This window comes from Rosa rugosa, chromosome 2, assembly GCF_958449725.1.
Source record: "Rosa rugosa chromosome 2, drRosRugo1.1, whole genome shotgun sequence".
NCBI classification, from domain to species: Eukaryota; Viridiplantae; Streptophyta; class Magnoliopsida; order Rosales; family Rosaceae; genus Rosa; species Rosa rugosa.
The window spans coordinates 28,559,609-28,631,329 of record NC_084821.1 but is presented as its reverse complement, the minus strand read 5'-3'; the positions used below and the strand labels follow the sequence as shown (position 1 = coordinate 28,631,329).

General features: G+C 39.2%; 3 protein-coding genes and 2 long non-coding RNA genes across 10 annotated transcripts in view; 4 read left to right on the top strand and 1 right to left on the bottom strand.

Annotated features, from left to right (window-relative positions):
• The window catches only part of LOC133731843 (CRM-domain containing factor CFM3A, chloroplastic/mitochondrial), a 5,208-nt gene extending 4,391 nt beyond the window's left edge, over nt 1–817 (bottom strand). Inside the window, exon 1 of the mRNA XM_062159272.1 lies at nt 1–817. This exon is cut by the window's left edge and continues 218 nt beyond it. Coding sequence (XP_062015256.1) covers nt 1–631 — 631 coding nt within the window. The 5' untranslated portion in view covers nt 632–817.
• A 5,109-nt stretch (nt 818–5,926) lies between these two features.
• Nucleotides 5,927–9,316, top strand: LOC133728064 (uncharacterized). 3 transcript variants are annotated; one of them, XR_009855595.1, is made up of 4 exons: nt 5,927–6,990; nt 7,078–7,212; nt 8,197–8,285; nt 8,438–9,316. It is a non-coding gene; the product is annotated as an uncharacterized LOC133728064 (long non-coding RNA). The 3 variants fall into 3 exon arrangements; XR_009855596.1 differs by having other exon boundaries at nt 7,104–7,212; nt 8,438–9,315; XR_009855597.1 differs by having other exon boundaries at nt 7,133–7,212; nt 8,438–9,159.
• A 4,252-nt stretch (nt 9,317–13,568) lies between these two features.
• LOC133728063 (uncharacterized) lies at nt 13,569–16,404 on the top strand. 3 transcript variants are annotated; one of them, XR_009855593.1, is made up of 4 exons: nt 13,569–14,273; nt 14,387–14,495; nt 15,480–15,568; nt 15,721–16,404. It is a non-coding gene; the product is annotated as an uncharacterized LOC133728063 (long non-coding RNA). The 3 variants fall into 3 exon arrangements; XR_009855594.1 differs by having other exon boundaries at nt 14,416–14,495; nt 15,721–16,403; XR_009855592.1 differs by having other exon boundaries at nt 13,571–14,273; nt 14,361–14,495.
• Nucleotides 16,405–47,378: 30,974 nt separating this feature from the next.
• On the top strand, nt 47,379–64,665 carry LOC133731517 (protein CHROMATIN REMODELING 5). 2 transcript variants are annotated; one of them, XM_062158882.1, is made up of 31 exons: nt 47,379–47,666; nt 48,388–49,178; nt 49,369–49,433; nt 50,021–50,449; nt 50,554–50,778; nt 50,977–51,060; nt 51,805–51,864; nt 51,952–52,055; nt 52,336–52,387; nt 53,337–53,400; nt 54,763–54,856; nt 54,966–55,053; nt 55,159–55,293; nt 56,140–56,331; nt 56,430–56,497; nt 57,311–57,404; nt 57,523–57,647; nt 57,739–57,802; nt 58,879–59,091; nt 59,579–59,821; nt 59,925–60,035; nt 60,161–60,247; nt 60,350–60,529; nt 60,732–60,812; nt 60,947–61,183; nt 61,541–61,696; nt 61,816–61,993; nt 62,085–62,266; nt 62,887–63,237; nt 63,331–63,424; nt 63,742–64,665. In XM_062158882.1, the coding sequence occupies exons 2-31, from the start codon at nt 48,434–48,436 to the stop codon at nt 64,182–64,184; spliced, it is 5,244 nt and encodes a 1,747-aa protein (XP_062014866.1). In that variant the 5' UTR covers nt 47,379–47,666; nt 48,388–48,433; the 3' UTR covers nt 64,185–64,665. The 2 variants fall into 2 exon arrangements, with proteins under 2 accessions (XP_062014866.1, XP_062014865.1); XM_062158881.1 differs by having other exon boundaries at nt 49,366–49,433.
• Nucleotides 64,666–65,720: 1,055 nt separating this feature from the next.
• Nucleotides 65,721–69,573, top strand: LOC133731518 (serine--glyoxylate aminotransferase). The gene is made up of 6 exons (XM_062158883.1): nt 65,721–65,880; nt 67,074–67,310; nt 67,701–67,985; nt 68,233–68,599; nt 68,755–68,965; nt 69,268–69,573. Exons 2-6 carry the CDS (start codon nt 67,106–67,108, stop codon nt 69,403–69,405), a joined length of 1,206 nt encoding a protein of 401 aa, XP_062014867.1. The 5' UTR covers nt 65,721–65,880; nt 67,074–67,105; the 3' UTR covers nt 69,406–69,573.
• Nucleotides 69,574–71,721: the final 2,148 nt, after the last annotated feature.

Here is a 71,721-nt window from a genome sequence, read left to right as displayed (position 1 = left end):
TACTCCTCCTCCTGACCGAACCGTCTTCTTGCTTCTCTTTCTCCCTGGGCTTTTCCCATGGAAACCTCACCTCACCACCATCATCATCTCCAAACACATTCTCCACCCCTAATGGCGATTCCGCCGAGAACCCACCTCTAGAATTCGGCAACATTCCTTCCTCAACATAAAATATATCCTCCACAGAACCTTTTTCGATCACTCTCTCCCTCCCTTGACCTTCACCCTCATTCTTATCCGCCGCAATGTACCCAAATTTCTTTAATTTCTCCACTATTTTGTCCATTGTACTACCCCCATCATTGCCTGAACTACTCAAATTCCCACTTTCATTGCTCTGATAGTCCAACACGGCCCGCGGCGCCCTGGGCCCATTTTGTTTCCGGGATTCATTCCATCTATCAATCCAACTACAACTAGATAAATTCTTGGTGGGTTTGTACTGAGAAATCAACAAACTTGATTTCCTGGGTGGGTTTTGCTCACCAGAGCTGATAAAGTAGTGGGTTGCATGGAATTTCTGCTTCTTGTAAGGAATTGAGGAGCCATACCTGAACAAGTGGATGTGGGTGCCATGGAACTTTGACAAGGAGCTCGTTGGGTAAAGTTGGCGACTGGGCACAAGAGTCATCACAGATTCTCCAGGTACATCAATTCAGTTGAGTTGATGAAACTGAGATTCTCCAGGTTCTGGGTTTTTTTTTCTTGGTTTTTCTAAAACCTCGGAGGCTAAAACCTTGAAGGGACGGAGCCAAGTGACGAGTGGAGACTAGTTACAAGAGCTAGCATAGCAGACTGCGTTATCTACAATTAGCCTCTTCCAAGTTTCATATTGACACAAATTATACAAAATTACAGTTTGGCCTTTCACAACAACCAAACACACATGAGTTGAAGAAATCTTCACCTCATCGAAATTGGCACGGTTAAAACTTTCACTAATTACAATTTTTTTTTTTGTTTTCCTGCACCGACATATTTCGACGTAAAAGATTGGGCCATTTTGGTCCCTTATGTAACCAAAGAAAAAGAAAAAGTCCAAATTGTCCTAATGAGTAAAAACTTTTACCAATAAATTTTCGTAGCATAAACGTACACTTTAAATCACTTGAAAGACTTTGTCTATTGAATTTATATTGGATTCATCTTTATACTTGTTGATGCAAAAGAGAGAAGAAAAAAATGAGCGCTCTCGCTCTCTCTTCCTTACGGCGGCTAACCCTAGGGTTTGGCCGTCCGTTTTCTTTGGCTTGCGTCTATGATGTTCGCGGTCACTGCCCGGCGAGTCCTCTGGATTCGTGTACCTCTCCCTTCCAACCTTCCGGTTGCGGCACCCTCCTCTCGTCGGTTTATCGGTGGGATCCTCCCACTTCGGGTTTCTCTCGTGCCTGTGCTGCCCCATACAGTGATGGTGACGGACGACGGTGTCGAGGTTTGGTGGATCCAAACCAGATGTGGGATCCGGGATCTACCCAGTGGAGGCGCCCGGTAAGAGGTCTGATCGGATTTTCTTCGGCGAAAGCAAATCGGCTCCGGGCTATTGCTGCGATCCGGCGATGGTTGGAAAAGCTGCTTTCGATCTCTCTACATCAATGGCGATCCTGGTTGTCGTGGGCATCGACCAAGACTTCAGGCCTTTTGGGTGAAGGTTGGAGGCGTCGTAGTTGGGCCCTTTGGTTGCAGGGGGATCCCCGGTCCTGTCTTGGCCAGGGGATGGCAGCGGTGGGGCAGTGCGGCTCGGCGTCATGGCGGTGCGGCTCAGGCGGGGTGCCCTGCATTTCGGGTGTCCAGAGCTGGGTTGGAGTGAGGGTGCCCAAGTTGTTGGGTGCCCACATTGCTTCAGGCCGGATTTGGTCAGACCTTATTGCTTCAGGCCGGATTTGGATCCGGATCTGGGATCCAGGAAACTTTCAATTCCGGATCTTGGATCCGAGTCAGCTGCTCTCTTTGCTCTGGTATTGGTTCTGGTTTTTAGGAGTTCGTTTGCTAATTTTCGAGTTTTTGACACCCTCGGTTACTTTCGAACTCCTGGTGAGCACCTCACCTCTCCTAGGTGAGCATATCACCGGTTACGGTTACGGTTACTATCACATTTACACTGCTTTCGTGACATGTGCAGTGCAGCGATGTCGTTCGGCATCAAGTCACATCCTGGTTACCTCCCATTTCAGATACTTCTATGCATCTTGTTATCTTTTATTCTTCTATTGTCATTATAGATGCGTTTGTGCATCTTGTTATGCTTTTTTGTTTTATTTCGATGTTTTTGCATCGCTCCATGTACTCTTTAGTTTCACTTAATATAGTTTGTCGTCTTCCCTTCAAAAAAAAAAATCTTTATACTTGTTGATAACTCTATGTTAGCTGCATCTACATCGGCTTCAACAATCTTCCTTGGATGCTCGGGATGTCTCATATCAAAATTACATGTCCTGGCCAGCTTGTATGAACATATGCCTATGATGAATGTGTATTTTAAGTTAGGGTTTATTTTAATTTTTTTTTTTTAGGTAAATTTCATTTTACCTCCCTGACCTTTACACCTTAAATTATTTTATTATTTGTACCCGTAGACTTTTAGTTTCATCTTGGGTTCCCCTATACTTATCAATTTTAATCAATTTTGTCCAACGTTAGTTTTTTCGCCAACTAATGTGTGATATATTTTGAAATTCTCATCACTTATATTATGATATAACTTTTCATGCCACGTTAGTGAATCATCATTGATGAGGCTAAAATAGCCTCACAATTTAACCCTGCAAAATGTAGTTGTTAGTATAGGATAAGCAGGGATCGTTCAGTCCGGGGATTGTAGGGTACACCTACACAAAAGGTCAATTAACAAATAAAAGAATAAAATGGGGGTTTTGAGATTTGGTTCCTAATCTACGTAAAATAAAAAAACGAAACAAATAAACCTATATACAATGATCGACTTCCCTAACCTAGACCAATACCACTCAGAAATTCATTTCAACATGCTACAAAACTGTGCCCATCTTGAATGCATAGATAAGAGCCCAAATGAAAAGCCTCAGCGGATCAATCCATTTATCTGATTCGTTCTAATGTAGGCTTGGATCGGAAAAGTCCTTACCAAGCCTAATACTACTAATTTTTGAAAACACTCAGCGTAGTTCTCTTAAGTAGTAGTATTATCTAACCCTCGAATCAACTCACACGTGCAAATTAACCATTACACATAGAATTTGACACGTAATTTCCAGAATCGTTTAATCATTAAGACATGATTTTTACCACCCGTTAGAATTAATTACTACTTGTTTAACTCAGCGCCTTAACAAATAATAATTACTCTTGGCAAATTAAGCAAACACACAAGAACTCTCACCATTATTCTAGCATGCAAACTTATGAACCTAACTCTGAAAATTACCTAAACACGTAAAAGGGCACAAGATTGTAACATGCATCATACAAGAATTCTGGAAATTAACTTAATAATAAACTGAAAATCTCAAAAATATTAATAAAAATATTCTGAAAATTTCATGTCTCCAATTACACAACTCGCAAATCCAAACACACAAAACCGAAACAACAATTCTAAGTAGAGTCATAGTTACACTTTGAAGCTTTCCTCAGCGGCTTGGCAACAAGGTGATGAACTCGTCTCTGCTATGGTGGTGGAGCGTCCTTGACTCAGCGCCTAAGAACTTCGTAGATTGATGGATGGATGGTGGTCACGGTCGTGTAAGTGTTGGAGGTTTGAGAAGTGAATTGGGCAAAGTCTTGGAATAGCTTTTGGCCAGGAAGTGATAGGTCGGGAAGTGATACCAATTCTATTCTGGACGTTGCCTATTTATAGGGGAGCATTGGTTGTCTTTTGTCGATCATACCCTTCATCATTGGACGGATGGGATTGCATCATAATTCCTTTAATTTCCCAACTGAAACGTCTCCTTTATGGCCTTAATTCCTCTCATAATGGGGTCTTTTAACAAGCTGAAACGTCTTTCTCATATTTATTTTCCAGTTGAAACATCTTTCTCTTTTATTCCCCAACTGAAAAACGTCTTTCTCCTTTATTTCCCTTCTTCATTGCTTGGTCAAATGTCTTAAATGCTTTATTTTATGACTCCATCGTTGTTGTTTCCAAGAGTTCCACCAGCCAAGGTTTCCTACAACAAGCAGGAGAATATCAGAATTTTCTAGAGAAAATAAAGGGAATTAAAATGTAAAGACCGCAAAAACAGTCGACAGTGCGGAATCCTGATCTAGCTAGGATTTTTCATGAATTTATCTTTTTCCGCTTATTTCACGCCAAACACTCTACAAGACTCTTAAAATGACTCGATGACTCAAAACACGAAACTTAAGGGAGAAACAAGGTTAAAATGGGGCATATACTCAATAATATCGTCGCACTTTATGCTCCTATCAAATACCCCACACTTAGCTTTTGCTAGTCCCTTAGCAAAACAAAAATACAAAACAAAACAAATACTCCACAAAAAGCAAGTACATGACTCTACTGCCCCTAACTGTTGTCTCAGAGACTCCAAACTCATGGCTTTCACGTTAAACACTTAATCAAAATCGCATAGATAATTCCATGGTTAATAAACATGTAACACTCATATGACTAAGTAAGATATGGAGAACTTAAGTTATACAGGGAATGATAGCATGTTTCGAACAAGTCCAATCCAAACTCACAAGGCATACTCTCGATTTTTCTCTCAGAAATGGCTATGCTTAAAAGCTTCACACTCAAGTATATGCAAGAGAACAAATTGTAAGGCAACAAACAGCTCGCATATTTCATCAATAAAAGCATTTTGTGAAGAATTTTTAAAGACCTCAAGAAATGACTAAGTGCACAAATGGACCTAAACCATAAGCTCGACTGCATAACTGACTCCACTAACCAAAGGCTGCCCATCTCAAGGATCAAGTAAGGACTTGAAACTGGTTGTAATGGGGCTAAGCTAGGGTTTTTGAAATGAAGATTAAGGATACAAAAATCCTAAGGACCTAGTAGAGCATATATGGACCACCTTATGTCACCATTTTTGTATGGGCCAATTATCATTATTTTGGACCCAACCTTCACTCTAACCAACATGGAAACGGACAAAGGCCTAATTTTCAACTTTGAGCCTTCTACAAATTTGAAAGTCCAAAACCACACTTAAACAATTTCCCAAGAGTTTTCTTTTCAATTTTTCTTCTCTTTTGCCGTTTTTCTTTCTTTCTTTCTTTTCATTTTTTTACGGCTATTTTTTTTTTTCTTCTTTCTTTCTCTTGGTTTTTCCCCACCCCACACTTGTCTTTCATCGTCACCCCTACACACTATGTCGTGCTCTACTAAGTCCCTAAGACAAGGGTAGAGATATCCTGTACTAAGCTCATGGTAGGGTAGTGAGGGTGATGAAACAAAGGTTTTCAACGTAGGCTCAAAGGGTTCACTCTAAGGAGTCCCACGACGGGAACAATTGGGGACACATGCTTGTTTGGCTATGGTGGTTACCCTAATGCCTTCTATCCTATCCAGGATCAGGGCATATTATGGCATACAAGTTTTGACAGTCACACAAGTCGAGTTCTAGTATTCTCTAGTCCATTAAAATCTATGGCACATGATCATTGGATTTTCAAAGAATGATGACGTTTTGCAAATACAACCATGAAATTCTGAATATATCAATAAGCACTTGAAAAGAAAGTATTTTAGCTCAACAGCTCACTTAGGGTCAAATGAATTAGACTTAATCCTAGCATGCTTAATGAACCAAGTTACAATCCTATCTCAAATCTTCATACAAGTATCACAACGTCGATTAACCACAGAATTCAATTAAGTCCTATTTCGATTGTGAAAACCTTCAGCCATGAATTCAGAGACATGTTCATCCTAGACGTTAGGAGCATCTGTAGACCCCGTGAAATTCCAAACGTCACTTTTTGACGGGAAAATTTTTCGCGACCTTTGTTCGGCTAAATACTTTTGGAAATAGTTTGGGCTTGGGCCTTGGGCCCGAGAATAGCGTAAGGTTAGAGTCCAAAATTTACTCTGGACACCCAACCGACGGGTATGCTAGTGAACCTAGCCCAATAAGTTAGTCAACCTTTGACCCAAACCTCTTCCTTGATCCAATATGGTCCTTGTAGCTCATAATGACATCTTTGCATAATTTTGAAATATACTTGTGCGTGCGTTTACGATTTTCTTATTTTACCTTTCTTAATAATTGGCGAAATTTCTGCTCGCCTTACCCGAAGCTTACTCGTCAAGCATCTCACCGACTTTCAAAAGCACAATTTATTTACTCCTTATGTTTTTCAAACTCGAGCAAAACTCCGACAAAACTTGCCTTGCCATTTTTTCTATCTAAAAATAAGTTTTGTGAGACCCGATCCTTATTTAGCATTGTCAACACTTTAATTTGAGTTTTCTTGTATTTACTTATTTTACTTTTATTTTCCCCATCATTTTGGGTTTTTACCACCTTATTCTTTTACCCCAAATTTATCTGCCCAAAGCTGAGCCTTCTCCTTCACACGCAAAACTCAGCTTTTCCTCTTTCCTTGTTCACGTCAGAGTTGGACAGAGAGAAAGGGAGCCTCGTTCAGCTCTTCCCCTCCACGTTTCCATCATGCAAAGGGCAACTCCTCCAAGAACATCATCTCAGACCTTCAAAAGAGAGAACCCAGGCCATAAATCGTCATTCACCCATCTCTTCTCAACTTTCCTCTCGTCCCTGGACACATCAGTCCGTTTACGAGCCCAAAAACACCTAGTTAGAGACCTCCGATGAAAAAACTTTCTTCATCAAAGTTGTTCGCCTATGTCTTCTCTATCTAGTCTCCAAATATCAGCTCCATCGGAATTGATTTGAGACCTGTACACCCCTCGAAGCGGAAGCTGTTCCGGAGCACGCCTGTTCCGGATTTCTGCTTAAACTTCCTCTCTTGCTCTACCCGAATCCCCAACACCTTGCTTGAGACTGATACCAACAGTTGGTAAGATTCTTAAACCATCAAGTTCCCCTTTGTTTCCTCGATTTTAGACTCAATACGTTCAAAACACCTCATTTACATATTGAGCAGTCTCTGTTTCACTTTGCATGTTCGAGACTGAGCAAACTTCTTGGCCTGTGGCTAGACTCGATCCAATCAGCTCCTTCAGCTCTCTTTCCTGTTGAAATCCTCAAGAGAAGCTCATCTTTTTTTTGTTAGTTTTTGGTGAGTATCATCCTTTCCTTAACACTATGTATTTTTGGTTGTTGTTACAAACTCTTGCAGATTACAACTTGTCACTATTGTGGTGGGAACCTTGTTGTTTTAGCTTAGAACCTTTCATTCTTTCTGATGTGTTGGGGGTATGCTAAACCATGGTTATTTTGAACATTGAAATCATGCTTGATCAAAGAGTTTATTTGTGTTACTGTTGTCCAAACACCATGTCTTCAAAACATCATGTTAGTGAGCTACAAGACCTTCCCCTTATAGTATTGAAGGGTGACTGAGACTTTAAGCCTTTAGAAGCTTTAGATACTTTTTGTAGGTGTCTTAGAGTCTACTTAACCAGCCATTTTGGGTACCAAAAGAGCTTTACACAAAAGAACCAGTTTCTGCAGATTTTCAGTTTTCAGTAAAATCTGACCCAGTTGCATTCATTTCAAAACTGGAGCTAAACCGTTGAGAATTTGGGGTCAGTTTCTTCTAGAGAAATATATTAGACAAATATATGAACGTTCCAGAATTTGAATCACCCCAAAAGCATTTTTCTGGAATTAGTTATGCAATTTTGAAATAGGGGGACAGAAGCTTGTATTTCTGGAAAGAATCTGCACATTGTTTTACTTCAGCCTTTAAAACCTTTACTCTTTGTTTGGTTTCACTTGAAATTCAATAGCCATTTCAATCGTACTGAGTTGGTTGACAAGCCATCCTTCTTTCAAAATTTCTCAAGAATTTATCTCAAGTGCTTTGAACACTTTTCCTTGGCCCTTAACAGTTCTTACTTATACTCTGTTTCCAGCTTTTGACAACTTATCTTTGAAAGGTGTTTCTGCCACTTTTTCCTGAAAAACCAACTCTCCCTTAGTGCCCAAATGGTCTGGTTATTAGCTAGTCAATTAGGTTAAAGGAAAGGTTCTCTTTGGAGAGTATTGCGTGTGAATAGCTAGCCTAGTTTATCGTTATTAATGCCGCTTATTGATCTAGGCTTGACATCGTGGTGGAATCTTGTGAAGTGGTGGTTGCTACAAGGTTGCATTGAGGCCAAGTGCTGCAAGAGAAAGCTCGAGTTCCAGGTAGGGGATGCCTTTAACTCTATCTATGTTTTTCTTGCATATACAATGTTTTATATGAGGCCTCTTGCATGGTTTTTGGAAATTATCTGTTTTACAATTGAAATGGTTTGCGTGGATTGGATTGATGTGTTGGCAATTGATGGGGACGTAAGGAGAGGTCAGTTCCTCCTTGAGCCACCGGTGGTGGGCAGTGTGCACCATGCCCTTGTTATCTCCCCTTTGTCTCTAGCCTTGTGATTAATGAATTCCGGAAAGTGATTGGCTAGATGGACGGTTGTGATGGAAGTGTGAAAGATGATCAATTGCCGTGGGATTGTAGTTACGTGGTGACGATCACGTGGAAGCGCAAACCGGTTTTATCTACTTCTTTTATTCAAAACAATAACTCATGTTTTTAAACTTAGATATGGGGGCGGGCATGGGCAATGACTGGATGTAGGAGCCTAACCCCTACTTTAGTTTGTTTTGCAGGCTGTTGTTGTTGAAGCTTGGGCACGGAGGATAATCCTTGGAGGACACAATTTGTTTTACTCTATTTAAAGTTTATTTCTTTTCGGCTTGCTTGATTTCACTAAAGTTTTGTAACATTATGTATGGTTGATGATGTGTGTGCTTGCTTACCACCAAAGTGGAACCCTAGGGTTAGAACCTCCATTTGAATTTAGGTCCTAGTGGGCTAGACCTAGAAGACTCACATAAATTACCATTTAATGAACTTAATGCAAACTTGGGGCTAAGAACTAAAAATTGACATAGGTTCTAAAACTCAACTCAACACCACCTTCCTTTCCTCTTATTCGCCTAGTTCGTAATCTTGTGATTACGAGCCAAGCCCACTATACAAGCCCAAGAATTTCAGGCTTATAGATTTCTTGCTTTCCAACCTAAAGGCCTTGTCTCTTTGAGGAATTCTAGGCCCAAAACACTTGCTCCAAGTGTCGCGGGAGTAGGGTTCCTTGGGGAGGCGGCGCTGTGGTAATCCGGTCTCCGGGTCGCAACAGAAAAGATGGTATCAGAGCATAACGGTTCTGACAGACCTTGAACTTAAAACCTTTTTGTTGTGTGAAGTTTGTTGGATTGTCTTTAATCCTTATTATTATCATCAACCATACTAAAAATGTTTTGAAAAATGTGTTTTTCAGATTTGAAAAAAAATAAAAATAAATAAATAAATAAATAAATAAATAAATAAATAAATAAATAATGTCCGACTCCTCCATGGACTCCTCCGGCACCGACAACACAGCCGAATCCTGTGTGACCGTAGAATTGGAACCCTCCGCCCGGATTGATGTTCCTCCACCCTTATCTTCTAGTACTCTTCCCTCTTCCTCCACTCCGCGTCCGAACCCGAAGGTGGTTGAGATGAGGAACCTGATTGCCGAAATTGATAGGGATCTTGAAAGTGTAACAAGGGCAATGATCGGACCTGTCTACCCTCGACAAAAGATCAATACCTTACAAGGGTATATTCGGGAATTCTTGGCGGTGAGAGCTAGGCATCCCAACGTATACGAAAGCTTAGAGGACCGTAATTATCGATTCATACACGGTCTGAATTCAAGGATGCGGGAAAGGATGACGATGAACTACTCCCGACCATGGCACGAGGTTGTTGAGGAGGCCGAGAGAGTTGATGCATTCTTGGACGAGATATACACTGTGCTCGATGCAGAAGGTGACGGACGACCACTTCCTCCGGAAATTCAAGCAATTAAAGACCGTATCGATCTTGTAGACTATCATAGGGAGATGAGATTTTATCCCTACGATCCGGAAGATTCGGACTAGAACTTTTGTTAGTAGGACGTTTGTGGTCACTTTGGTAGACCCCCCTCATCTTTTGTTGCTTTTCAAACTCTTTAAGCTTTCCTTTGCTTGTTAAACACCCCTAGTTCTCATCTCTAATTGCTTGGTAATATTCCTATGTTTGAACTTCGATTTTCGTTTTCTAAAGCAAAATTCGACCTTGCTGAAAATTCCTGAGTCAATTACTAGACTGCCCACTTCGAGCCTTGTCTTGCCCAACCTATTGATCTTCAAAATTCGTGAATTTTTGATATGTTTCAGTTTGGTTAGTTAACTATGGATCTGGAAATTTTCACCTCTTTCTATTGTGAAATAAATTCGGGGTGATTTTTCAAAGTTCAGTCTGCAGTTGACAAAAATCTGGCAGCATTAATTCGCGAAACGTTGTTGAGATTTGAATCTTATTTTGAAACAAAGACACCCACTCTCCTATACTTCCCATTCTTTCCTTTCTCGGGCTCAAACAATACCCATCCTCTAACTCTTTTAGTTATATGTTGCCTTATTCAATTTCTTTTAGGGAACACACCATTCGTTCATCGAGACCGACTTCCCTTTTGTTGGACATTCACATAGTTGAGGTTTCCCTCACTCTTTCTTTCTCCAACTCTTGTTCCCGGAACACTTTCTCGTACTTAGTAGGAGTGTCTTCGAGGTAGAAAATGGACTCTATACCCAATGAAGATCTAATGGCGAATAGGATAGTCCTCGATAGTTTAAATGCCTTCTTCCCTTCCAAATTGTTACGCTGCCTATTACCACTTGGTTTCAGCTGGTGGTACTAGACCTGGTATTAGGTAAACTATAGGCTATTTACGGAGGACTCTTGGCAATCAGAAATGAAATTTTAGGATGTCTTGATGTTACCCACTCGAATGGTCAACCTATGACTTCTCGCGGCTCGTGGAGAATTTCGACACTTGGGATCATAAATGAGGTTGGATCTGCGTGGTACTCACAATGCTTCAATTGTTATATGATGGTTAAATTGACCCGAGTTTTTACAAGTAACACATTCTTTTCCTTTTTCACTCCTTGCTGCGATCCCTTTCTCACACTCTATCTTCCACATTAGTCGTCAACGTCGTTAATTGTTCGTCCAATAGCTCTGTTTCTAGGATGAAGACTCCACTTTTAACCACTTCAAGGGAATACACAAGCAACTAATATGAAGCGTCACTGTAGCTGAGGAGTACTTTTGGGAAGTTCAAGAAGAAAATATTGTTAGCGAGACGAAGCGAAGTTAACCGCTTACTACGGAAGACCGTGAAACAATAGCCACTTGAGTAAGGAGCCTACATTTGCCATCGCACATCGCATTTATGTGAGGTATAGACGGATCTCCAAGACTTACGTATTGGGTGCCAAAATTGTGCTTCTAGTTATCGCTTGACTACACGGTGTTACAGCTATACCGCTTACTACGTACTCGATAGTTATGTCTACAACTTTAGTACTTGTTCGTGGCTAATGGCGAAAAATGCGTGTTCTATACTCTAGGATAGTACGTGAGTAGATGATTTCCTCGCCAATGTTATTGGTAACGAAAGGCGCGACGAAAGTGTGCTACTTCGAAGTTAGAATTCTAGTGAGCAAAGTGTAAAGACAAGTGCAGCGATTCAGAAATGCGTTCTCCAACCCGAGTTATTCCAGTTAGGTACTTCAGTTGAGAAGTTTTGGAAACACTTCCATATCTTAGTTTTGTACTTAGTTTGTAGTAGCTTATACTAAAGACCAGTCAGACTAGATTGATCATGTCGATAATAGGTCGTTCACCGACCCACATAGTCCACCGATTTCACCATTCTATATCTATGTCGTTCAAAACCGATCACCTCAAACTTAGTGTTGAGATTTTCGTCCCCGTGATATTACCGCTTATGTGCAATCATTACATTGAGTCTACCAGTTGCTATGGAGAATGGACGCGTACAAATTCAGATTTTTCGGGGAATTCTTACCGACATTTCCTACCAGTTTTTGGGTTGATTGAGGTATCAATCTTCCTCCTTTTCCTCGACATCTACGTTTTCAACAAAAGCGTGCATTATGATTTTAGACTATGGTGCATGAGAATGCTACTATAGTAGTTTTTCAACGCAAGTTCATCTTCGAAAATGGGAATTCTGTTCTCTACTAGAATTGCTTCTGTCAGCAACTTTGATGGCCGATAACTATGAGTTTGAGCCTTCATACCAGTACGACTCCTTCATGAAAGTTTCTCGGAATTGCGTCTACTATGCTGTGTTAGAAATTGACAATAATCAAACGGTTAGATTACTTTCAATCGAGGTAAAATTACGCACTGTCCAAGGAAAATCTGGACTGATATATATATATATAGTTGCAACTCTGATACTAGTTCAAATTCTGCGACCTCTTTCCTTCAAGTTCAGTTTCTCTTTGTTATGGGACATGTTCCACTTTGTCATTGAGTTCTTTTGATGGAGTCTCTACTCTGTCTTTGAGCCTGTGATCACAACATTTATAATTGGTAAGTTAAACCAAACTGATTGGGTTTCTCCTTGTTCAATTTGAGGTGACGGTGACAAGTCACATTGCTATGAAGTCTCGGCAATAAAAGAAGTGCTTGCTTCCTAGAATCTTGGCATGATATGTTTCGTGCATGGGAAGGTATACCCATGTGATGGGCTGAATTCTTCTTTAGCTTGCTTTTTCAAAGCGATTGTTTTTGGAGACAGAAATTTCTTGTGAAAAAAAAATTGCAAACCATTTCATGGGGGCCATTACCCAAATATTGGAATATCTTGATGGATTGAAAGATTAAATGGCAAATTTGTTTTCTCTCATCAGTCATTTGGACGAGTGGTATCATACCCTCTTTCCAGTATCCTCTTCTCTACACGAGTGATGGCCCGACCGGCCGGCGGATCCCCATCGATACTTTTATAGAGAAGGTATGAATCAACGGATATGGATGGCACCCGAATAAATAAACTTGAAGTGATGGACTGATGGAGAGACTTGTAGCACCACCACAAGACCACTTTGGAGTTACGACGATATGACATTTTCTAGCCATGCTAGTTTGAATTTCGAGGGCGAAATTCTTTTAAGGGGGGTAGAATGTAGACCCCGTGAAATTCCAAACGTCACTTTTTGACGGGAAAATTTTTCGCGACCTTTGTTCGGCTAAATACTTTTGGAAATAGTTTGGGCTTGGGCCTTGGGCCCGAGAATAGCGTAAGGTTAGAGTCCAAAATTTACTCTGGACACCCAACCGACGGGTATGCTAGTGAACCTAGCCCAATAAGTTAGTCAACCTTTGACCCAAACCTCTTCCTTGATCCAATATGGTCCTTGTAGCTCATAATGACATCTTTGCATAATTTTGAAATATACTTGTGCGTGCGTTTACGATTTTCTTATTTTACCTTTCTTAATAATTGGCGAAATTTCTGCTCACCTTACCCGAAGCTTACTCGTCAAGCATCTCACCGACTTTCAAAAGCACAATTTATTTACTCCTTATGTTTTTCAAACTCGAGCAAAACTCCGACAAAACTTGCCTTGCCATTTTTTCTATCTAAAAATAAGTTTTGTGAGACCCGATCCTTATTTAGCATTGTCAACACTTTAATTTGAGTTTTCTTGTATTTACTTATTTTACTTTTATTTTCCCCATCATTTTGGGTTTTTACCACCTTATTCTTTTACCCCAAATTTATCTGCCCAAAGCTGAGCCTTCTCCTTCACACGCAAAACTCAGCTTTTCCTCTTTCCTTGTTCACGTCAGAGTTGGACAGAGAGAAAGGGAGCCTCGTTCAGCTCTTCCCCTCCACGTTTCCATCATGCAAAGGGCAACTCCTCCAAGAACATCATCTCAGACCTTCAAAAGAGAGAACCCAGGCCATAAATCGTCATTCACCCATCTCTTCTCAACTTTCCTCTCGTCCCTGGACACATCAGTCCGTTTACGAGCCCAAAAACACCTAGTTAGAGACCTCCGATGAAAAAACTTTCTTCATCAAAGTTGTTCGCCTATGTCTTCTCTATCTAGTCTCCAAATATCAGCTCCATCGGAATTGATTTGAGACCTGTACACCCCTCGAAGCGGAAGCTGTTCCGGAGCACGCCTGTTCCGGATTTCTGCTTAAACTTCCTCTCTTGCTCTACCCGAATCCCCAACACCTTGCTTGAGACTGATACCAACAGTTGGTAAGATTCTTAAACCATCAAGTTCCCCTTTGTTTCCTCGATTTTAGACTCAATACGTTCAAAACACCTCATTTACATATTGAGCAGTCTCTGTTTCACTTTGCATGTTCGAGACTGAGCAAACTTCTTGGCCTGTGGCTAGACTCGATCCAATCAGCTCCTTCAGCTCTCTTTCCTGTTGAAATCCTCAAGAGAAGCTCATCTTTTTTTTGTTAGTTTTTGGTGAGTATCATCCTTTCCTTAACACTATGTATTTTTGGTTGTTGTTACAAACTCTTGCAGATTACAACTTGTCACTATTGTGGTGGGAACCTTGTTGTTTTAGCTTAGAACCTTTCATTCTTTCTGATGTGTTGGGGGTATGCTAAACCATGGTTATTTTGAACATTGAAATCATGCTTGATCAAAGAGTTTATTTGTGTTACTGTTGTCCAAACACCATGTCTTCAAAACATCATGTTAGTGAGCTACAAGACCTTCCCCTTATAGTATTGAAGGGTGACTGAGACTTTAAGCCTTTAGAAGCTTTAGATACTTTTTGTAGGTGTCTTAGAGTCTACTTAACCAGCCATTTTGGGTACCAAAAGAGCTTTACACAAAAGAACCAGTTTCTGCAGATTTTCAGTTTTCAGTAAAATCTGACCCAGTTGCATTCATTTCAAAACTGGAGCTAAACCGTTGAGAATTTGGGGTCAGTTTCTTCTAGAGAAATATATTAGACAAATATATGAACGTTCCAGAATTTGAATCACCCCAAAAGCATTTTTCTGGAATTAGTTATGCAATTTTGAAATAGGGGGACAGAAGCTTGTATTTCTGGAAAGAATCTGCACATTGTTTTACTTCAGCCTTTAAAACCTTTACTCTTTGTTTGGTTTCACTTGAAATTCAATAGCCATTTCAATCGTACTGAGTTGGTTGACAAGCCATCCTTCTTTCAAAATTTCTCAAGAATTTATCTCAAGTGCTTTGAACACTTTTCCTTGGCCCTTAACAGTTCTTACTTATACTCTGTTTCCAGCTTTTGACAACTTATCTTTGAAAGGTGTTTCTGCCACTTTTTCCTGAAAAACCAACTCTCCCTTAGTGCCCAAATGGTCTGGTTATTAGCTAGTCAATTAGGTTAAAGGAAAGGTTCTCTTTGGAGAGTATTGCGTGTGAATAGCTAGCCTAGTTTATCGTTATTAATGCCGCTTATTGATCTAGGCTTGACATCGTGGTGGAATCTTGTGAAGTGGTGGTTGCTACAAGGTTGCATTGAGGCCAAGTGCTGCAAGAGAAAGCTCGAGTTCCAGGTAGGGGATGCCTTTAACTCTATCTATGCTTTTCTTGCATATACAATGTTTTATATGAGGCCTCTTGCATGGTTTTTGGAAATTATCTGTTTTACAATTGAAATGGTTTGCGTGGATTGGATTGATGTGTTGGCAATTGATGGGGACGTAAGGAGAGGTCAGTTCCTCCTTGAGCCACCGGTGGTGGGCAGTGTGCACCATGCCCTTGTTATCTCCCCTTTGTCTCTAGCCTTGTGATTAATGAATTCCGGAAAGTGATTGGCTAGATGGACGGTTGTGATGGAAGTGTGAAAGATGATCAATTGCCGTGGGATTGTAGTTACGTGGTGACGATCACGTGGAAGCGCAAACCGGTTTTATCTACTTCTTTTATTCAAAACAATAACTCATGTTTTTAAACTTAGATATGGGGGCGGGCATGGGCAATGACTGGATGTAGGAGCCTAACCCCTACTTTAGTTTGTTTTGCAGGCTGTTGTTGTTGAAGCTTGGGCACGGAGGATAATCCTTGGAGGACACAATTTGTTTTACTCTATTTAAAGTTTATTTCTTTTCGGCTTGCTTGATTTCACTAAAGTTTTGTAACATTATGTATGGTTGATGATGTGTGTGCTTGCTTACCACCAAAGTGGAACCCTAGGGTTAGAACCTCCATTTGAATTTAGGTCCTAGTGGGCTAGACCTAGAAGACTCACATAAATTACCATTTAATGAACTTAATGCAAACTTGGGGCTAAGAACTAAAAATTGACATAGGTTCTAAAACTCAACTCAACACCACCTTCCTTTCCTCTTATTCGCCTAGTTCGTAATCTTGTGATTACGAGCCAAGCCCACTATACAAGCCCAAGAATTTCAGGCTTATAGATTTCTTGCTTTCCAACCTAAAGGCCTTGTCTCTTTGAGGAATTCTAGGCCCAAAACACTTGCTCCAAGTGTCGCGGGAGTAGGGTTCCTTGGGGAGGCGGCGCTGTGGTAATCCGGTCTCCGGGTCGCAACAGCATCCTAAGACTCAAACAAACAAAAAGACTCTATAAAACCAACATTTTTTTTTTTAAAAACTAAAATAAAGGTGTAAACCCACTCCACACTTAGAATCTACATTGTCCTCAATGTAGGCAAGAAATATGGTATATAGACCCTAAATATGGGGGGCTACGAAAATAAGGGAGAAGGGTAAAATAAACAAACAAACAAAGACACAAGTACAATTCAACCTAAGCTAGTGAAGGGATAGAAATGTCAAACTCTCGTTGATGGCTCCTCCACAGCTTCGGTTGAAATGGGTTGCCTCCCATGCAGCGCTTGATATTTATAGTCCTTCAGCCTGGACTCTTCTCCTTGTTCACACGTGCTCATTCATTGGGTCAAGTGTTAGTAGCATATACAAGATTCGGATACAAACAGTATGCCTTAACTTTCTAAGTTACATTTACATTTACATACTTAGATACTGGAACAGAGGATCCAATATACCTTAAGCATGCCACACAACAATTTTTTTTTTTTTTTTTATTATTATTATTTTTTTTTTTTTTAAGTTTGTTATAAACTTAGTTAATATCTCAATTGATTCCAAGTTGTAAGTCGAGCCCAATAGAAACCACTACTATTGGTGAGATACGATATAGGGATAGTCGCCTAGACATAAGTCTCTTTCCTTTGTTTCAGAAGGCTGGATGGCCAGATTAAGAGGTAAGTGAGAGGGAGGACTCATTTTGGTGATACTACGGAGGCTACTCCCTCATTGAGGTTTACGCCCCTATCGGCTACTCCCACATAGTGGTTTACGCTCATTCTATAGTATCTCTGAGATCCAATTGAACCCATCACCCAGAGTCCCAATCTAAGACACCATCCGCATGCGCCCCTTACTCAGCTGGGAAATTAACTTATGTGTTAGACCGTTCTCCAAGTGCTAATAAAAGCCGCCCTCAACCTCAAGAGACCTTAGGAAGGTACTAATGAAGGGTTAAGGCCAATATTAACAAAAGGGCCCTTGTCTACTCATACGATTGTACACACTTACAACAATTAAGTATTTAACTAAATTCATGACAACATACAATTTACAACAATTAAGTATATTAATCTCAGTGAAACACATACAATTTACAACGTGCTTAAAAAAAAAAAAACTCATTCTACAATTTACAATATACAATTTACAACATGCTTAAAAACTTCTACAAATTGTACAACAATTATAAAAGACATGCTAAATTTTGTAAAACTCATAAAACTTAAACTAAATCACAATTATAGCTTGGCCTAACATAAATCGCAATTTGTCACCATTCCACAAGTATAGTACAAAAATTGAGCATGCATTCTATATAAACAACAAAATCAATGACACTTTAAGTACTAGGGATTTTAACAATCCCCGGCAACGGCGCCAAAAATTGATGCGGCTAAAATAGCCTCACAATTTAACCCTGCAAAATGTAGTTGTCAGTATAGGATAAGCAGGGATCGTTCAGTCCGGGGATTGTAGGGTACACCTACACAAAAGGTCAATTAACAAATAAAAGAATAAAATGGGGGTTTTGAGATTTGGTTCCTAATCTACGTAAAATAAAAAAACGAAACAAATAAACCTATATACAATGATCGACTTCCCTAACCTAGACCAATACCACTCAGAAATTCATTTCAACATGCTACAAAACTGTGCCCATCTTGAATGCATAGATAAGAGCCCAAATGAAAAGCCTCAGCGGATCAATCCATTTATCTGATTCGTTCTAATGTAGGCTTGGATCGGAAAAGTCCTTACCAAGCCTAATACTACTAATTTTTGAAAACACTCAGCGTAGTTCTCTTAAGTAGTAGTATTATCTAACCCTCGAATCAACTCACACGTGCAAATTAACCATTACACATAGAATTTGACACGTAATTTCCAGAATCGTTTAATCATTAAGACATGATTTTTACCACCCGTTAGAATTAATTACTACTTGTTTAACTCAGCGCCTTAACAAATAATAATTACTCTTGGCAAATTAAGCAAACACACAAGAACTCTCACCATTATTCTAGCATGCAAACTTATGAACCTAACTCTGAAAATTACCTAAACACGTAAAAGGGCACAAGATTGTAACATGCATCATACAAGAATTCTGGAAATTAACTTAATAATAAACTGAAAATCTCAAAAATATTAATAAAAATATTCTGAAAATTTCATGTCTCCAATTACACAACTCGCAAATCCAAACACACAAAACCGAAACAACAATTCTAAGTAGAGTCATAGTTACACTTTGAAGCTTTCCTCAGCGGCTTGGCAACAAGGTGATGAACTCGTCTCTGCTATGGTGGTGGAGCGTCCTTGACTCAGCGCCTAAGAACTTCGTAGATTGATGGATGGATGGTGGTCACGGTCGTGTAAGTGTTGGAGGTTTGAGAAGTGAATTGGGCAAAGTCTTGGAATAGCTTTTGGCCAGGAAGTGATAGGCCGGGAAGTGATACCAATTCTATTCTGGACGTTGCCTATTTATAGGGGAGCATTGGTTGTCTTTTGTCGATCATACCCTTCATCATTGGACGGATGGGATTGCATCATAATTCCTTTAATTTCCCAACTGAAACGTCTCCTTTATGGCCTTAATTCCTCTCATAATGGGGTCTTTTAACAAGCTGAAACGTCTTTCTCATATTTATTTTCCAGTTGAAACATCTTTCTCTTTTATTCCCCAACTGAAAAACGTCTTTCTCCTTTATTTCCCTTCTTCATTGCTTGGTCAAATGTCTTAAATGCTTTATTTTATGACTCCATCGTTGTTGTTTCCAAGAGTTCCACCAGCCAAGGTTTCCTACAACAAGCAGGAGAATATCAGAATTTTCTAGAGAAAATAAAGGGAATTAAAATGTAAAGACCGCAAAAACAGTCGACAGCGCGGAATCCTGATCTAGCTAGGATTTTTCATGAATTTATCTTTTTCCGCTTATTTCACGCCAAACACTCTACAAGACTCTTAAAATGACTCGATGACTCAAAACACGAAACTTAAGGGAGAAACAAGGTTAAAATGGGGCATATACTCAATAATATCGTCGCACTTTATGCTCCTATCAATCATCTACAATGAACCCCACCAAAGCCACATTTTCAATTACAATCTTGATGAAAATTAGAAGTGCATGGGTAGCATTGATTTAAGGTGTAAAGATTAGGGAAGTAAAATTAAATAAATCCTTTTCTTTATATAGTTTTTTTTTTTTTTTAATAAAGGGCTGGTGCGGCTGCCCTCAAGTCTTGATTAATGAAACTGTCGAATACAGGGGAAGATAGTGAGTCTAAACCCCTGAATACAATAAGCATCTAGAAAATGATCTGAAATGATATCAAAAGTCTCTACCGAAAAAATGTGTTCAACTAGGCACCAACTAGCAAAGAGCGCTCTATTGGCGACTCTATTTGTTTTGACATAGCGGTGACATAACGGAAAGATAACTTGATATGTAACGCGATTACAACGTAATATAATTACCAATAGCACAGCTTTCCTACTATGTTGTGTCCGGAAATAAATCCGACAACACTTAGTCTCATCCTGCCACTAGGAGGTAGAGACCATTTGACAAAACAAGGAACTCGCCGCCTACCCAGAGCAGACAAGGCACATCAAGTGCATACACAGGCAAAAAGCCCAACTCACCCTACATCACTGACGTAGGATTTATTGCTCGCATAAAACGCAACATAACTAACCAACATAAAAAAAAAAAAAAAACACGAACTGAAAACTCAACTTGGGTAGGGCCCGATTTTTATTGGTTTAAATTCTAAGAACACCAAATGCAGAAATTCATATATCTAGAAGACAAATTGAAGCAGAAAATTAAGAGAAGTTACCTGCAACAGAGGAAAGTATCCAGGAATGGTTTGACAATCTTTGGTGTGATATCAGTTGTGTTGCAGGTTCTGAAAAGAGAGCTGAAATTCGATATTTCAGCGGGCAAATAATAAATCATTAGCTTATTCAACCGAGAATCAGGTTATATTTGTTATTGATTTCTGGTAAATGCTCTTCAGAGCTTACTACAAAGCGAAAGTCTTAACAACGATAAAGTCACAAAATTGGCTTCCTACCGTAAACCTGCAACAATCGGAACTCAGCTTCAGCCACGATTACCCTGACCTACAAGATTAACCCCTACACCATCGAATAGTGCACCTGGTTCCTACACAACAAACCCGGTAAGCTTATGAAAGCTCGTATGAGTAACTCAAAACATATCCCAACCAACTCTCACAAAAACGAGGAATACCTTTCAACTCGAGAAAAAAGAACACATACCATGCTTCCCAAAACAATATTCTTTTCCCAAAAGAAAACAACAAAAGTCACCCCGTGACAAGATCATATTAATTGAAACTCTGACAATTAAAATATGATAAATCAATCCAACCTGGATAATGAAAATCAACAACGCAACAAATCATATCTATTGTTAACCTAACAAATCGAATATGATACTTCGGTCCAACCTGGACAATAAAAGCCAACTCAGTGACCAAATCATATAAATTGAAACTCTGACAATTAAATATCTTTTTCCCCAAAGGAACAACAAAAGTCACCCCGTGACAAAATCATATTAATTGAAACTCTGACAATTAAAGATGATAAACAAGTCCATCCTGGACATTTAAAAGAAAGAATACCCGAAACTCCCTTTTAAAACGCGTACTCATGAGCATCAAGTAGCTCCCCGCTACTCCCCATGAATACAATGGCAACAGACTAGAGCTCTAACTGATCTTATCCACTCACCCGACCAAAGGTGTAAAGTCCCGATATATATGCCTGAGGTCACTCCCAGCGACCCCGAATCCATAGGTCCCCGACCTTTGGATCAAAACATTTCAAAATGGTCACTCAGGACCAAAATGTTACTCAACTCTCAAAGGATTTGTGACAACCTGTGACCCCCAATCAGCAGACCTCCCCGGTCGTCATATCAAAACATTAAGCAAGTCACTCTGGACCCAAAATGTTAAACCAAATCAAAAGGAGATGTCACCTCGTGACCTCCGAATCCTCAGACCCACGGTCAACAGATTCAAAATATTAAGCAAGTGACTCTAGATCCAAAATTTTAAATCAAATCAAAAGAAGATGTCACAACCTGTGACTCTCTGATCTTCAGACCCCCGGTCGTCTGATCAAAATATTTCAAATCTCGTTAAAGCAACTCACACCAAATCTTGATACTTTTCAAACAATAGAAATTCTCAATTCCCAAACATTGTTTCCCGAAAAGTCAAACCTCAAAATAATAGAATGAAACCCATCGTACATACTGTTTAATTCACCCATCAATCCATAAGGATATAAATATTTCACGTAAATACACACACACACACACACGTTGTCATTCACTCAGGAATGCTATTAATACCAACTATAGTTTGTAGTTAAATAAATAACTTCTAAAACGATAAGGTAACTTCCATTCGTAAATAAACATTGTGAGATTACTCACCTCTGAATCCTGCTGTGTCTTCTATACAGAACAGAGATAACACAATCACAAAATATCCGTCCAAGAATACTTCGTCAGGTACCTAATCACATACAGTCACAACTCAGTACTCAAAACACTAAGCGATTAAAGTTCGAAGCCTTGCTTGAACTAAAACCCTGAAAGTAACGCTAGTCGAGGATGAACTTCATCTGACCACCCAAAGTCTCCGGAATACTTCTACGATCGATATGACAAAACTACAAGTCGATCGAAAGGCCGGATCCTCATGGATCGATAAACGAGACAATCAAAAATGGTAAAAACCCTAACAAATTCATCCGATCTCCAAATGCTACATACCATATATCAAAACTCTCGTATCGACTAGTAGATGATAATAGGTGAAGAAACAGCCCTTGACATGGCTGGAAACGCCGCCAAGCGCCGCCACATGCACCGCCGGACCAAACTCAAAACCACCTTAATCCAACAGTCCAAAATGTCAAGAATACCAAGTATAGCAACTTTAATACCTGGGGTTCAAGCCAACTCGGCCTAGATCTCCGCCGATCGCCTTCACAAGCTAGGAAAACACTGTTCACCTCGAGCTGCAACTCCACACTGAGAATTGCTCGAAACCACCACCAAGGATCGAACAAGGAGGCTGATGCGAGCTCAAAAAGGTTGGTTTGAAGCTCCGCCGTTGCCGGAGGTGAGATTTCTGACCGATCCGACTCCCACTATCTTCGCCGCCTTGTAGCGCCATCAAGAGTGCGAATTGTTGCTAGAGGCCACCACAGAGAGGTCGGTGAAGTGGCTTTGAATGGTTATGTGCTGGTGGCTTGGCCGGAGCATGTTGGGATCGTGAGTTGCAGTCAGGTCGGCTCGGACAGAAAATTCTGGATCCTAGGGTTTCTAAGAGAGAACAGGAAATTCTAAAAATGGAAACTTTTCGAAAATAACAACTAATAAATTTATTTTTGAAAACTTCTACTTATAGTAATTTCCAAAAATGGCATGAACTTTCGCTGACCATAACTTTCTCATACAAATTCTTATTTACGCGTACCATCTGTCCACAAACTTGTATCAACGCGCTCTATGACTTTCGTGAAGGAAGCTTTCAGAGAAACCCAACGAATAAAAACTTAACCTTCGCCCCCCCCCCCTAAAATGACGCATCCTGATAATTATTCATCCGAAAATAATTCCACTCCATTCCCGAACCACGTACTCGTACCAACAACCATTGAATTAATTCCGGAAAATCCTCTAAAAATAATAACGAATTTCTGAGATATTACAGCTTAGGCCCAAGCCCAAATAGCAATGAGACCGCAACCAACCGTTCAAGCCCAGCCCAAATTTGCCATCACCTGCCTTGGGTCGCCACCACCTGCATACGCCACCGCTTGCATCGGAGTCTCGCCTACATTGAGTCGTCGTCTGCCACAGAGCACCGTCTACAATAGATCGCCGCCTGCATCGAAACTCCATATTCCGCCTCAGATCACCCCAGCCTGCATCAAACTCCCACCTGCCGATGGTCACCTCTGCCACCGCTCCTCCAACCTAATTGTCACAATGACAAGCTTTTCCGGCTACTTTATCTAGACCGAATCCAGGAATAATATCCACAACACCAATCAAGGATCCCACCGCCCTCTTCCCTCCTAAACCAGCAAAGACAACCGGGTTCACTGACGCCCCTCCGACCCGCTACTGAATCCTGCAAAAATCAAGCCACAACCTCCCAGCAACTCATATCTTGAAATGACCATTTAGCCCTCAAAGTGGGTCCGATCGTCAAAGTTAACGTCTAATTTGGACGGAATAGTAGAAATTGGACACGACTTATTGAATTGGAAAGTTTGGGGGGTAAAAATTCAAAATTGAGAATAGAGGGGGTGACATGATGACACCCCCAAACCTCAAGGGGGTAAACTAAAATTAATCCTAATAGATATTAAGTAAAGAAAATATTTCATAATTAACAATTCGATTCATAATTATTTTTGGTAATGAAGAATGAAACATAAAACAGAGGTGGACTAATCCATTCATAATTTTAACAACACAACATACCAAAAATTATAGACTAACCTTAAATTTTAATAACACAACATACCAAAAATTATAGACTAACCTTAAATAATTTGAACAAAAAATAGTGTTGTAAGGGAGAATCAAACCTTGGACCCTTTTCATGGAAAAGTAAAACCAACCACCGCATCATGCTAGCATTTCATGATATTTTAGTAACTAAATATTATTTATAAGTTCAAAAGTCCAGTAGGTCATGGGATCCACCGTGCAACAATGTGGCTCCACCGCTGATGTTGCCCCCTTCACTACAAATAATATGCTGATCAGTAAATTCCTTACTGAGAGGGACAGAGTCATTAGTTTTGACCTACCAACCAAGTTTGAAATGTCATGGCTTCCACCACCACTGATTGTGGGTTACATATATGGTTCATTTACTTCCTAACTACTACAAAAATTAGCTTAGGGAAGTTTGAGAGAGAGATTAAGGAACAATAGAGTTCCAAAGTAAAACCTCGTAAGAACTAGACAAATTTATTTGCAAAGAGCAAATGTTACAAAGCGGGGGATCAAAACCAAACCTTACTAACAAGAGAATTAACAATCAATGAAAATGATGAGAAAAGTCTAATACTTATATGATTGATGATAAAAAAAAAAATAAAAAATAAAAATAAAAACCATAACATATAAACTGCTATTATTATTAGCTCTTAATTACTAGCTAGTTACCTGCACGTAATGGCAAATGTTGGTGATAAAAATCTCCTTATCTGATTTTGACACACAGATTTTCATAACCAACAATAGAGTTGACATATAAATGAGTCCAATTTCTTTATCAAGTTTAAGATCATGAGGCCCACCCTATATAATACATATAACTTTTTCTTTTTCAAAATTTTAACAGGGACACAGGCAGTGGCGGAGCCAGAATTTCTTATTAAGTGGGGCACAAAATTAGAATTTAAATATATACCAAAATTTTAATAAAAAATAATAAAGTAAAATAAAATTAAGGTAATATTAATATTTTTCTCTAAATTACATATTTTATTAATAAACTTTATAGCTTTAGATATTAGATAATTTTTCATTAAGGAGACATAATTTATTTTTACCTTTTAAAACTATAAGGAAAAATTGTATTATTGTTCTCAAAAGGAAAAAAAATTGAAAAAAGTAACATTTCCAGCATCCATGACTCGAACCTGAGACCAATTACAAAACCAATGCAGTAATGCACACCTTACCACTACACTAAGTTGGCTAGTGCTAATATTAACATACTCTAGATTATTTAAGCAAGTTTTCATGTACAGAAATTGAAAAAAAATATAAAAATCAGTGGGGCACGGGACCCACTGGGTCCCCATGTGGCTCCGCCCCTGGACACAGGACGCAATTGGGCACATGCTCCCTCCACCACTAATTATGGGTTACATATATGATTCATTTACATCCTAATTACTATAAAAATTAGCTTAGGAAAGTTTGAGAGAGAGACTAAAGAACAATAGAGTTTCAATATTGTATATTCATTAAAATTTCAAGTTCGAAACTCCTCTTCCCATTATCACTTCATAATTTCAGTAAAGTAAAGTTTTTTTTTTTTTTCGGAAGTAAAACCTCATAAGAACAAGGCAAATTTATTGCAAAGAGGAAAAGCTACAGAGCGGGGAATCAAAACCAAACTTTACCAACAAGAGAATTAACAATACATCAACGAAAATGATAAGAAAAGTATAATATTTAGGGAAAATGTCCATTTACCCAAACATCTTATAAGATTGCCCACTTACCTAACAAATAACATATTTTTTGCACTAATACCCAATTAAGTTATTTATTTATTTATTTTTGGGACAATTTTGCCCTATCTCCCTTTGTCACTTAAAGAGAGAGAGACTTCACTGGACTCTGGTCGCCGGCCGCGGGACTCCAATCACCGACCTCCGGAATTCAGACACCGGCAGCCAGTGTCCTGTTTTATTGCCCTCTAATGATAAACGTTATTGCCCCCCAATAAACTTTATTGCCCCCTAATAAACTTTTTATTGCCCCCCAATAAAAATTTATTGGGGGTTATTAAAAGTCTGGCAACCTCTTTGCGAACTTTCGGCAACCTCCGGACCGGTAATCGGAGTCCCGCATCCCATATTATTGCCCCCCAATAAACTTTATAAAAATTTATTGGGGGGGTAATATGTCACGCCCCGAATTTAGAATAAATAAATTCAAATCCGACACGCGATAACTTAACAAGCACAAGAAAAACACAAAGAAAAATTTTCATTTAAATTAAGCAACTAAACAAACTGAGCTCACAATGTCAATATCGACTCGTTCTTTAGAGTCACATATTACATTACAGATAGTTTACAAATTAAACTGAATGACAATTCAATAAGTAAACACACCCACCACAACTCACTACACAGCGGAAGACTTAAAACTAAGATTACCCTTCGACGTCCACGCTATTGAACGTACCCCTCAGCTTCGACGACGATTAATCGATATTCCAACCTACACAATAAACCCTACACCATAGAATAGTGCACCGGGTTGAACAAAACAAACTCGGTAAGCTTTTTAAGCCCGTATGAGTAAACTCAAATAAAGTGACTCACGTCACACATGCTTATAATTTCTCAGCTCATGAGATAAATTAAAGCAACAACATTTAACTCCACAAACACAACCAAACATCCAATCACGCTAGATAAAAATTAGTAATTCCTGCATGGAAATTAGTTCAGAAGATCACCTAAAATCACACTATTCAAATCATAGCAACTCCTGCATATAACTTAGTTCAGGAGATTACAATTAAAGAAAACAATAGAATTCATAGAAATCTCAATCTCACGTAAACACAAATGAAAAACCCCAAAAACCTTCCCTGAACTACGACAGACTCGAGCTCAACTGAATCGTAACCTGTCACCTCTGCCGAGGTTCAACCTTACGACCAAACTTCAGACCCTTTGGTTCAGAATAGAAATCCAGGTTACCACTGTAACCTTGAAACTTCAGACCCTTCGGTCCTCAGAATAGAAATCCAGGTTACCACTGTAACCTTCAAACTTCAAACATTTAAAGAAATCTCACACGACTCACAAATGTCACATCATAACTCCAAATCACTCTTTCAACAATATAAGTCATCAAATATATCTCCGGCATAAGTAAATATTTAATTCAATAACATGAATGAAATCACCAAAATTCCACATATCACAATGCCACACCATCCAGATATATATATATTCCACGTAATTATATATATACGTAGTCATTCACGCAAGAATGACCACTAATACCAACTATAGTTTTATAAATTATACTTCTCAAAAATCATTTTATATCAAAACATTGTTTTAACTTACCCATGAACCATTGTCGATCAAGTTCACATAATTTAAAACAAATAATTTCATTTGATAGATACGATTTCTCATGCTAACAATTAAATCTACTAAAATAAAACATAACTAATTATCAACCGAAACACCGTGAGATTTACTCACCTCCAAATCCTGCTGCGTTTTCACACAAAACCAAGACAAGCACAAAATCATCCATACTCCGCTCACACAATTCCGTCAATCACCTAATCACATCAAGGTCACATTCAATACAACACAAAGCACACAATTCACAAAACACAATTATACGACGATCCAACAGTCGGATCCTCATCCAAGACCATCCAACGTCTTCGGAACACTTCTACGATCAATAAATCAAAACTACAAGTCCATCGAACGGCCGAATCCTCACGGATCGAAAACCGAAACGAATTGAAAACCCTAAAACCCTAACATGCTCATAAGATCTCCAAAAATTACAAACTATATATCGAAATGCTCGTATCGACGAGTAGATCGAAATCAGAAACAGAAACTGTTCCTGAGGTGGCCGGAAACCGCCGGAAAACACCACCACAGTGGCGGCACCGCCACCGGCCCAAAGTCAGAATTTGGCAAAACTTCCAACACCAAAGTTCTTCATCTCAACTCCAATTGAAACTTTCATAACTAGCACAAAGTCAGAATCAAAGCCATTTGGCCGGAATTTACCTCGCAAGTTTTGAAAACCGATGAACCCTAGATTCCCAATCTTCCAAATTCGAGCTCCACAGGTTGAATCGTTGCAAGTCGCTTGGAGGGAAGCATCTACGTCCTCTGGGCTTCAAAAGCGCCCAAGGATCACCGGCTATGGTGGCCGGAAACGTGATCTCTGATCTGGGTGATTTGCAGTTCGGGTGCCAAACTTCCCGGAGTTGCTGCGTAGTGCACAGGTCTACCCACACAGTGAAACTTCACAGGGTGCTAGATGGGAGTGAGGCGAAGAAATAGTGACAAGCTGTAACGTCCCGAACCTGAATTTACCGGTTTACTAGTCTTTTGGACGGTAAACGGCCTTTACTTTCACTTTTACCTTCGGTTTAGTACTTTTAGTGGCCCTAAAAGTTGACTTTTTGTTCGGGTCAAAATTTGAGAAAATGTTCTTCATGAAAGTTGTAGGGGACGTTAAACCGAGCGCGTGCATATGTGGTGCGTAAAAATTGGACTTAGTATGCAAAAGTTATGAGTGAAATACGGAAGTTACTATTCATGGTAAAAATTAAGATAAATAAGGAAAGTTACCGGGTAGGTTTCCAAAACCGGAAACCCACCCCCTTTCTCTCTCTCCTCTCCCCCGACTCTTCTCTCTTCCCTTTCGGGTTTTCTCTTCCTCCCTTCGATTCCACACTTTCCGGCCACCAACCGGCGTGCAGCCGACCACCATAGGAGCGCCTCTTCCCTCTCTAGACCCTAGTGACCTGGGATTTTGGAGATTTGGCCGAGAAATTCCAGATCGAAGCAAAGTTCTCTCCGGCTGCATTTTGGAGTTTTCGCCGATTTCCGGCAATTTCGGCCACCTCCGGTCACCAAGTTAACGTCGAAGGTTCGGTTTTTGCCAATGATCATTTCCCCTAAGGTCTTTCATTTCAATTTGCAGTGTAGAGGTCGAATTAACGATTTGCAATTTCTAGGGTTCTTGGAGTTTTCTGGAAATTTTTCACCGGCCAAATTGGAGCCCTTCAAGGTAAAATTGGAACTTGTTGTAGTTGAGAAAGAGGTTGGGTTTGTTGAGTAGATGGTGCTGCCAAATTTTGGTGGCCACCGGAGGTGGTTGCCGGTGGCGCGTGGGGCCCACGCGCTGCCACTGTTGGTGGCGCGTGGAGGCGTGTAGGGCATTGTTTTAATTTCAGTTTTTAGCCCATTAAATTGTATATATGTTGTAGTGCTTGTATGTGAAGTTTGGTGAATTTTGGAGGAGTTTGGAATTGTTTGTGAATTTCTGAAGTTTGAAGTTTTGTGATGGAATTGTGGGAAATCCGGCCGTCTGATTTCCCTCGTTTGCATTGTGGAATACGTAAATTGAGGAATTGGTGTTGTGGAAGAGTTTTGGGTGGAATTTGAGAAGTAATGGAGATAGGGATTTTCAGGTTTCGTTTAGGTTCGTATTTATTTTATTCGAATTGTCGTTTATGGAAGTGTACTTGTGTACAGGACAATATATTGAGCTACCGCTTGACGAAGGAACTCGTTTGCGTGGTCACCCATTAGTACAGTGAGTGGACTTTTGTTTTCAAATAAGTGATGCATGCATTTATTTATTAAAGTATGCTTTATTTAATTAACATATTATTTTCCGAGCATATGAGTTGATTTTGGAATTTGATTTCGATTTATCTCGTGGATTTGCTTTCAATAATGATTTTCATGAAGTAATTATGATTTATACCGGTTGTGAATTTCGGTTATTAATTTGTTATGCTTGGATTCGAATTTATAATTTATGTTGAATTTCGACGAATTATTTTTTCCGAGGTGATTTCCGGAATTAATTATATTTCTATTCGTTGTTTTGAGATTTCTGGAAAGCTTTTCGAAATGGGATTTCGATGCAGTTATTTCTTATTTATCTATCGACTTTCGGTTTTGGCATTGGGAATGCCTTGTTGATGATCTAATTATTTTCTTAGCGTGTGGGACACGCTGTCGATTTATACGACTTTTACGAGAATTTCCGGGTACGGTTGGGAATTGTACCCGTGTTTTTCTTTATTCGTGGGACATGGGGAAGCCTTATAGATTTACTGGATTTTAATGGTTTTTACCCGCCATACCTGGGTCGTCATATTTATTGCTAGCTAGCCTATTAGTACTCCTCCCTGCTTACTATGTGTTTGTGGGTGAGTAAGAGCAGAGCATGGGATGCTCCAGAGTGTGGGACACTCCGACCCGAGCCTGGGAGGCTCCCTTCTTTCGTATGGTGAAACTTCTTCCCCATATTTTATCGTTGCTTGACTAGCGGGGCTAGTCCGATTTTCACTGTAGCCAGCGGGGCTGGTCTTATCTTTTTTAGAAACGAGATTTCGGTTTTACGATATAGTTTTCGAATGTCATGACTAGCGAGGCTAGTCGATTTATCGTTTTGGAATTCTTGGATTTAAAGCTAAATGTGTTTTTCTAATTTGTGCATGCATCGAGGTTTTTAATGAAATAAATGTGGGAAAGTATGAAATCCTTCTTATTTTAAATTGTTTATTTTTGTCCACTCACGCTAACGTTTTCGTCTACTTTCCCCTGGGCCCTTCGGTTTCTAATGCCCAGTTTGCAGGCGTTATTAGTTGAGGTCGGGCGTACATGGTTCGAGGCATAGTTGATGAATGGCTTCCGCACTTCTTTGTTGGCTCTGATCTATTGTGGGTTAGTGTTTTGGGTAGTCCACTTTAGGGGTGACTAGGCCAGTTCTCGGTAGAGTTATCTCTAAGGTGGGCCCCGCAGGGCCACCTCGGATTTCAGGGTGAAATCCGGGGCGGGTCCTGTCACAAGCACCCACACAACCTTGAAGGGCACCACTGCAACTGAGAGACCACCGCCCGTCACTTATTAGAATTATATTATACCGTACCAAAATTACAAAAATGGAAAGGCAGACTAGACCAAAACCTTTCCCAATAAAAGTGAAAAAAGTTCCACTTAGTATAATAAGAAACCAGTAGAACAGAAAAAAGAAACAATCTACAAGCAAATAAAACAACGCTATCAAAAGGACACAAACGCTAACCAAAACGATAATTAACTCTAGAAGCCAAGTCTCTACCATATTTAGGAGTAAAGGAACTAAGCAAAGATCTCCACCAAACTGCACCTTCATTAGCAGCACCATCTCTTGCAAATCTATCAGCCAAAGCATTCCCTTCTTGAAATATATATGATATACATAGTGTAATTATACTAACCTGGGACAAACAGTTGAGCCACTGAACCCTTAACCTCTAAAGAATTAAAGAAGAGGATTCAAAGTATTTCACCACTGAAGTAGAGTTTGTTTCTAACCAAATATAAGTCCAATGCCGAACCAAAGCCACATTTATAGTTTCAATTACAGCAAGGACCTCAACATCTATAACACATGGCACCAAAGCATTATGAGAGAAGCCACCCAAAAATAGAGCATCAGAGTCTCTGAACACATCGCCAAACCCCTTTATTGCTGGTAAACCTAGTTATCAATCCGTCTACATCAGGTGGTATCAGAGCAGGTCTTCCCTGTCTCTCCTATTTACCTTGGTAGCAATGGGTGAAGTTACAAAATCAGATATCGAAGCTCTCACAGCAGCGTTTACCGCTGCCATCAACACCATGAACAATCGGATGGACCAGCAGACCAATCGGATGGACAAGCAGATTGGAGAAATTCGTGGGTTGTTGGGAGAGAGAAACAACCACAACAACAACGATCAGAATAGAGGCAGGGAAGGAGGCCAGCGAGTTAGGGCTCCACGTAGAGAGGTTGTTGTTCATACTTCAGAATCTGAGTCTGAAGAAGAGGTTGTGCAATATGAACCACAAGGACAAGCTGACCAAGATTACAAAGTCAAAGCCGAAATTCCTTTCTTTTCGGGCAACTTGGGTGTAGAAGATTATCTAGATTGGCAATTTCAGGTGGACAGGTTCTTTGAGATTATGGAAGTTCCTAAACACAAGCAGGTTAAGCATGTTGCATGGAGATTGAAGAGTACTGCTGCAGTTTGGTGGGATAAATTGCAGAACACTCGAAAGAAGCAGAGGAAGCAAGGTGTTAAGACATGGCGAAGAATGAAGCAGCTGATGATGGAGAGGTTCTTGCCGGCCGATTATGAGCAGATTCTGTACAGGTTGTATATTGAATGTGTCCAGGGAACTAGGACAGTGGCTGATTACACCGCTGAGTTCTTACGCTACTCAGAGCGTAATGAACTAGGAGAAACTGAAGGCCAGAAGGTGGCTTGCTATGTCAGTGGGCTGAAGCCTTCCATTCAGGACAAAATTGGGTTACAAACTGTTCATACTATGGCAGAAGCTTCAAACCTAGCATTGAAGGCAGAGTTATTAGAGAAGCCTTCACGAGCTTCTTCTTTCCAGAGATATAACTACCAAAGGAGCACAGATTTAGCAAATGCCTCGACTGACAAGGGTAAAACCACACTGCAGAAAACAGAAGGCGCTTTTAGGACTTCCAATCCTCCTTTTAAAGGGGCTGGCAGTTCTAGTGGTGCTCAAAACAGGGCCTCGAACAAGAGGCTTAATAATCCTTATGCTAGACCTACAACAGAAATTTGTTATCGATGCAACAAGCCTGGTCATAGATCTAATGTATGCCCTGAGAGGAGAACTGCCCTTATAGATGATTATGATGAGGATGAAGAAGAAGTTGGAAGAGATGGCGATTATGATGGGGCTGAGTTTGCGGAGGAGGAGTCCCCTGAAAAGGTTAATATTGTGTTGCAGCGGGTACTATTATGTCCTAAAGAGGAGGGGCAGCGACGCAATATTTTCAGGTCCCTTTGTTCCATTAATAACAAAGTGTGCAATTTAATTGTGGATAATGGAAGCTACAAAAATTTTGCAGCCAAGAAACTGGTGGAGTATTTGCAGTTACCTACGCAGCCTCATGATGCACCTTATTCCCTCGGGTGGGTCAAGAAAGGTCCACAAGTTCGAGTTGTTGAATCCTACAAAGTACCGGTATCCATTGGTAAGCATTATAAAGATGAAGTTATGTGCGACATTATTGATATGGATGCTTGTCATATTTTGTTTGGACGACCTTGGCAATATGATGTGGATGTGACGTATAAAGGTAGGGATAATGTGATGTTGTTTATGTGGAATAATCATAAAATTGCTATGGCTCCTGTGTGTCAATTTGAGAAATCTGGTGGAAAGAAAGGGGTGAGTTTTCTGACCTTGTCTAGCAGTGAATTTGAGATGGAGGAGGCCTTTAAAGAATCTGAGGTTTTCTGTCCAGTGGTGATTAAGGGGTTGTTGGCTGCAGAAAAGGAAGAGGTGGTGATTCATAAGGAAGTGCAGAATATGTTGGGAGAGTTTGAAGAGTTGATCGCGGATGAGTTGCCCAACGAGTTACCACTTATGAGAGACATTCAGCATCAGATTGATTTGGTGCCTGGAGCTAGCTTGCCCAATCTGCTACATTACCGAATGAGTCCCAAGGAGAATGAGATTCTGAGAGAACAAATTGAAGACTTGTTGAAAAAAGGGTTCATTCGAGAGAGTATGAGTCATTGTGCAGTTCCAGTCCTCCTTGTTCCTAAGAAGGGTAATCAATGGCGGATGTGTGTTGATAACAGGGCCATTAATAAGATAACTGTGAAGTACAGGTTTCCTATTCCTCGTTTGGAAGACATGCTTGATGAGCTAGAGGGTTCCAAAGTGTTTACCAAGATAGACCTTCGTAGTGGATATCACCAGATTCGAATCAAGCCAGGAGATGAATGGAAGACAGCTTTTAAGAGCAAGGATGGCTTGTACGAGTGGATGGTTATGCCATTCGGGTTGTCTAATGCACCCAGCACCTTTGTGAGGCTTATGAACTAGGTTCTTCATCATTTTATTGGTTCCTTTGTAGTGGTGTATTTTGATGATATACTGATATATAGCAGGACTAAAGAAGAACATTTGGTACACTTGAAGCAGGTTTTGGGAGCTTTACAGGAGAATAAACTGTACATCAACCTGAAAAAGTGTACATTCTGCACCAGCAAGTTATTATTTCTGGGATTTGTGGTTGGAGAAGAAGGCATTCAGGTTGATGAAGAGAAGGTACGAGCTATAAGAGAATGGCCAGCTCCAAAAACAACTTCTGAGGTGTGGAGCTTTCATGGTTTAGCTACCTTCTACAGGAGGTTTGTGAAGAATTTCAGTACCATTACTGCCCCTATTACTGAATGTTTGAAGAAAGGCAAATTCCAGTGGGGAGAGGAACAAGAGAAGAGTTTTGCCTTGATCAAGGAGAAACTTTGTACTGCACCAGTTCTCGCTCTTCCTAATTTTGATAAGGTTTTTGAGGTTGAATGTGATGCTAGTAGCGTGGGAGTAGGTGCTATATTGTCACAAGAGAAGAAACCAGTAGCATTCTTTAGTGAAAAGCTGAGTGAAGCTCGTCAGAAGTGGAGTACTTATGATCAAGAATTTTATGCAGTGTTCCGAGCATTGAGGCAATGGGAGCACTACCTGATTCAGAGAGAATTTGTACTGTTCACGGATCATCAAGCCTTGAAGTACCTTAACAGTCAGAAAACTGTGAATAAGATGCATGCAAGGTGGGTGAGTTTTCTGCAGAATTCCCTTTTGTGATTCAACATAAATCTGGTACTCTTAATAGGGTGGCAGATGCTTTGAGTAGGAGGGCCTCCTTGCTGGTCACTTTAGCCCAGGAGATTGTGGGGTTTGAGCTCTTGAAAGAGTTGTATGAGGAAGATACTGATTTTAAGGAGATCTGGACCAAGTGCAGTAGCAATAATGCAGTTGCAGATTTTTATGTGAATGAAGGATATTTATTCAAAGGCAATCGGCTATGTATCCCTAGTTCTTCGTTGAGAGAGAAACTGATTAGAGATCTGCATGCATGGAAGGGGTTTGAGTGGACACTTGGGCCGAGACAAAACTATTGCTAGCCTTGAGGAGAGGTATTTCTGGCCACAGTTGAAAAAGGATGCAGGGACTATCGTGAGGAAGTGCTACACCTGCCAGGTTTCTAAGGGTCAATCCCAAAACACAGGACTTTATCTTCCTTTACCTGTTCCTGATGATATTTGGCAGGATCTTGGAATGGATTTTGTGCTGGGATTACTCTGTACCCAAAGAGGTGTGGATTCTGTGTTTGTGGTAGTTGACAGGTTCTCTAAGATGGCGCACTTTATAGCTTGTAAGAAGACTGCTGATGCGTCCAATATAGCCAAACTGTTTTTCAGGGAGGTGGTTCGTCTGCATGGAGTGCCCAAGTCCATCACCTCTGATAGAGACACGAAATTCCTTAGTCACTTTTGGCTTCCGTTGTGGAGAATGTTTGGAACAGCCTTGAACCGTAGCAGCACAGCTCATCCTCAAACTGATGGACAGACAGAGGTTACTAATAGAACTTTGGGTAACATGGTTCGGAGTGTTTGTGGAGATAGGCCCAAACAGTGGGATTATGCTTTGCCACAGGTGGATCCCTCGGCCATACACTTTTAGACCATGTTTACCGGTGATGGAGGGTTTGGAAGATTTGTTGGTGTCAGACTTGATAGATCCGGAGATTAACGAATGGGTAGTAGATTGGCTAGAGGGGGTGCTTACAGCAGATGAGATAGATATCATTCGAAAAATTAGTCTTAGTTGGAGAAAACCGGAGGATAGGCTGATATGGCACTTCGACAAGCACGGAGTGTACTCAGTGAAAAGCGGTTATCATGTTGCTAGATGGACTGCTTCAATGCCCACCCAAGCATCTACCTCTGGTGGCCATGACGGAATGCGAGGTTTGTGGAAGAAGGTATGGAGTGCCAATGTTCAGCCCAAGGTGAGAGCTTTTGTTTGGAGACTTATCCAGAATATTTTACCTACAAAAGATGCTTTAAGAAGAAAGGTACATTTGGAGGATGCTTCGTGTATTTTTTGCAAAGGAGACGTTGAATCCAGTTTGCATGTGTTCAAAAATTGTAACGTTGTTGCATGTTTTTGGCTAAATAGTGCCCTGGGGTTGAGGGCCCGCAATCATGCAGCTCCAACTATGAGGGAATGGATTCATGATATGGTGGGTAGATTAAAGAAAAAGGAAGTGGATGTTTTCTTCATGGGTCTTTGGTCCATCTGGGAAGAATGGAATAGGTTGGTTTGGAATAGGGGTAGATTTAATCCCATGCATGCAGTAGCCTGGTCCATGCAATTGCTGGGTGATTACCAACGTCTACACCCTCAGAGGAACAACAAGAAAGATAGGAGAGTGACTGTGCAAAAGTGGGTGGTTCCACCTCGAGGTAGACTGAAACTCAACATTGATGGTGCGTTTCGGAGTGAGTTTGGAAATGGTGGAATTGGAGTGGTTGCACGTGATGAGCTGGGCAGATTCAAAGGGGCGTGGTCCAAGTTTGTTCCACATATGGGTTCTGCTCTGCATGGGGAGGCTGAGGCCTGTCGAGTAGGGTTAGCATGGGCTATTAGCCAAGGTTGGAAGGTGGTGGAACTTGAGAGCGACTCTTCGACAGTGGTCGCTGCTTTGACTCATCATGGTGGGGGCTCCTCTGAGGTAAGCCGCATTCTTGATGACTGCAAGGGTTATTTGCAAGAGTTTGATTTTATTAGAATTCGGCATATCTTTCGTGAAGCAAATAGTGTGGCTGATCGATTAGCGCACTTTGCTAGCTTAGACCATTCTATTGGTCCTATTTTAGATGAGGCACCTGGTTTATTACAGGATGTTCTCTATGAGGATAATTGTACTATGCCTATGACCGCTCAGGGTTCAGGTATTACGTCCCCCCTGATGCGGCAAAATATAATAAATAATAATATGGGCATGGGGATGAGCCTCCCAGCCTGATTGGGTTCCAAACCCCATTATTCAAAAAAAAAAAAAAAAACATGAATTCTTAACATAATAAATCTTCCTTTCAAAAAAAAAACATAATAAATCTTATAAAACTTGAAGGAACATTGTTGACACCCAAAAATCCAGCTAACAAGCCTAATTCATGCTTTAAGCCCACTCAAATTCGAGGCGAATTACACTCACAACCATCACGCCACACACGTGGACCCAAGCCACATTCATGCACTTGAGGCTTACAAGAATGGGTGTGGTGTGGAAGGTAACGGAATTGCATCAGGCCCGTTAATAGTTTTAGGCTTGTTGATAATTTTGGACTGGGACCAAAATTCATGCCCAACGGCCTAACTCTTAATACGGGTAAGTGAAGAAGAGATAACTCAAAACTTCTAAGCCTTATTTATCAATCATAAACTACAAATCTCTTTACCAATAATTCTCTTATAACCTCAAACCAAACAATCAAGCATCCTTTCTTACACAGCAATAACTTACTGTCACATGTATAACAGAAAGCCTAAATTACAGCAGCAAATCCTGCCTAAATCATGGCAGAAAATCTGCCAAACCTATTCCACAATCTCATAGTCTTAGACACAACTTGACAAACCAAAACACATTGCAAAATCCAATACACACATTTAACCAAAGCCATCTCTTTTCCTTGCAGTAGTGACCTCCAACCAAGATTCTTCTAGTTGTTGGAATTGAATATAAATAACTACTGCTATAACCAAAGGGGGATCAGAATGGAGTATGCTAGCAAGCTCTCTAGCATTCTTCTTCTGCCATGCTTCATCTCTCCCAAATCCATCCTTCCCAATTCATCTCCTGTCCAAATCTCTTATTCTATATACCTAAACCAATATGCCATCACTGTTGAGACCTCTTCTTCTTAAACTCATGCTTTTCTAGCTCCCATGCCATGCACATCTTGCTAAGCCCTCCATTGAAAGTAACAAACAACTAGTTCACTGCCATGAATAAGTATTGAGCTACCGGGAGGAACACAACAGCAAGCTTCCTAGGATTCTTAGTCCTTCGAAGTTTGCTGGGCCTAGTCTTCGCTTACTCAGACAAAGGGGACAAGATTTTGGGCTCAGCCATGGTGATTTCACTGCCGTACAACCCTGATCAAAAGTGCCTCTACAAATATAAAAAAAAAAGATTGCAAAACTTATGAAGCCTAGTACAATATACTTGATCTCCAGATACACATAACGGCAGATGTTGGTGATGAAAATCTCCGTATCAGATTTTTGACATAGAGATTTTCGTAACCAACAGCAGAGTTGACATATGAGTCCAATTTCTTCATCAAGTCTAAGATAATGTTGCCCCCTTCACTATAAAGGATATGCTGATCAGAACTTCCTTACCGAGAGGGACTGACTCATTGACCTGCTAATCAAACTTTCAATTATGAACAATCTTATGGAAGAAACAATATAAGCTAATGTAAAATAGTACAATTTATAATTGTATTCAAGTATATGTATTAATATAGCAGAGAGCAGCAAGTAATATAAAAGTGTTGTTTATGCTATAGTTAAGCATGTACTAATAGGCAATGAAACACAATAGTTAAACATGTAATTTTAAAGAGTAGAGTTGTAAAACCCTAACCTGATCTTCCAATTGCACAAGGTCATGGATCAAAAGTTTGATGCAAACCCTAGCCTCGCCATCTTCGATACCTCTCTAATCCACTTGCAGAATCAGTCCGAGCATCTCCCCCACAAGACGGAGAGTATCGGTAGTAAGTAGCACTGACGATATTCCTTGCAACTCAACCCAAATCCAGACGAAATCTAGCGATACCATCTTGATATCCGAGAAACCATCATACTCATTCAACGGGATCATGGTAATTTGAAAACACCAGGGTCCCCTTTCTTCACCCTGTATATTGACACGCTTTGAGCAAACGCATAATTTAACCCTGAAAATATCGTTAGTAGTATAAGCAAATAGGGATCGTTCTATTCCGGGGATTGAGGGTACACCTGTCATTTTCAAACAATTAAACAATTAAAATTAAAACAAAGTATAATATTCACAAGTATATATACATATTTACGAAAAGGGGGATTTTTGTTTTGGTTTTCGAAAATTAAACTAAGTAAAGAAAACAAATAAAACACAAAAACATAAAAACACGAATGGAATGAGAGAACAAAGATCAAAACCGAAACTTATGATTAAAATCGATTCAAACCCTAATATTGTTCATCTAAGTCATGAGAAAGGAGTTGATCATGTGAAACATTCGAAAGCAAATGATTTCCCATATTTTACTTTTCAATGCTAATTAACCTAAGCGAAAGCACCTAGATTAATCATATCAAACATGTAATCAAACCCTAGAAAGCTAGTCAATCATGACATGTTTAACGCATTAGACATAGAGAAAGGCTATCAACTCAAGTGTACAACTTAGTTATGGAAAAGTCCACCTAATTGCAATTCTCTTTAATTAAATTCGATCTTTGTACAAAACTTTTACTACTTTGATTCAAGTTTACACAAAACAAAAAGTTGATTTCATGTTCTTAAACCTAACACCATTCATATCGAAACCCTAAGTGTTTGCAACCACATAAGATTAAAATACAAAAGATATCTATAACGCAAATTTAATTAAACAAACTCACATAAGCAACATTAGAATCACAATATATGAATCTGAAAATTCTCAATTAATCATAAAAAATTCCAGAAATTAATATTCGTTCAAACATATATGTCAACTAGAACAAAACCAACGAAATCAAACAAGGTTACAAAGAAAGAGGTTGAATTACACCGTGGATGGAAGATGATGATGAATGAATAACGATGAATCATTTGAACTCGAAAGCAAGCTTCAAAGGTGGATGGTGGAGGAATAGGTCACGGCTTCTTCTTCTCTTCTTTGGCCTTGCTTGAACTTCGTGGCTTGCCCTAGAGGATGGAGGAACTCACGGCTATGCTAAGAAGATTTTCTGATTTTTTTTCTAAAGTGTAAATTGTATGGAGAGGCTTTGACGTTGAGAAAGAGGGAGTATATATAGGAGCACGGCCTCCTTGCTCTCCAAGCCGTGTATTTTCTGCTTTATTTTCCAAGGAATTAAATAAATAATTCCACATAGCTTCCACCAATGAGAAATTGCCAAGTAAGCCCTAGTGTGTCATCCAACCAATCATAAAACTCCAAGAAGATTCCCTAATATATTCTTGCCGAAATTCCTTGAATATTTTCTGATTTTCTTCTCTTATTTCGGCCAAAATATACTTAGGGTTTCTAGGAATGAATCTAGACGTCATTTGGTGCTTTTCTTGATGTCCACACTTTTTCTTTCCATAAACTTCACCCTAGAAAATCTCTTGCGTAATCTTTTATTTCTTCTTGATTTTTCACGCCACTTTTCTCTCCTCCCTTTGGTTTTCACGGCAAAGTATCTCTAGGGTTTCATCCTTGCGTCACAAACCCTAATTCCATGGGCTTTCATGGGCCTTGATCCATTTTGCCGAAAATCCAATTCAATTTGTAGGGTTCTTGGGCCTCGTTGCTTCAACTTCAAGCCTTGTCTCCCTCCAACGTCAAAACACATTATTTTTCCATTTCTTTTTCATGGTTGCGTTGGAAACTTGCTTGGGAAGTCTTCCTCCATTTCGCAGGATTTCCTGGTTGGACTAGGAAAGCTTATTTCTTCATTTCTGCTCAATTGTGTGGCCCATTTTGTCTCATATTCGCTCGTCTTGACGTTCGTAAGCTCCTCTTTCCATTCGTGAGTTCATTTCCACTTTTTAGCTCGGAGGTCCTGAAAATAGAAACTATACTGAAAATAGAAACTTTCTAAAAATGAAAAATAGAAACTTTCCTAAAATGAAAAATGGCAACTTTCCTAAACTGAAAATGGAAACTTTCCAAAAATGAAAAATAGAAACTACAAAATAGAAACTTTCTACAAATAGGAACTTTCCCAATCGAAGAATGGAAACTTTCCTAAACAGAGTTTTATTAAGGAAATAACGCAAGAAATGTAGGGCAATGCAGTTAAAACGTCGCATTAAAATGCTCCTATCATATATATCTCGCTCGATCATTGGACAAGATAAACAGTAACTTGTCTGCCCTAGCTTGCATGTCCACCGTGCCAGACAGCTTCCACATTGACCGAACTGCACTCTGGAATGAGTCGATGTTAACCACTCTATAGATGTTGAGACACTCAACAATAAAATCATTGGTTGTGATGAAAGATTTCCCTCATACTCAAAGGTTCCCTAGATCCACCGATCCTCATTATCCTTTACCAAAGCTTGGTAAGTAACCTCACTGGTCATCAAAGCTATAGCAACCCTGAGAGTTCCTGCTGCACAACTAACCCTAGCCCTAACCTTAACCCTAGTAGAGCGAGTTCAGATAAATAAGTTGCAATATAATTGTTAATTATGATTATTTGACACATTTTTGGTGGTATTTTTATTTAGTTGTTTCCAAAGAAATTGTCTCTGGTCAAAGCTCTTTTTTCATTTCCATTCATAGCTAGAGATGTAAAAAAAAAAATTAAAAAAAAAACCCTACCAGATGGAATGTAAATCATTTCATATTTTGGTGTATTCTAAGTTATGGATGCAACTAGTTCGTAGACCTAAAACATCATAGCATGTCTGTTTCATATAAACATAAGCTTTAGTGTAATACCCCGGAAATTCGTCATTATTTTCCGAGGATTTTTCCGAAATTTATTCAGTGGTTGTTAGGATGAGTACGTAGTTTGGGGATGATGCGAAAGTATTTCGGACGAATAATTACTCGAAACGTTTTATTTTCGAGGAGTCAAAAGGTTGGCTTTTATTTGTTGGGTTTCTTTGAAAACTTCCTTCAGGAAAGTAGTAGAGTGAGTCGATATGAGTTCGTGGACATGTGGATCGGAGTTCGTACGAGGAAGTTATAGTTAGCGAAATTTTCTGCTATTTTTGAAAATTACTATAAATAGAAGTTTCCTGAAATATCTCTCATAAATAGAGAATTTCCATTTTTGTACTTTTTCCAGAAAATTCCAGAAACCCAAACTCTCCCTATTTTCCAGTTGACCAGACTCGAACCCGATTTCAAGACTCGAGATTTCCGGTGAACTCCTGCGAACCAAGGCCACGACATCTACCCAGTTCTGTTTGCCTCCTCTGTGCGGTCCTCCCTGTTGTGGCGACTTGCTCCGATTCTGGTCCAAGGCGGTGGATCGAGGCGGCAAATATTGGTGGTGTCAGACCTGACCGGAACTCTCTCTTCCGGCAACGGCTGAGCACAAAACGATCTTGTTTTGCTAGTGGAAGCATCCACTTTCGATCCTAGGCGGTGGTGTTGAACGATTTTCACCGGAGGAGCCTTAACTCAAGGTTAGTAGTGGTTTTTGGCTTACGGCGACGATCTAGACCCAGTTGACTGAAACCCCAAGTATTAAATTTGATCCTTGTGTTGAGCTCTCCAAGTTAGACGGTTGGACTGAGCTGGTTTTTAGTTTGGCACGGCGCCGCATAGGGTGCACGTGCAGCCGTTTGTGGCAGCGCGTCTGGCCATGGTTGGAGCAGGTTCTTTCACCAATATCATCTACTAGTCGATACGAGCATTTTGATATGTGGTTTATGACATTTGGAGATCATATGAGCATGTTAGGGTTTTTAGAGATATCGATTCACTCGGTTTTCAATCCATGAAGATCTGACTGTTGGATCGACTTATTGTTTGGACATACTGATCATATAAGTGTTCCGGAGACTTTGGGAGGTCTCAGATGAAGTTTTGTCTCGATTGGCGTTACTTTCGAGTTTTAGTTCAAAAAAGGGGTTTCGAATTTTAATCGCTTTGTGTTTCGTGTACTGAGTTGAGATCGTATGTGATTAGGTACGTGACGAAGTTATCTTGGACGGATTGTTGTGATTGTGTTAGCTCGATTTTTGTAGAAGACACAGCAGGATTATGAGGTGAGTAATATCACAATGTTCATTTACGAACGGAATTACCTTATCGTTTTGGGAGTTATTTATTTAACTGCAAACTATAGTTGGTAGTAGTGGTATTCCTGAGTGAATGACTATGTAAATATTTACGTGAAATATATGTGTATTGGTGATTTTGTTGTGATACAAGCAATATGTGTGAGTGGGTTCATTTATTGTTTTGGGGTATAACTTTTGGGAAACAATATATTGTGAAAAATGATAGTTTCTATTGTTTTGAAACGTGTTTGAGGATTTGGGAGTCACATGTTGTGATTTCTCCTTTGAGTTTTGGGTAACATTTTCAGGTTCGGTGTGGCCATTTTACATGTTTTGATCTGACGACCGGTGGTCTGAGGATTTAGAAGTCATAGGTTGTGATTTCATCTTTTGAGATTTGGGTAACATTTTGGGTCCAGTGTCACTCGTTTGATGTTTCAATCTAAAGGTCGGTTGGTCTAAGGATCCGGGGTTGCAGGTTGTGACCTCAAGCAATATATCGGGAATCACGCATTTGGCCGGATGAGTGGTTATGATTAGTTAGAACTGTAGTCTGTCTACCATCGTATCTCATGGATCCAAGTAGGTTACTTACGACTCCTGGGTACACATTTTTGTCCAGGTTGGACCAGAGTATCATATTTAATTTGTTAGGTTAACATTTTATATGATTTTGTCACGGGGTGACTTGTTGTATTGTCATTTTGGGAAAAGGTGTTGAGTTTTGGAAGGATTCATTGCATGAGTTGCTTCATTGAGTTTTATTGTCCAGGTTGGACCGGATTTTTAGATTAATTTGTTAGGTTAATAATTTATATGATTTTGTCATGGTGTGACTTGTATTGTTTCTTTTGGAAAAAGAATATTGGGTTTTTAAGGAATCATGGTGTGTGTTTCTTTTCCTTGAGTTGAAAGGTTTTCCTTGGGATTTGTATATGTTGTTTCCTTAAATTAAATCGGTGGATTCCTCGTGATTTTTGTGTGAGTTATTTTCTTCGAGTTCAAAGGTTTTCCTCGTTATTCATGTGAGTTATGTGATTTTTTTGTCTTTGAGTTTACTCATACAAGCTTTCAAAAAGCTTACCGGGTTTGTTGTGTGGCAATCCAGTGCACGATTCGATAGTGTAGGGGTTAATCTTGCAGGTTAGGGTAATCACGGATGAAGCTGAGTTCTAGTAGCAGCTGTACGGGTAGGAAGCTAATTTTGTGGCTTTACTGTTGTTAAGACTTCCGCTATGTAGTGAGTTCTGAAGAGTATTTACTTATTATTTTGTTGTTACAACTTAATTTGTGTTAATGCTCAAAGTCCGGCGGTAGCCGAACCTTCGTTTAACGCGGGTCCGGTGGGCGGACCGCTACTCTGAGGACTTGGTGATCTTCGCTAGCTGTCAAATGAAAGACAGGGCGGCGTCAGAGGGAGACCGCGTTGGGCGGTCTTCACTTCTCCGATGCCTAAGTCAGTCGATGCATATAGACAGCATAACAATAAATGAGTAGTAAATGCGTAATTAATGAGAAGAGAGGAGAGAACCTTTTATAGATGAGGAGAAGGCTGATCTTGTCCTTGTTTTCGATGTGGGACTGATGTGCTTCAATTCCCAACGTCAGGAGCTTCTGATGCTATCTTGGCACAGCGCGTGGCGGCGCGTCGGCGGTGATCTGGGGGCAATCCGAGGCTCAGGCGGTAGCTCGCTTGGCTGTGTATCCGTAGGCCACTCCTTTAATTTGGTGGGAGTCAGTACCTCTGGCGGTACCATGAGCGTAGCTCATTATAGCTAATTATGCTTGCAAATACACATGTAGGTACAATTTGTAACTTGTGCAATGCATTATATGACTCTACGAAGCGAGTCTGTATTGACATTGTGTGTTCAAGGCATCAGTACGTACTTGGCTTAAAAGGAAAAAGCTTTTCAGGTATTTCGTATTGATGACTGAACCATTCACGTCCGATATAATTGTGAGATTATCTTGATTTTTAATTGTTTTAAAAATCGGGGCGTGACATTTAGTTTCACTATGAAACACTCAACAATCCTAAGGGCCCTATTAATGAATGCATAGTGAGAAATTAGTCATTTTCTAGGTAATCGATGATGGCCAATATTCCAAGAACCTGCTGGTGATATAATTCCGAAAGTTTATAACCAAAGTATTGTGTGTATGACAGTTAATAGCTTAGTGCGATCATATTAAATATATATTAGGGTTTCACAAACTACACCTACGTAGCTCATACACAAGCACAATGAGATGAAGAACCAATCTAGGTTTAATGACACACTCAACCTTAGATATATCTAGTTAAACCGACCTATTAATAGCTGCCACGTGTCCTTTTTTCTCTCTCCCACTTGAGGCCACGTGCTCCTTCCCAATCAAAAAGGCAATTACAGGCCAACAAAACTGGGATTCGAACCCGGCTTGGCTAAGAAACAAAGAGATGACTTAGCCATCCTTATTACTCCTCCACTTGGTTTATTATTTGCGACTCATCTATATATGATATAAACTATCAACTCTGTTTTTTACGAATTTGTAAACTATATAAATATTTAATCAATAACCAATTTTCAAATTTTAGATTTATCAGCCGTTCAAAAATTTACAACGACTTTTTAAAATTTTACTCTATATTTGAATATGCATTGTATTATGTACAAAAAAATGTATATAAAGCGTGATTGAGTTTTTCAGCTATAGAAAAAAATGAGATGTTTAAAGTAAATCTTTACTTGTCAGTGATCCTACATATAATATTTCACCTTAGATTATTTTTTTTTGCGGGTAAAGGTCATCCATTATGCAGCTCAGCAAGCAGTACAAAAACGATCCCTCCCTATGGGGGCGACAGAAAGAACCGTTCCGTAGAAACTACTACAAAGCCACCCCTAAACAGAGTAAACTAAACTAGTAATCTCCTAGCACACCCACCTTCTAGGATTAAGCCCAAACAAAGAAAAGTAGAAGCCCGAGGAATAAAAAATAACGCCACCAATATAGGGGCTCAACGGGTATCTCTTTTCTTTGTGATCTTTCCCACTCAAAGCAAGAAACAAAAAGACCCATTATCTTTTAGAACAAAAAGATAAAGGATCAAAATTAAAATAACAAATAAAACTAGGGTAACTACCAGGGCCCAAATTGGCACCCTAACAGTCAAATGCCAGGCCCAACCCAACCACCTAGGACAAACCCTAAGTGAGCAAGCAGCCCTGCCGCCGCCACCAAACACCCGCCGGAGGACACTGACTGCGCAACCACCACTTTGGAAAGCCTTCACCACTGTTCTCCAGATTCCGTCACCGGATATGAGGACATCCCAATACCAGTCCCTGTCAACCCACCTTGGACAAACACCAAGTGAGAAGACAGCCCTGCCACCGCCAGCATGCACCACTCGCCGGAGACCCACGCCCGTGCATCCACCACCACTGGTAGCTCGCGGACCCGATTCTTGGCGAAACAACTCCGATGACGAGCAGATCCCCATAAGTCCGAGATCACCCCAATTCTGCCAATGTTCTTCGCCGCAATCTGAGCATACACCAATGCCAGACCTTGCCTCCAGCATCCCCAGAGCACTCTGATCTGGATCTGTCATCCAAGCAGCAACCCAATCACTAGCGGTGGCCTTTGCAAAACCCATCCATTGAGACCCATCAAGATGACCCCAGATCACCTCCTTATCAGCCACACCACCATTGCCGCGAAAGCAAACCACGAACGCAGCAAAGAAAATAAGGCCGAAGCCTACAGAATACAGGCATCGTCGAGCACGCCCGCCGTTACCAAGGAACAACCGAGAGGGAGGTGAAGAGACCCCCTTCTTGGGTGAGAGTACAGAGCCTCCACCAGGAAAACCTAGCCGCCGCCAAGCTACCTCTCTTGCGAGAGTCAGAGAGAGAATCATGCGTGCATCTAAATTGGACATCTTTTACTTATTCACCTTAGATTATTGTAGCTCACTATATAATAACACTTATTCAAGATTTTTTTTTTTTGAAATATAGTAGATAATTGATTAAACAAGCATATCTAAAAGTTTCATTTAAAATTTTCATGTTTTTCTTTAAATTTCCATCATTTTTCTTGATTATTTACCGAAATCGAAATTTCCGTCGAAATTTCTGTTTCCGGGACCATCGATATTTCCTCGAAACTCGATATTTTGGTCATTGCCCAAAACCCTGTTGTTGGCACCTAAGCTAGAAAACCCTATTTGTGTTTTTCTTGGGTCAATTAAACAGTATCCCCCTGCAGGCCGCGTGGAGCAACCTCATTGGTTATTTGGGTAACTTATTGAACCTACAAATTGGGCAAGTTAAAATGAATAAACACCTGGTTTAGAGAGAGAGAGGGAGGCTCTATAAACACGTTTCTCCAAAAAATAAAGCCTGAATTGTCATATCTCTTCTAATTTTTATTTTTTTACCCCCATATTCCCTCTCATAAACTCCCCCACCATCACCGTCGCCGGAAACCCCCTCCCTCCGCCTCCGATTATCGGACGCCTTCATCTCCGGCGAATCTTAGCCGCCGACCACCGATTACAGCCCCCGAAATCCGACCAATAATCCGACCCGGCGAACCAAATTGAAACCTTCGTATCCGGCGGCGGGCCATTTTCCGGCGAGTCCACGTGGAAAAGGTGCGCCCGATTGCTCACCTCTGCACATCCTCTGTTTCTAGGCATGGATTTAGGGCTCGTTTTGCGGTTTTAGGGTTTATTCAAACTAGTTTTCAAGGGCTTTGCTGGCTGATTCTGTTCGTTTGTTTTTGAATTCGCGCTTTGATCTATTACCTCCTCTGTTTTATTTGATTATATGCTTGCTCGTGTGCCATTGATGAGTTTTTCAATTGTTGGATCGGATTTTGTGGAATGTTGAATTGCTTTTGGCTTCGTATTCGTGGTCTGGCAACTATGCAGCTCACTAAGCTTTGAGTTAGGAATTTTTACTGCTACTGGTTGTTTCAAAGTTTTTGCTGTATCTGTAATCAAATGAGAATTAAATGCTGCTTGTTTGGTTGCTGAGAAGATGTGAGGATAGAAAGAAGCAGGGAATTTTGATTCAGGAGGATGAGTCTGGTCCGAGCAATACACTTCTTCGTTTTCTTTTGTTTCTTGTTCTTAGATTAGTTTTTTTCTTCTCATTTTTAGTCTCTGTGCTACTGTTCCCATGCGGACTGTTAATTTGTATTGGTCTACACTTTGCTGTAATTTATTTTCTTTTGAAGAGAATAATGATGGTAATCTTTGTTTGCCTCTTCTCGAGTATAATTCACCGGTGTTTCTGCTCCGCTGCTAGCTCACATTCCAGAGAATTTTAAAGAATAGCAGTAGTTGATAAGTTTCTTTTCACTCTTTACAGGGGCAGTGATCGTTTATATGATTCGATAGAAGTTCCATGTGAAGGGATGGCCTTTTTCAGGAACTACTCTAATGAAACAGTTTCACATAGTTTCCTGGAAGACCAGAGCCAGGGACCACGTGATGATAGAATTCACAGCTCCTCAGGGAATGCGGATGCACATGGAATGTCTTGTGATAAGGAGTTTGATATGAATATGGATGTGAAGTATCAAAGTGAAGATGAACAAGATGGTCCTAGTAGGTTGCAAAATGAGGCAGCTGCTGATGAGGGTGCCGGTGCAGGAGTGTCCAATTCCCAGTCTTCTGGGAGGAGGACGACTGTGGCTGGAAAATGGGGTTCAACCTTTTGGAAGGATTGTCAACCTATGTGCCCTCAGGGTGGATCTGATTCTGGACAGGACACTAAAAGTGGGTCTGAGTACAGAAATGCTGTTGGATCTGAAGATAATTCTTCGGATGTCAGGGAAGATAGATTAGATTCTGAAGATGATGGCAGACCTAAAGTACGAAAGGGACAACGGGGCCATTCTGATATACCTGCAGATGAAATGTTGTCTGATGAATATTATGAGCAGGATGGGGAAGAACAGAGTGACTCAATGCATTATAGAGGGTTTCATCATTCAGTTGGGTCCTCTTCCAGGCCACAATCAAAGCCAGCCCCTGTCACCAATCACATGCTTAGGACTTCTAAACTTTCAAATAATAATGGAAATTATGATGATGGCGAAGATGACAATGAAAATATTGATGCTGCTGATGCTGATTACGAAGAAGAGGATGAAGATGGTAATTTTCTTTGCAATTTTTCCTTTTACTTTATTTTATCATAATATTGCGCCATATAAGGTTCAAATGCCTGGCTATACAATACTTCTAATTTTAAATAGACATATACTCTGATGATGTTGCAGTTCTTGACTACTCTTCATAGTGGGAACTTAACTCTGAGTTTATGCTGTCTTTTTGGTTGCAGAAGATGATCCTGATGATGCAGATTTTGAACCTGATTATGGTGTTCCAAGTGGTCGCACTGCAAAGAAGGTTATAATCATAATTACATTTATGAAAATTATATTGCAAGTATTTATTCATTTCCTTAAAGTATTTGGAATTTTTTACACTAAAACTATAACAAGATAATCTGTCAGATAAATTCAATTATTGTCTTCTGCCTTTGCCATTTTTATGGTTTTTAATTATATTCTTTTACTTGCAACTGATAAGGGACAGTTATATCCTAACCATAATACATGCACCATCAATGGTGCAGGCATATGCCAGTGAACCATGAAGATCAAATCTTCTTAAATGCCATTTGAAAAATACTCTGATAGAACAATTATGTTATTGTTGGCTTGCTTTAAGCGGAAAGGTTACAAAATATTATCTATACACTAATTTTGCATGTAATATGCTAATCTTATTATATGCTTTCTACATACTTCTGTCTTTTCTGTAAGCATGAACTTACATATCTTGGTTCTCTCTCTCTCTCTCTCTAAGGCTGGGCATGTGTTTCTTTGGGGGAGACATATCAGTGTTATGGAGAATTTTCAAGGGTTCTGACTAATATTGTAATGTGCTGCTTTCTGTTGCACACTAATGAACTTGTTCTTTGACCACACCAGGATAAAGATTGGAATGATCAAGATTCTGATGAAGATAATGACAGTGATGATGAACTTGACGTCTCAGATGAAGATAATTCTTTTTATGCGAAGAAACCAAAGGGTAGGCATCGTGGTAAAGGTGCACATACTGTTAAACTTAAAAGAGAACGCAAATCATACCATGGATCTAGTCGACAAAGAAGAAGAAAGTCATCATTTGATGATGATGAGTCCTCAGCAGAGGACTCTGAGAGTGACAGTGATGAGGGTTTTAAAAGCACGAGAAGGAAAGGTGCACATATCCGCAAAAGTAATGGCCGGACAACGAATGTCTCTGGACGAAATGGTGAAGTACGAACTTCTACTAGGTCTGTTCGAAAGGTGTCATATGTTGAAAGTGAAGGAAGTGATGAAATTGATGAAGGCAAGAAAAAGAAGTCGCAAAAGGTACAGTCTACTCCGTGACATTACTTTCATGTACTGTGGTAGACATTCTTATTCTGTTCTTTCTTATGCTTCATTCTCTCTGATTTTGTAATATGCTCTCTTAGGAAGAGATTGAGGAGGAGGATGGTGACTATATTGAAAAGGTGCTCTGGCATCAACCAAAGGGCATGGCTGAAGATGCTATTCGGAGTAATAGATCCACGGAGCCTCTGTTGTTAAGTCACTTGTTTGACTCTGAGCCAGATTGGAGTAATACAGAATTCTTGATCAAATGGAAAGGCTTGTCACATTTGCACTGCCAGTGGAAATCATTTTCTGAGCTACAAAGTGTATGCCTTGTAATTTTGTTGTTTGTTATGCTTTAGCTCTAAATTGGTTTGAATCAATAGTGGTCTTCTTTTATTTTTTTAACGTTTTCTGATGATGAATACATTATATTTGAAAATTTAACTCCTATACCAACATTCGTTATTTGTTTTAGCTTTTCTTTGATTATCAAGATGCTCTATCTGTTTTCTCCTTCGCAGCTTAGCGGTTTTAAGAAGGTTTTAAACTACACTAAAAAGGTGATGGAGGATGCCAGGTATAGGAAGACCATCTCACGTGAAGAGGTACATTTTTCCTTTCTACTATTATAGAGGAGATAGAAGGTGCTAGAGTTAGTTGTGTGATGTCTGCTGAATAAAGTTAGTCTGTGTGCTTTTCTTTGAAGTTCTTGAAAAAAAAAAAAACAAATACTTCAGCCTGCCAGATTTTTTACACCAACTGTATTGCTCTTAGATGATGCTGTCATAAATGTGAGAAATGCAAATTGGTCGAGGCAATGAATATAAATGGTGTAGAACAAAGCTGTAGGTATTCCATCAAAAAATTTATTTGGTCAATACCTTTTGTACTGCTGCTCTTTGGTTCCTTAATAGTGTGCGCATTGCGATACTATTACTTCTGTTGAAAGTTATCATCAATATGGAATGTGGTAAAAGATTGGGAAACTATCCTGTGTCCACATGGAAGTTCTAATTTGATGCCGCCCTAGAATTCTCTTTTGACATTCAGGTTGTTTTGCTTCAAAAGAATCTATTATATGGCATCATTGTCTAAATTTGAGATTTCAGTGCAAATGTTTCATGAGATAATTATGCTTTTTATTATTTTCAGTATATTTAGACATTAATATTATTATCCGTATATTTAGACTATAATGATAATGATAATAATAATAATAATAATAATAATAATAATAATAATAATAATAATTATTTGTTATTATTTATAACTACTACAATGACTTTTATTTTGATGTGAAGTAACTGATCATCAATTTTCTGTTTCTGGGGTTCTGTATATTCTACTAGATTGAGGTTCATGACGTGAGCAGGGAAATGGACTTAGATCTCATCAAGCAAAACAGTCAGGTTTGCTTTCATGCATCACCTCTTTTTGGTGTATTCCCCAAACTACATTTGTAGATTCACTTTCAATTGTTTTTAATGGGTTCTCAGGTGGAGAGAATAATTGCAGACCGCATCAAGCAAGATAGCTCAGGTGATGTAGTACCTGAGTATCTTGTCAAGTGGCAAGGATTGTCTTATGCTGAAGCGACATGGTATGTAAAGTTTGATTGAAGTTCAATGATGTTTTTTCTATTACTGCTGATGTAATTGTTCCTTTTCCATGCTTCCTATAGGCCTATATGGTTATATCTTTCATACATGTGTTGGATGCTAATTTTTAAATCATTTTAATATATCATTTATTAATCCTCAGTTCCTCACACATTACTAATGCTTTTATTAGGTAGTGATTGTCTCTTTAGTGCTCTGGTGTTTGTTCAATTTTAGTGGTAGTAATGGAATCTTATATTTTTTAGTGGTATGTGATACTAGGGAGAAGGACGTCGATATTGCATTTGCACAAGATGCTATTGATGAGTTCAAGGTATTATCCTATGAACATTGGCAGCTACGTTTTTTTCTTTCTTTCTTTAATTTTTTTACAGCAGTTGTATGATCTTGTGTAGTTGTGCTGGCCAAGGTCTTCATCTTTTGGTCTGTGCTAGCTTTGACATGTACACATTTACTTATATGTCATGCTTGATTTGTTTATGGTACAGACCAATATACTTACCACATTGATGTGTGAGATGCATGTTTGGCATTGAATATACGTTATAATTACCTGATATTATTGTTATGAATTTACATATAACTCGGATACTATGTAAAACATGGTATGGAAAGTTTGGAATTACCATCCATGGAATTTGTGTCTACATTTCTCTCCTTGTTGAAGAGTCCCAAACTAGTTACATAATAGGGAACAAAAGGGTGTCCCCGATACAGTGTAGAGTAGTCGAAGTTTACTTTTGTATATAGAGTTCAAATCTGATACCAATGATGCTACTGTTGATCACAGAAGTCTCATTGTTAAATTCATGTGAGTGGGAAAAAAAAAAACACTAGATGTATGACTTACAAATTATGAAAGCCACTTAAAGAAAAACAAGAAAAAGGAGTATGATGAATTCATACAGCTGTGTGTAATTTGAAATGACATTTGTTGAATAGGATGATGGACATGCTTTCTTTAGTCTCCTAGGAAAAAAATGTTCTGTATTCTTTTGTTTATGGCTGATGAATAGGCGTTAAAATATATTGTTTATGGGAATTTGTTTGTTAAGATATTTTATCCTTTTTGCCATTTCGTTGGGGCTCTTTTCCTCATAAAGTGTTTCTAGGATGTCCGTTCTCATTCTCTAATTTTATCATATAAATATTTTTGTTTGCCAGTTTGGTGGAGGTGAATTCTTTATGAGTCTGGATGCACATGTACAGATGATTATAAATTTTTATTCTAATAAGGCTTGTTGATTGTAATCTATGAGCAGGCTCGTGAGGCTGCAATGGCTGTACAAGGGAAAATGGTCGATCTCCAACGCAAGAAAAGCAAAGGTTGGTGTTTCGGTTTTCAAACTTGTATGGTAACAAGCTTGAATGTGAACAGCTGTTGTGACATGCTATTTTTTTCCCTAAATTTTCAGATTTTGTGAGCTAATCTTGATTTTGATTGCTCCTTCTTTTAGCAATGAGATATATTTCCTAGCAAAAATAAATTGGTCTTGGTAGTTCAAATGGTGACAATTCTTGCCACATGGTGAATATATCTTCTTGTTGGTTTTGGGGATACGGTAATAAAATGGAGGGGAACAAAGAATTTTTGAGAATGTGAGCTTGGGTAGAGTGTTTCTGGGAAATTATGGGCTTTGGTTTCTTCAGATGTTAGGAACAGCTTCTTTTTGGCAACTCTCTCAGAGTGGAAAGCAGTATTTATGTTAGGTTCACTAACTGTGCTTTTTGTTTCTGCCTGATCTGATTGATGATTTAGCTGGTGTATTTAGGTGTTTTTGTCTCTCACTTATTTCTCAGCCATTCTGTACTTTACCCACCTTTTGTTTCTGTCTGAAGTGGTGATGTATTAGCTGTTGTATTTAGGTGTTTTTTCTCAGTTATTTCTTGTCAACTGTTCTGTACTTTATCCACTTTTTGTGAATGAATCTTTTAAGAAGTGAGGAAGATGGGTGATTTCCATTTCATGGAGCATACCAGCTATGAACCTGACAGGGAGAACATTGCAATTAATTCATACGGTTCAATAAAAAAGAACCATAGTCAATAATTGATTGCAATGCACAAAAATACTTATACAAGGAGAGCCATAAAGACGCAACTGATATGCTCAAAAAAATTCAACAAGTCCTTTTGTCTTTCGACATTTTACTGCTTCTTTTCATCTAATTAATATAGGTTCCCAGATTGCAGTTAGACTGAGGCTACCTATTAGCACCAAAATATGAGACATGTCTTTGGATGTGCCACAATAAGTTAAATAACCCATGGACCTACCCATCCATATGAGTTATTCAGCTCCTTCCTTCCAACTCTAGGGATTTAGTTTAAATTGCAAATTCAATTTGCTTGATTAGACTATGACAGTCCACATAGGTCATGATTTGAATAAGGAAAGAAAGAGGAGCGAAAACGAATTTAAAACTTTTTTGCATCTGTTTTTAGTTTATCCCACTTCATGTAAAGTATTGCATCTAGTTAGATCAAATAAGTTGTATCTAATGTTTTATATATCTTTTTAACAGATCTGTATTATTTTTTTTTTTGCCAAATCTAGCCTTTGTTATCAGTGGTTATTGTTAATGGAGCAATAGAAATTTTTTCTCTTTTTTACTTCTTTCTTCTTTTTTTTTTTGCTCCCTTGTAAAACTGTTTATTATTGTTGTTTTAATTAATTTAATTACTTAGGAAGTCTAAGGAAGCTTGATGAACAGCCTGAATGGTTGAAAGGAGGAAAGCTTCGTGATTATCAGCTTGAGGGTTTGAATTTTCTTGTTAATAGGTATGGTTTGTTTATTACTTATAAGTAAATAGCTGGTATAGTTGGATAGGATACCTTAAAATGCCATTCTATCAAAATGTCCTAATCAGCGGCTCTTGGCATGTGGCAGTTGGAGAAATGATACCAATGTCATTTTAGCTGATGAAATGGGTCTTGGCAAAACTGTTCAATCAGTTTCGATGCTTGGTTTTTTACAGGTGAAGATTTGTAGTCTTTGATGAGACCGTAACTTTTATTAGATGTATCATATTAACAGTACCAACATAGTGGAGCAACGTCACTTTTTTTTTTGGGTGCTGCAGAATGCTCAACAGATTCATGGGCCATTTCTCGTTGTTGTACCATTATCTACTTTGTCAAATTGGGCAAAAGAATTTAGGAAATGGCTTCCTGATCAGAATGTTATAGTGTATGTTGGTACCCGTGCAAGCCGAGAGGTAAACTGAGCTTTCTTGTACATGTCACAAAGTTCATATATGGTTAGCGTTTGATAATATGATTTTGCTTGCATTGTTAGTTCAAAAATAGTTAAAGCTCCCAAATTGTACTCATCATATCTAGTTTCTTGTGCCTATTGAATAAATGCTTCCATAGCTAGTATGCTGGTCAGCTCTCCGCTTTCAATGTGGAACTTTAATTACTGTACAAAGTTGAGTGATCTTAAAATGAACTCTCTCTCCTTCAGCCCTCCTTTTATTGAGTGCACTTCTTTGAGTTCTTTTTTACTATATGGTAGGCTAAAGTGCCTCCTAAGGTACAAGTTTTTGCTTGGGGCTGTTGCTCACAGGAGAGTTATACTTGTGAGGTCAACAGCAAAGCCCTTCTGTTTTGACTTTGGCCACTTGATAGAAAGAGGCAGTTGAGGGTATTGGTAACATTTTCCTTCATTTTCTAGTGGTGTTGAGATTGGATAGAAGTGTCTGCTGCTATGGTGAATGTGGTTCCATCAGCTGGGGTATTTGGTGTGGAGTGATTGCATCATGTGTTTTAATGTTGCCATTGTGTATGGAGTAACTGTATTTTTATCTTCTGGTGTAGTGACCATGGTCAAATGAGTACTTGCTTTTAATTTTGTTAGGTCAATACAGTTGCCCTGCATCTTCATGGTCAATGCATTTTTGTGATTGAAAAATTATTTTGGCAAACATTATTTCCCCACTTTCCTCTGTCTATTATTCTCATTTTCAGAGGCATTCTGTAAGCCTAGGGGTGGGACTATACGTGGTGTCCATATGCTTTCTTTATTAATTATTTATCTGTTTGTTGATTTCTTTTTATTGCAGGTTTGTCAGCAGTATGAATTCAATAATGAGAAAATAGTTGGCCGGCCTATAAAATTTAATGCACTGTTGACAACATATGAAGTGGTTCTAAAAGATAAGGCTGTTCTTTCCAAGATCAAGTGGAATTATCTGATGGTGGATGAAGCTCATAGGCTAAAGAACAGTGAGGCTCAGCTGTACACAACTCTCTTGGTATGCGATCACATTGATAAATTGTTCAAGACATGGTATAGAAAACTATCTTGTAATCTTGTCTTCTGATATCTATGATTTTTATCCTTGTGTGGCAGGAATTTAGCACAAAAAACAAGTTGCTTATAACCGGAACCCCATTGCAGAACAGTGTGGAAGAGTTATGGTAATTATTTTGTTTGCTTGTTGTAATATTCCAGCTTGTTCATGCTAGAGTAGTGGATGGTAATTTGCGATTGATATTTTAAATCATGTATGTCTGTGTATATGGGCAAAAGTTTGCTGGGATATTCCCTTTTCAATATTTCTTACATATTATTCCTGCAAGCAACATAAAATAGGAATATAATACTACTTATATATAATTAAGTTTTATTTATATATTGGGCTTCATCATGTGCTTCGTTTTCTTCAGCTTTTAAGAATAGCTCTTTCTTTTGCCATGCAGAAGTTATCTACTTTTCACTATGTTTGTGCTTGTTTGTGCTGTTGATTCTAGGAGTTTCCTCAGTGGATGACTTGTCTACTTTGTAATTCTTCCTTCTTTTTTTTTGTTAATAATATCATTCTGTTTTTTATTTTTATTATTATTATTATTTTAAATCGTGGTTCATCTCACCATGAATATTCATCTTTGGTCGCAAATTTATGTCTTTGGATTCAATGGTGCCAGTCTCTGTGAAAGTCCATGCATGTCCTTAGTATTTAGATTTAAAAGTATCTTTCCCCCTGTTTCTGTGGGTGGGTGGTCGGAGGGTTGGAATTCGTGTGTCTGTGAATGCAAATTGTTCTTTCTTCGCCTGCATTAAATCATTTTAGAAATGACTAGTAATTTGTTGATGCGTTATCTCGTCATTGGGACCCGGAGATTTTTCTCTGTAGAGCCTTGTTTGACTGGCACTGCCATTGTGCACTGCTTTTTCCACTTGTCTGTTTCTACAGTTTTTTGTCTTCTAATAGTTTTCAATTTTTATATTAGGGCCCTGCTTCACTTCCTAGATCCCCACAAGTTCAATAACAAAGATGATTTTGTTCAGAACTACAAGAATCTCAGTTCATTTAATGAGATTGAGGTACTGTTTGGCAGTTTTCTTTGTACAATCTTGCATCTTCAGACTGACAAAAAGAAGATATTCCTACACCTTGGTTTTGTATATGTTGAGATCAATGTTGTTTTTGGTTTATGTTTAGCTTGCTAATCTTCACATGGAACTGAGGCCTCACATTCTCCGAAGAGTTATTAAGGATGTTGAAAAGTCTTTACCTCCAAAAATTGAACGAATTCTTAGGGTTGAAATGTCTCCTCTTCAGAAACAGTAAGTGATTGAGCTTGTAATGAAGTGGCTTTACTGTACAACACTTAGACATTTGACTATTTGCATCTTTGGTGCTGGATCATTTATTAAGGTACTACAAGTGGATTTTGGAGCGCAACTTCCATAACTTGAACAAAGGAGTTCGTGGGAATCAGGTTATAATTTTTTGGCTTTGAGACATATCTGCAGTTTTCTTTGTTGCTCTCCAAGTAGTTTATATCTGCAGGTTTCTTTGTTCATCTGCAAGTAGTTTACTGAATCCTGGAAGCATGGGATGCTAAGAGAAAATTACATTGCCTCGTACAAGCTGAGTAGATTATAGGAACTCTTGGAGAGTAGATTTACCAAGAATCTAGTGTTGGTATGAGGAATAACAGAACTCTGAATAAAGACTGCAAATCATTCCCAAACAATTTTCAAACAACCACTATGCTTTGATTTTTGATTTTTTTAAGAAGAAAGAAATTTAATAAAGAAATCTGCGGACAAGAAGTCCACATATGGTAGGACTCCACAGACAGTAGATTACAAACTTAGTTGAATGATGCCTTCCAGTTCCACAAAAGCACCCCCAAAATCTACTGAAATAGAAGCCATCAACATGATGACAGACAATCTTTCCCTACAAGTCCTCCTCCCCCTCTCTATGCTTCTCAAAAATCCTTTCTTTTCTGTCCAACTAACTGATGCATATAACACCAACGAATTATGCAATTCCCTAAAATTTTTTCGCTTCTCTCCTCTGTAACTGTAACTCTTTTAATCTTGTGGTTAAAAGTGAATAGTGTCCATCTGGAGAATCAAAAACCATTTTGGCTTCCTTTCTAGTTGGTTTATGTTTGAATATATAGGATTATTGGAGTCTCCTGTTATTAGTTGGGATGCTCTCTCGTTGCTTATTGTAACCTGGGCTTTAGGTTATAGCGTCCTTCAAAACATAATATACCAAATTGGAAATCTGCAAGCATCTGGTCTTCTTTCTGAAGTGAGTCACAAGTGTTTAGCTTTGTATGAGCTGATATCCAGGCCAAAATGTTGACTTTGGATTGGACACAAATTATCACCATGTTCATTCAATCATTCTGTTAAGTCAGTGGTACCGCATCTTCCGAGTCTGATATGAAATAGTTAAGAAATGCTCTATACTAAGTCAAGAGAAGCTCAGATTGTATTCGTTTTGTGGGATAGTTGCTGAAATTAATAACATGTTCGTTTTTTTTTTCCTTTCCAGGTTTCATTGTTGAATATTGTAGTAGAGTTGAAGAAATGCTGTAATCATCCCTTCCTTTTTGAAAGTGCTGACCATGGTTATGGTGGGGACTCAAGCAGTAAAGATGGCAGTAAATTGGAGAGAATTATTTTAAGCAGTGGGAAGTTGGTTATACTTGATAAGCTTCTTGTTAGATTACATGAGACGAAACACCGTGTTCTCATCTTTTCCCAGGTTTGTTGGCAATACAAATATTTATGCCCTGGATATTAGATTACCCATCTTTTCCCAGGTTTGTTGGCAATACAAATATTTTATGCCCTGGATTAATGATTACCAGGCTATCAACTGGACATAGTGTTAGCACACATTTTCACCATGTCAGCTTAGTGGATTTCTATAAATGCTTAAATTTGTTTGAGGAAATGACAGTTGTAATCTTTTTATCAGTGCACTTGGGATTAAGTAAAGAATTGGAAATTTTTAGTTTACATGATCTTGCTGTTACTTGTCTAAATGGTAATAGATTACATGATCTCGCTGAAGCAGTTGCCCAATCTCAGGCACGAGTCCATTGGTTGTATTTATTCAATCTAAATGTGTCATATGATGGTACATTTATTACACGTTAGAGGAGATGAGGACTGAGATTATGTTTTTATCGGAAGTCGGTAAATACAGAGATGTCATGTATACTAAATCATGACATTCTTCATTGCAGATGGTAAGAATGTTGGACATACTAGCCGAGTATATGTCGCATAGAGGGTTTCAATTTCAGCGACTTGATGGAAGTACAAAGGCTGATTTACGTCACCAGGCTATGGAACATTTCAATGCACCTGGTAGTGAAGATTTTTGCTTCCTTCTTTCAACACGGGCAGGTGGCTTGGGAATCAACCTTGCCACGGCGGACACGGTTATAATATTTGATTCGGATTGGAATCCTCAAAACGACTTGCAGGTTTATTTTTCGCTGATATCTCGGTCATATTATTTATTATCTTAGTTCTACAGGGCTTAGTTCAGAGATAAGCAAATAACCATCTCTCTATATTATTGGACAGGCAATGAGTAGAGCTCACAGAATTGGGCAACAGGAAGTTGTCAACATCTATAGATTTGTAACAAGCAAGAGTGTTGAGGAAGATATCTTGGAGCGAGCTAAGAAAAAGATGGTAGATTACGTGATGTTATCTTTACATTTGTGACAAATTAGTATGTGGTTAGACGTGTGTGTAAATAATGTCTTCATTTCAGGTCAATCATTTGATATTTTTCTTTGTTCCCATGTGCTCTATAGGTGCTAGACCATTTGGTGATTCAAAAGTTAAACGCAGAGGGAAGATTGGAGAAGAAGGAAACCAAAAAGGGGACTTTATTTGATAAGGTAAGGACATGTCTTGATTTAATTGCTTTTAACTTGGATTCTGTAGGGGCTTTTGATTGAAAAAAGGGAGAATTCTTAGCTTGTTTGCTTTTTAAATTGCAGAATGAGCTATCTGCTATCTTAAGATTTGGAGCTGAGGAACTGTTTAAAGAAGAGAAAAATGAAGAAGAAAGCAAGAAAGGACTATTAAGTATGGATATTGATGAGATTCTTGAGAGGGCAGAAAAGGTTGAAGAGAAGGAAACTACAGAGGATGGCCATGAATTGCTGAGTGCTTTTAAGGCAAGTTTGTGCAATTATGTCATAATGGTCTTTTTTTTTATTTTTTTTAAGTGTAGTTGTTTTATGCATATGCCTCTTCTGGCCTGTAATTCATTGGTGCTATTGTTTTTACGGTTGTTTGCATCTGAATGGTGCTGTATAGTAGCAGTTAATTAGGTTAAAGTATTTTAATAAACTTCTGATTTTTGGGATATATGTCCAGGTTGCAAATTTTGGTACTGCTGAAGATGATGGGAGTTTTTGGAGTCGTTGGATAAAGCCAGAAGCAGTGTCCCAAGCTGAAGTATGAAGCTGTTCTGTTATCTTCTTTCTTGTACTTACTATTGCTGTTAGTGAAATTCATACATCATGTATTCATATATGATATTTCCTATAGTTAGATAAAAGGATTAACTTTTTAATTTTTTTGCCTTTCAGGATGCTCTTGCTCCTCGCGCGACAAGGAATACCAAGAGCTATGCAGAAGCTGCTCAGCCTGATAGGAGCAATAAAAGGAAAAAGAAAGAATCTGAGCCTCAGGAAAGAGTCCAGAAAAGGCGCAAACCAGATCATTCAGTTCCATCAGCACCAATGATCGACGGAGCATCTGCTCAAGTAAGAGGATGGTCATCTGGAAATGTGTCTAAACGAGATGCATTGCGGTTTTCCCGTGCGGTATGCTTCTATTTATTTACTCATATATCTAGGTTTGGCTTGCCGGGCATGCTCATAAATCTTTTCATTGGCCGACACTCAAAAGTTTGATCAGGAAGAAGACCTATTACTCTTTACTCTTTACCCCTTGAGGAAAAAAAAAAAAAAACAAAAATGCAAACACAACAACCACCCACCCACACACACACAACAAACAACACCACACAATAAAGGGGATTTACTTCTGCATTTGGATGGCTAGGTATTTCTTATGTGACTATGATATACTTGCATTTGACATGAGTTGCATGTATTTTTAATGTCTTTGGCATCTCTGGCTCCATTAAGTGAACACTTTTATTCTCCATCTGAAATAAGGTTATGAAGTTTGGGAATGAGAGCCAAATTGGCTTAATAGTTGAGGAGGTCGGTGGCGCAATTGCAGCAGCTTCACCTGAAGCCCAGGTTGAGCTTTTCAATGCATTGATCGATGGATGCAGAGAAGCAGTGGAAGTGGGGAGTTTGGACCAGAAGGTTGTCTTAGAGATTATTTATTCATTCATCTTCTTTCTTGAATGCTTATGTTTCATTTTTATCTGTTGTGAGTGACAACTTCTTGGCTGCTGACATGTTGAGATTTGTTTTACTTGTAGGGACCCTTGCTTGATTTTTTTGGTGTCCCTGTGAAGGCTAGTGATCTGGTCAACCGCGTTCAAGAACTTCAGCTCCTGGCAAAGCGCATTGTTCGATATGAAGACCCCATTGGACAGTTCCGTGTCCTGATGTACCTCAAACCTTCAAACTGGTCAAAAGGTTGTGGCTGGAATCAGAGTATGTATTACTTCTTCCCTTCAGATGTATTTGTCATTTGTCCTCCACTGAAAGACAATGATGGTGATGTGACATTTTTCGTTTTTAATAGTTGATGATGCAAGGTTACTTCTCGGAATATACTACCATGGGTTTGGCAATTGGGAAAAGATAAGATTAGATGAAAGGCTTGGCCTTATGAAGAAGATTGCTCCTGTAGAACTTCAGCACCATGAAACTTTCTTACCCCGTGCTCCAAATTTGAGAGACCGTGCTAATGCTCTTTTGGAAATGGTATGTAATCACTTATTGTCTAACTTTTGTATTAAAGGACTATATTTCTTCCATACATGCTCACGATTCTTTCAAATGTAAGTCGAGGAAAATTCTTGTCGAGTTCCACTAGGAAATTTAGTGGAAGAGATTTGGTTCTTTCGTCTGCTTTGGTGAAACTTTTTAGCATCCAATTGTAGATTGCATAGAGGTCTAAAATAGATTTGAACCTTTGAAACTTCTCAATGGGTTCTTCTCCTTGAAAAAAAAAGAAATACTTTACTCTTAACATTTTTTTTCTTTGAATTTTTATGTAGATGGGTTTCCTGGATATGCCTTCTTCTAATGATTTGTATCATTGTTTCACAATTATTTGTTTTATGTTGGTCTGGCCTGGATAATGAGGATGACATTTATCGTAATGTTGGTGTACATGTAGCAGAAAGCATTTATGAATGGACAAAGAAAGATTTTTAAATTACAAAATTTTTGTTTTTTTTTCCATCAGTCCTCCATGGCTAGGCTGGTGCATCCTGATACTTTAATCCTGTTAATCTGTTCTTTGCCTGTGCATCAGTGTGTGTTTGCTCGCATTTTTGGGTCATTGTTCATGAGTTGATGAATGAAATGTCTGTAACCAGGAACTTGCAGCTCTTGGGGGAAAGAGCGCAAATGCTAAAGTTGGTCGTAAGGCTTCCAAAGAGAGGGAAAATCCTGTCCCTGTTTCTGTGTCTCGCACTGGGGTCAAGAAAGGAAAAGCAGGTTCTTCTAGACTTAATGTCCAAATGAACAAGGACAAACCGCTGAAACCCCAGAGAGTTGAACCTTTAGTGAAAGAAGAGGGTGAAATGTCTGACGATGAAGAAGTATATGAGAAGTTTAAGGAAGAGAAATGGATGGAATGGTGTGAAGAGATGATGACTAGTGAAATTAAAACCCTGAATCGTCTTCATCGTTTGCAGACGACTAGTGCCAATCTTCCAAAGGAGAAGGTACGTCTTAGTATGCGTTATATTCTTTGTGCCATTTATTTTCCTTATCATCATTTTCATGCTGGTATTGTTATTCCCATATTTTATTTTCAGGTGCTTTCAAAAATTCGAAATTATTTACAGCTTCTTGGACGAAGGATAGACCAAATTGTTTTGGACAATGAGGAGGAACCATATGGACAGGATAGTATGTTCTTCTTCCTGAATATGATCTATTCGTGTCAGCTCTCTCTTAGTATTGATTTTCTGTCTGTCTTTCCCTCCTGCTTGCATGCATGTAATTTTTAAATTGTGTTTCTTGCCAATATTAGACTGCATATGTATCAAATTATGGTCTGTCTTGAAAATATAGAAAAATGTCTGCCTTGACTGAGTAGTCATATCTGACTGCACATTAGACAATCGTGAGGACTACATATAATATTAAATTCCTCATTTAATTTTGGTTTACATGTATGAAGTTCAAGTCAATACAGCATCTATTTACTAAAATACCATGTACAGGGATGACCACGCGCTTGTGGAACTTTGTTTCTACATTTTCAAACCTGTCTGGAGAGAGACTTCACCAAATATATGCGAAACTTAAACAAGAGCAGGATGAGGAACCTGGTCCTTCCCACATCAATGGCTCTGCATCTGGTCCTTTTGGCAGAGATAGTGACCCTACTTCCTTCTCCCACCTTGCTGAGAGGCAAAGAGGGTACAAAAGTGTTAATAACCAAACATTTGAACCTCTGAAGGGTTTTGATACAGCTAAATTTGAAGCATGGAAACGAAGGAGAAGAGGGGAGACTGATAGTCCATCTCAAAGACCTTTGAGTAATGGTTCTCGGCCAGCTGATCCAAACTCGATGGGAATTCTTGGTGCAGGACCATCTGAAAATAGACGTTCTGTCAATGAAAAGCCTTATAAGACTCGTCAAACTGGTTTACCACCAAGATAAGATTTTACATCAGGTATCGAGGATTTACATTGCAATGTGGTAGAAATACGGCTGATCAAAAAGTTGAGGCAATCGGCTGTCACCTAGGGGGACTTGTGGCATATTCTCTGGATTTTTTTTTCAACCATGAGAATAAATTTTTGGAGATACTATTTGGCTATCTGAGATGGTCAGAACAGGTTACCCACCAAATGGGATTTTGCATGATCAAACTAAAGGTGCGGAGGAAAAGAGGCTGAGGATTGTCTCTCATCTGCAAGGCTCATTGAAGAATTGTGCTGCAAATTTTCTTCCCTCCTGAATATGAGTTCGGCTGGCATATGATCATGTATATAGAGCAGTCTCATAAAAAGAAAAAAGAAATGTTTCTGTGCGCTCTTCGGTATATACATACATAAAAGGAAATACCGTATGTTGTTTGTATTATGCCTTCAGGAATTGTACATTATCAATTTTGAAATAAGTTTTGGTATTTTCTTCACTCCCAAATTGAGTTGGCAATGTTTTTTTTTTTTTTTAAAATGTTTTTGTTGGTTAAATTTTTTGAGTTGGCCATTTAAATACTAGTATCTATCCTTTAGTAGTATAGAAATTGAAAAATCCAGCTCAGGACCATAATCTGTTGACATGAATGTTCTCGGCTACTTGCTACTCTATTTTGACATTCTTTTCAATTTTAGTTTTTAATGGTTATGAGATTCGAGTGTAGGATATGTGGAATTTTTCCTGTGTGTTTGATGTTACTCTTAGCAGAAGTATCACATTTCTGTGTCTTTGGCATTCCTAATACGTTTGTTTTGGACTTCTGAGTTGGTCTTAAACCTCGTTAAAACCCCTGCAGGGTGAGCACAACACAAATTTGTTAGTAAAATCTAAGAAGGAAAAACAGGACAAGGATTCAAATCCTCCAACAGTTCCAGTTCAGCAGTGACGTACGGTGGTCGCGGATAAAAACAAGGTTGGGAGACAAACAAGAAAGACAATACGTGGTAAATGCAGCATGAGAGGCCTGTGTGGCCTTGGTTCCTATAAAATTAGTGTGGTGTGCAGCCCTTTATCACTTTATCTTCCATACATGTTTTCTCAACCTCAGCCTTCTTTTTCTAATATGCACCATTATTTCCTGTTTTTTTTGGCCACCATACGATTTGAACTGTATGCACGAGTCCACATTATCCAAAATTCGTTTAGCTTCTTGTTTGTTTCCCTCATTTTCTTTTTAATTTTTTTTTTGTGATTGAAGTGAAATAAGATGACACTCATTAAAAACTAAAGGGTTTACACAATAGTACTATTTGATTATGGAAGTGTTATTTTTATAGAAATTCGAAAATAATCGTTCGTAGAACCCTTTTGGTGCTATTCTTGGTATCTCATCCAGAAAATATTTATTTTTTCTTTGCGATCGTAGGATATATATATATAAAAGGTTTAAAAATATAGAAAATGATTTTAAAGTGGAAATCTACTAGACTGTAGTGTGTGTCTTGAGTTGCAAGATGCCAAGAAGGATGGATGCACTTATCTGCCACGTTTCAGAAAATGTGGCCCGCACGCTCGAAGGGTGATTGGCTCTCCCGCGCACTTAATATATAAATATATATACCCAATTTGGCTCTTCTCCAATGTACAATACTTGCATTCCTTTCTGAGCTCAAAGAGTTGTGGACAACTCGGAGTCCTCCATATTTTCAGGGTAATCTCACTCTCTTCTTCATTATTCTCTTTCTCCTTTTTCATATTGATATGATATCTGTATGCTTAACTGTTTATGTTTGTTGGCTCTTATTGACGGTGCACGTATAAGGCTTTCTCTGATTGTTTGCATAGTCAGATTGAATCACAGCTCCATCTGATTCTGAATTTTGCTGATTTAGTTTTCTTATGCTTTTACCACCTATATCTAGCTTTTTGTGTCTGTCTTGTTCTAATGGAACATGTGGAACACAGTTCTTGTTCTCCATAGAAGAAAATTGTTAATTTGCTTTAACTTTTTTTGTTTGACTGGAAATATTTCTGTTTCCTTTATTTTTTTCCCTCTTTTTTTTTTCTACCACTGAGCCGATAAGAATTGCTTGCTTGTTCCTTTTTGCTAACCTGTTTCTTGATCCTTTGTTGAAACTATTGTCTAAAGGAGTTGCATATCATGAGCTTCCTTCCTCGTAGTATAGATATAGATACTCATTTGTGCTTAATTGGGTGGTTTCAAAGAATTAAGTAGCAGTTAATCTCTCAGAAATCTGAAACCTCACCATTTGCGTGCGGAAAAAGAATTGAAGTTGAATTAATTAATTGCTTTATATTCCTCTCGTGTTCCTACCTCCTGGTAGCAGTTGTTTAGGATTGACTCTATCAATGTTTCCATAAGCTTCAAATCCCTTCATGCTAGTTCTCAGGATCTCGGCTTTGCATTCTTTTATATAGAGACCCATTAACCTAGTAAAAGTGAGAGCTTTGTATGAACAGACAGCGGTGTTCACCTGACCAAAAATATTATGCTCAAGTCATCCTTAGGTGTCAATTCAACAGTGGAGAACAAAACAACTAAATTTAAAAATAATTTTTCCTACCCTTGGATTTACATCTAACGATGGTAGACTTGGTAATGTTCACCTAGTCAATAACTGATCAAGAGAATTATTTCCACCCTTAGATTTACATCTAATGGTGGAAAAAATTATTTTTAAGTTCAATTATTTTGTCTCCACCGTTGGATTTACATCCAAGGGTGACTGAGTACAAATTTCTTGGTATAGATAGATACTTAAGCAAGTGTGTATGGGTCAATGGGTAGCGGTGGTTTAGTTCTTTTATTGTAAACTTTTCATGTGGGAGGCTCGGTTAGATAGATGTTTTCTTTGCTTTAACTTTGATTCATGGGGTTTGCAGCCGAGGGCCGTGGAAGCTGCAAGAGTGGAAAAATGGACAATGTTTACGCACCAGGAAGGAACCATCTCTTTGTTCCAGGGCCGGTCAATATCCCGGAACCCGTCCTTCGGGCAATGAACAGAAACAATGAGGACTATCGTTCTCCAGCTGTTCCAGCAATGACAAAAGTCCTGCTCGAGGATGTCAAGAAGATTTTCAAGACTACTACCGGAACTCCATTTATGATCCCTACCACAGGTTTGTTCATTTATAGTGAAGATGGTTTAGCTTTCCTTCTAGAGATCACATCTTTATGGATGCATATTTAATTTTTCATTGCACTGGATTCCATTTTAAGATGTAGTGCTGCGTAGAAAATGAGGGATGTTCTGGTTTTCCATTTTTTTTTGTTTTTTTTTTTTTTTTTTTCAGCCAGTGACAAGATAGTAAATCATTCAAACATGATTGCAATGATTCAAGTACAAAATTAAAGTTTGGAACTGCAAAATTTCTAAACTGATAGCAAACTGTTTTCTTGTTCTGGTGTACCATGATTGATACGCACACTGACTGAAAAACTAGGAGTGATTTTATGTTCCTGATTTTGGTAAATGGCTGAGTTGCTTTGTGTACATAATGTTGCTCTAGGTACTGGTGCATGGGAGAGTGCACTTACAAATACATTGTCCCCTGGAGATCGGATTGTATCTTTCCTGATTGGCCAGTTCAGTTTGCTGTGGATTGATCAGCAGCAGCGCCTTAATTTCAAGGTCGATGTTGTGGAAAGTGACTGGGGCCAAGGTGCCAACCTTGAAATTCTGGCATCAAAAATTGCCGAAGACACTGCGCACACTATAAAGGCAGTATGCATTGTTCACAATGAAACGGCAACTGGAGTTACCAATAACTTGGCTACAGTGAGAAAAATACTTGGTAAGCATGTATAGATATATTCCACAAGTGAGACTATACTTCCATTTTTTTCATCCGTTAGCTACCACTCTGCCTCATCAATTTGTATTGATATTTAGGTGTCTTTCCAATATAACCATGCATTTGTTATGTTTGTAATTTGCATATGAGTAACAAAGTCCTATCTTGTTAGTTTCTTGTAAATATGATACATTGATTATCCTCCACTTCATCAAACATGCTTCTCATGGTTTTCTTTGAACCTCAGACCACTACAGGCATCCGGCTCTCTTTCTTGTTGATGGAGTGTCTTCCATATGTGCTCTGGATTTCCGTATGGATGAATGGGGAGTAGATGTAGCCTTAACTGGCTCCCAGAAAGCTCTTTCCCTTCCCACTGGCATAGGGATTGTCTGTGCAAGCCCCAAAGCTCTCGAGGCATCCAAAACCGCAAAGTCAGTAAGAGTTTTCTTTGACTGGAATGATTACTTGAAGTTCTATAAGCTGGGCACATATTGGCCATACACACCTTCCATTCAGTTGCTATATGGGCTGCGAGCAGCTCTTGATCTTCTGTTTGAGGAAGGACTTGACAATGTGATTGCAAGACATAGCCGTTTGGGCAAAGCAACAAGGTACGCACCAGTTTTATCCGATTGCATCCACCTCTGAATGTCATGTAGTATTGAAATTTCAGATACTCGTAACATGAGTTGCTGCAACTTTGGTGTTGCTTAATGGTATTAAATGCTATATTTGAACATTTCTTACAATTATGAACTGTGCGCAGGCTTGCTGTGGAGGCATGGGGCTTGAAGAACTGCACCCAAAAAGAAGAATGGGTAAGTGACACAGTGACTGCTGTTCTTGTTCCTCCATACATTGACAGTACAGAAATTGTGAGAAGGGCATGGAAAAGGTACAATCTGAGTTTAGGCCTTGGCCTGAACAAAATTGCTGGCAAGGTTTTCAGAATAGGGCATCTTGGCAATCTGAATGAGGTAATGCCAAATTTTCTCAAATCACATATTCCAAGCATAAAATGATTAGCTAAATTGAGGCTTGTGAGTAAAGTGCACCCAATTCTATTGTCTTCTCAAGAGCTGTGTTTGTATTGCAAGAGAAACATCTTCTAAATCTTTTATCATTTTTTTTTCCGCATTGTTCTTTATTTTTGGCTGTTTGAAAGAGGATGGGGAAGTTTGATATAATGTGATGATTGCTAGGGGGAAGTCAAATGTGATACGGTACTAAATATGAAATTGCACCCATTCTTTTCTCACTAATTGGTTTCTGTTTCCAGTTGCAATTGTTGGGTTGTCTTGCTGGGGTTGAGATGGTGCTTAGGGACGTGGGCTACCCGGTTAAGCTAGGAAGTGGAGTAGCAGCTGCTTCTGCATACTTGCAGAACAACATTCCTCTCATCCCTTCCAGGGTTTGATTCAGCCTGCTGCTATGTATGTTTGCCCATGTAATTCATTTACCATGTTCTGTAATTTTGCTTCAAGATGCTCTGTAAATAACGCACATCTGTTCCTCTTCTTGCACTCTTTTGAGGCTCCTCAAACTCTCTTATTAATTAATACATGGTAATTTGGATGTTCCTATATCTGAAACTCCATGCTCGAGTTTCTACTGTATGTTCTTTTACTAAAATTTTTCTTGGTTTAGTGTACTATTAGTACTGTCCATCTTAAAATGAAATTGTTGGCAGTAGCCAGTAGGTCTGTAGCATGGATGCTGTGAATACTATGAAAGTTTTCTGTATAGCGAGTCTATACACAGAGTTATGTTCATAAGACCTACTGCCAACAATTTGATTTTCAGATGGAGATTACTAAAGCAAACTGTGAATACTGTCAGGCTTTCATATATCGTGTATAGCCTTGTTAAATCAAACATACTAAACTTGACTCCAGCAGACTAGCCATCCCCAAACCATTTATTTTGGTCCCAACGATGGCTGAGGCTAGCCAAAGTCTTCCCAGATGGAGGGACGGGGCTAATCACTATTTGAAATTTAAAAGTGAAAAGAAATTAAAGTATTCAAGTGTATCCCATAAGTAGCTAGAAGCTAGCACTGGTGGAGATTTTGCGACGGCAATTCTGAGCCAAATTCTATTAGCATTATTGAAATTTCTCTTATATTCGTAGTCCAAATCCCTCGATGCTTGGTATGCCTCCCCTCATGGTTTTTTGAACTTCTACCAAATCTTTTGTTGAATTGAAATGCCTTGGACGTCAAGTAAGTTGGCTTGTGAACCTATGGTTAATGATATCAAAGTTAAGAATTTTATGGGGCAAAACCAGCTAAAAGCTCATATTAATTTTGTTTCTCCTTAACGTGCAAAGGATCTTAGAGTTGCACTCATATGTTTAATTTGCGAACGCTAACCATTCCACTTAGTAGGAAGAGTGAGAGTACCGACGCTAGTGCGTGTTATAAAAGAATTCTGAGAAACATCTCATATCAATCAATTATAATACGACCCGATAACATAATTTGCAAATTACATGAATTAAAGCACTCATGATTAAAAGAATAGATAATTTACGGGTAATCTACCAAGATACAATTAATAAATAGGTGTCAACTCACGAACTTGCAAATCACCCGCTTATAATTTAGGGACTGTGACCACTTACCCAATTTTAGACAGAAAATTGCCCACTTACTCCACCAAGAGTTATTTAACCCCATTTACCCAAACTAACAGTGTTTGACAGTATTACCCTCATTTTAATTAATAAATTACATTAATCTCTCTCTCTCGCTCGCTCGCTCGCTCCCTCACGCTCACGGCCCAGAACCTCGATGCCTGGTGATGATCCTCGTCGCCTCGATGCCCGGTGATGATCCGCGTTGCCGTCGTCTCCGGTCACGAAAACCAAACCTCCTTCACTTCTCTGATGGTGGCGATGTCGAGGCCTTCGGAATCCGACTGAAACTCTGTCTCTGTCAGATCCGATTGGCGGAGCAGTACAGCAATCGGAGCAACCATCTCGGTGCCGCGACGCTGTCGGAGCCAGCCGGTCATTCGGACCGCTACCTCCTTTGGCGTGGTCAAGTATGGAGGTCGCGCATTCTGCTTCTCTCAGATTGGTGAATGGCTGCGTGGCACTACTGTTATGGTTTCTTCTCTAGCGGCTGGCGTTCGAGGTGGTCATGCCTTCTGGTGTTGCGCGTCTCAAGGTGATGGCATGGATTGTTTTGACTGGCTACTCTGGGATTGGTGTTGATGTGTTGGTGGCTCCGAGCCCTGTGGGTAGGCCACCAGATCGAGGTTTCTCTTAACATAAGAGATTTATCTACTTGATCAGGCACTTGGAAATGGTTATTTGGAAGATAATAATAACCCATTATTGGCCCCCAGTAGACTTTGAAATGAGGGACAGGGATCACTATAGTGTGGTGTATTGATAAGTTACATGTTGTTTTCTGTGTATTAAAGACAAATTATCTGTGAATCATACAAAATGGTGCATTTTTGGTGGTCTATTGGGAGGCAGTAGAGACATTGGACTTTGTATTGGGGGGCAATAATATGATTATTGGGAGCCAATAATATGATTATAAATTGATCAATTGTTCCTGTAGTGTATTCATTTTGGTTTTGGGAGTTCATACAATTCACTGGACGGCAATAATATGATTTTTGGGAGGCAATAATATGATTACTGGGGGGCAGTAATATGATTACTGGGGGGCAATAATAGCCGGATTCCGGATTCCAGTCATCGGTCGCCGGATTTCGGT

Excerpts from the sequence above, each read along its gene's own strand:
- LOC133731518 (XM_062158883.1), top strand. The coding sequence starts at position 67,106 with ATGGACAATGTTTACGCACCAGGAAGGAACCATCTCTTTGTTCCAGGG. Across the intron at positions 67,986-68,232 it reads TACAGTGAGAAAAATACTTG|ACCACTACAGGCATCCGGCT; the intron begins GTAAGCATGTAT and ends TTTGAACCTCAG. Across the intron at positions 68,600-68,754 it reads CGTTTGGGCAAAGCAACAAG|GCTTGCTGTGGAGGCATGGG; the intron begins GTACGCACCAGT and ends AACTGTGCGCAG.
- LOC133731517 (XM_062158881.1), top strand. The coding sequence starts at position 48,434 with ATGGCCTTTTTCAGGAACTACTCTAATGAAACAGTTTCACATAGTTTC. Across the intron at positions 60,248-60,349 it reads AGGGGACTTTATTTGATAAG|AATGAGCTATCTGCTATCTT; the intron begins GTAAGGACATGT and ends TTTAAATTGCAG. Across the intron at positions 62,267-62,886 it reads CTAATGCTCTTTTGGAAATG|GAACTTGCAGCTCTTGGGGG; the intron begins GTATGTAATCAC and ends GTCTGTAACCAG.